Source organism: Cuculus canorus, chromosome 15, assembly GCF_017976375.1.
Source record: "Cuculus canorus isolate bCucCan1 chromosome 15, bCucCan1.pri, whole genome shotgun sequence".
Taxonomy (NCBI): domain Eukaryota; kingdom Metazoa; phylum Chordata; class Aves; order Cuculiformes; family Cuculidae; genus Cuculus; species Cuculus canorus.
In genome coordinates, this window is record NC_071415.1 from 2804231 (window position 1) to 2874441 (window position 70211).

The 70211-nt window shown below is 52.4% G+C and overlaps 1 protein-coding gene across 1 annotated transcript; it reads right to left on the bottom strand.

The window, feature by feature from the left end:
- Positions 1 to 11912: 11912 nt before the first annotated feature.
- Positions 11913 to 22659, bottom strand: TEDC2 (tubulin epsilon and delta complex 2). Its single transcript, XM_054080893.1, is given in 18 exon segments — positions 11913 to 12125; positions 14654 to 14865; positions 15263 to 15364; positions 15605 to 15713; positions 16085 to 16184; positions 18074 to 18113; positions 19459 to 19540; positions 19542 to 19691; positions 19694 to 19807; positions 19809 to 19844; positions 19846 to 19947; positions 19950 to 20018; positions 20020 to 20150; positions 20853 to 20941; positions 21946 to 21968; positions 21970 to 22017; positions 22019 to 22046; positions 22634 to 22659. Coding segments are annotated over 18 exon segments (1608 nt in total). The 3' UTR covers positions 11913 to 11978.
- Positions 22660 to 70211: the final 47552 nt, after the last annotated feature.

Sequence of the window (70211 nt, forward strand, 5' to 3'; positions counted from 1 at the left end):
GGCCCCTCTACTTCCTTTCTCTGCAGTGCCCAAACCTTTACTATCAAGATTATCTTTATTTTATTAATCTTTATTGAGATTAATTCCTTTTAAACAGCAAAATAAAGCTCAACTACTTAATGTTGACTCTGCAGCCCCTTTCAGCGCAGCCACAGCACATGGCAAAGCACAGCAGAGCCCAGGGATGCCACTCGGCATGGCAGCTGCCCCGGGGCTCCTAGGCAGGGAGGAGGACAAAGAAGGGATGGAGATACCAACAGCCTGGAAAAGGTTGAGCATTAGAGCTTCCTATCCAGCTCTGACCACCAGGAGAGAGTTGTTTCTGTGGGCAAAGATATTTTTGTGCCACCTTTACCATGAGCAGATCAGGATGACACTGTGATCGGAGCTGGCACGAACAGTTCCCATCTCCACTCACTTCTCCCACACTGTATTTTTTCAGTTGGTTTTCCTGAAGGAGAGAGGAAAGGAATGAGCTATCACAGCAAACGTAAGAGACCTGGAGCCTTTCCCAGGTCAAAGCTTTCCCTGAGCTGATGGGGCCCAGCTGCGTTTCTGCATCAACTAAGAGGAAGCCAAAAATAAGGGAGAAAATCCACATTGTAGCAGAAGCGGAGCTGTGTGGTGAGAGGGCAGCTCTGCAGGAAGGTAAGAAGATGGAGAAGCAGCGGAGCTGATGGGATTGACTGGGCAAAAGGAAGGTTTGGGCATTAGTCCAGACGTGGGACTCTTGCCTACACCATCCTCGGGGAGATCCTCCCAGTCTGGAGATCGAGGAGAATAAAGCTGGTTGGAAACAGCTTTCGCCCCTCTCAGGGCTTGGCTGTGCAGGTGAACAGCACTGGGAAAACAACCACAGAAAAGTCAGATGAGCAGCACCTGGTGCTCTGTAAACCATGGAGGGGGCACTGCCCTTGTGAGACCCCATCCAGAGCCCTGTGTCCAGTTCTGGAGTCCTCAGCACTGGAAGGACATGGATCGGTTGGAGCGAGTCCAGAGGAGGCCATGGAGATGATGCAAGGGCTGGAGAAACTCCTGTACAAGGACAGGCTGAGAGAGTTGGGGTTGTTCAGCCTGGAGGAGAGAAGGCTGTGGGGAGACCTTACAGCAGCTTCCAGTACTGAAAGGGGCTCCAGGAAAGCTGGGGAGGGGCTCTGGATCAGGGAGTGCAGGAACAGGACGAGGGGGGTGGTTTTCAGCTGTAAGAGGTGACATCGAGGTGAAATCTTTATTTATTTATTTACTCTCCTGCTTGCTCCTCAGAAGGGATGAAAGCAGTGCAGCCCCAGCAGGTAATGCTGCTCAAGTGGCGAAGGCGGAGCATGGCCTTCTTACTGCTGACCCTTCCCCTCTTCAGTTCCACGAAGCTTTGTCAAACTTGAAGCTCTTCAGGCTTAAAATCTGCTGTGCTGAGTGTTTACCCTCAGCTGAACTCCTGAAGAAAATTCCAACTCAAACAGTTAAGCTGCTGCAGAGAGCAGGGTCTGGAAGCCACCCCTTTGGTGACAAGGCTGGCGATAAGCAACTCTCTAAACTGCTTCTCCAGAGATTGGTGATGTGGTGACACCCTTGAACACAGCTCCAGCCCCCCAGGATGCTGCTGCTGCCACCTCAGCCTGCCCTTGCTGGTCCCATGCCTCCGCTCTGCGGGTTGGGAACCACTCTTGTCTCCTGTTGGAACATGACAACCTTGGTGGCCTAAGAGCTGTATGAGCTTTTGAAGTGGTGCTGAAGAGCAGGGACTGGCCTTGAAAAAGCAGGAGATGACAATACTAAGCTCCAATTGGTTAGAAATGCATGATGTTTTAATACATCTCAAGCTCTGATCCGTGGTGAATTCGACTGTCAGCCTCAGCAAGAGGCATGTGAGCCCCTGGAGCAGCCCTGTGCACCTCCTGAACTGGGACAAACCTATGCAGCTACTGCTGTGTTTACAGCAGCTTAAAGTTGCCCAGGAGTAACACACGTATGTACACAGCCCTGTGCGTGTAGACTTGCATACACCAAACTCCTCCACACACACTAGGGTGTAGCTCGTCCCACAGCAGCTCCGAAGCAGCAGCAGGCAGCGCTGCCTGGGCATCTGACGCAGGACCTCTAAAGCTCCAGAGATGATTTAAAAGAAATTGGGTCTGTAAGAGCTGGACCAGCAGAGGCGTCCAGAACCGAGCCAGGCTGGCTCTGTCCCTGCTTGGAAAGGAACAGCGAGGAACCTTCATAGGTCCAGGACAGCCTGGCACAGGGCTCAGGCCGGGACAGGGTCACTCCGGGAAATTCCTCTCACCCACAGGTAGGAAGCAGCTGGATGAACTCGCCCTTCTCCATTCCAAGAGGTATTTGGGCAAATCACTGACTTAGCAGTGGATTTCAATACAACCCACAAGAACACTAAGGGAGAAAGGAAGAGATTTCAGGCTGCGTGGTGTGAGCCCATTTTTTGGACTGAATGTCCCCCCCTCAGTGGTGTTTGATGGCAGCCGATGCCTGAATGCTCAGCTCCTTCCCTCCACATTCCTCCTCCTGTGACTAACGTAAGGGTGTAATTTTCACAGCAGAAATAGAGCCTCGCGTACGTCCTCCTCTCTCTTCCCACAGGAGGAAAGAAAAGCGCAGCTGGGACCGGATGAGTCACATTGCAGGAGCTGAGATGGATGCGGCCCCCTCCACATGGACACCCTCGTCCAGGACTGTGTGGACTGCTCTGCGTGATGGATGGGGCAGCGGGAGGTCTCACAGAAGTAGGGATACTCCCAGGACTGGGCTGTGGTGCCCTCAGACCATGGAGAGACTCTGGAGCCTGGCTCTCAGGAATGCGAGCTGCACAAAGCAAAGAAAAACAACCTGGAAACAGGGACTTCTGGTTGAGAGGAAAAGAAAAAGAGCAGAGAGGGTTAACAGCTTTGGTGGGCAATGAAAACCGTAAAAGCAGGTTGAGAGAGGGGACTGTGCCCCTCTGCTCTGCTCTGCTCTGGTGAGACCACACATGGAGCCCTGTGTCCAGTTCTGGAGTCCTCAGCACAGGGAGGACATGGGGCTGTTGGAGTCCAGAGGAGGGCACAGAGAAGATGTGAGGGCTGGAGCACCTCCTGTACGAAGCCAGGCTTGGAGAGTTGGGGTTGCTCAGCCTGGAGAAGAGAAGGATGTGGGCAGACCTTAGAGCAGCTTCCAGGACAGGAAGGGGCTCCAGGAAAGTTGGGGAGAGGCTCTTGATTAGGGAGTGCAGGGATAGGGTGAGGATGATGGTTTTAAGCTGAAAGAGAGGAGATTGAGATGAGATCTTGGGAAGAAATGTTTTCCTGTGAGGGTGGGGAGGCCCTGGCCCAGGTTGCCCAGAGCAGTGGTGGCTGCCCCATCCCTGGAGGTGTTCAAGGCCAGGTTGGATGGGGCTTGGAGCCCTTGATCCAGTGGGAAGTGTCCCTGCCCATGGCAGGGGTGGGACTGGATGGGCTTTGAGATCCCTTTCAACTATTCCATAATTCTATGATGCAATTCTGTGAAGAAATCAATAATTCTACCTTTATTACCTGGTCCGGTATAGCTCACGCGAGAGCCACCCATTAGATTAAGCCCAGGGCAAGAAATACTGAAAAATAATTTACTGAACAACTCTCTTCCCTAGTAAAGAAACTTGGGCTGCAACAGAGAGTGGCGGTGGAACAAGAGCAGTTGACAATGGCATCAGCAGCCACATAGCCCACTGCCATGGATGTGCCCTGGGGATGTGATGCTGGTCAGATCCTCTCCAAAGAGGCAAGTGATGCACAGCACCAGACTCCTCCATCTCCCAGCGAATGCATTAAATGATCCTCATCTAAACATTATAAACACTGATTTATTCTTCATCTTAATTGGATGGTCCCGATCACTGCTGCAACCTGTGACTGTGACTTTTCCTGAACTCTCAACTGCAACTTCAGCACTTTTAATGCTTAAAAATTTTAATTAAATACACCTGTTAAATTAAACCATTCTGCAGGCTGACCAAAAGCTACCGAAATATGGAGAGGTGGTTTGTAAGTGCTAAAAGGCTGCAAACTCAGAGGCAGGAATTGCATAGGAGAGGAAATGGTGATGTCTGGATCTACCAGAGCAGAGGTGGAGCCGGGGCACGCAGCCCCCTCCCAGCACTGGCTGCAAGGTGCACGGTCCAAGCCACGCCACAGAGCAGCACTTGCACGGTTGCTCAGTGATTGCCATCACACCGCGGCTGCACCTGGCTGCGGAAACAACCCCAGCAAAGACAGCATTAATTTTGAGCAGCTTCATTAATTTTAAGATAAAGAGCAGGGAAGAAACTCCTTGCGCAGCAGGAAAGCTTCATTAAGGAAGCACAGGCGTCCTCTCATGGTCTGTTTTATGTTGCTGCGCACCATGTAAAGCCAGAAAACAGGCAGCAAAACAAATCTGGAGGCACAATCTTGGGTTCTGGTGACCTAAGATGTCCAAGAGGTCTATGATTCAGCAAAAGGGGAAAAAACTAAATAGAGCAGCTATGGTGTCTTTATTTCTCCATCAGGAAGTGTGGGGCTGAAAATAGCCAGTTGTCACCTTGACCCACTCCAACAAAGCCCTCTGCAACAGTGAGAAGCTGCTGGGTGATATCGCCCTGCTATTCTGGGTTCACGTCCTTACGCTGCCTGGTGGCCTCTCCAGTGCCTCTCCCAGCACCGGCCGCTCAGCAAAGGCGGGGAAGCCAGCGCCAGCCTGCCAAGCGGACTTCCGAAACAGGGATGGCAGTGGAAACTAGAAGTTCATGTGTCTCACAAGAAGGACGCCTTCCTGTGGATTCAAATATAGACAGGAGCAGATGGAAAAGAATGATTATATCATCTGCCCGGCAGGAGCTACATTCCTTCCCAGCACTGTGCAACGCCGGAGCAGGCTGAGCATGCACAGCGCTCCCTTCGCACCTTCTGCTGCTCCTCTCACATCACCCACCAGGCTGCTGATCCCACAGCAGACCCTCAACACTATACCGAGAATGAGAATGATGCAGAAACAGGAAAACACTGCGAACTAGGAGAAAAGCTGATCCATGGCAACTTTGTTGATGTCCTCTACTCTGAAGATGCTCTGCACGCTATGGGTGGCCAGGCTCAGGCAGGCGTTGGAACAGGCTGCTCAGGGAGGTGGTTGAGTCCCCATCCCTAGAGGTGTTTGAAAGGCAGGTAGATGAGGTGCTTGGGAACATAATTTAGTACTGGACACGTACGGTTGGAGTTGATGATCTCAGAGGTTTTTTCCAACCTAGTGATTCTATGACTCACAGGGCCTGCGCACTGGTTTTAAAGCCAGCAGATAAGAAATACCCCCAGTATGTTAGGAGAAGCTTTTAAATTAGTTTTAATTAGCGTTTTTAAAAAAACACAGAATTATGCTATTGGCATTGTCATGAGCAAGACTCTTCTATAACTGGAGACTGTGGCACTTGTGCTGCTGGGAGGTGTAGTTATATGTGATTGAAATCATTAACCGCTCGTTCATTCAAACAACTCCATTAAAAACAGTGGGTTTGCTTTTGCAAGGACACGATCAGTGCAAGAGCTGTGTCACTCTCAAAGACACTCCAGACCAGCACAGTGATGAGTCCTGACAAATCCCAGTCGCTCCTACACAAAACCACAGAGCTCACACTGAGAACAGTTGCAAGGATTGTGCCAAACACCCTGAATTTCCCAGTGATGCTGGAAGCGAGATGATCAGGCTCACAGAAACACAAGGTTCTGTTTAAATTAATAAGGAACCCAAACTTGTTGAAATAGAAGAAATGTTCTGCCTGATTCATCCCTGCATCCACCAATCTGAATTCTATCCCAGCACACAGTTGCTATAAAAGTGCTGCAGACTATTTATGGGTTCATTAATATTTAAAGGAAGGGGTTTGTGCTTAGGGTGGGGCATGTTTTTTTAATTCCTCATTCTGCTGCTCTTTCCTCTGTGCGTTCCTGTGTCTGGTTGGTATCAAACCTGGAGAATGCTTAGGCTGGAGAACGAGGCTGAGGGGAGACCTTATTGCTCTCTACAACTACCTAAAAGGTGGTTGCAGAAAGGTGGGTGTTGGTCTCTTATCCCAAGTGATGGGTGATAGGACAAGGGGGAATGGCCTCAAGCTGCATCCGGGGAACTTTAGATTGGACATTAGGAAACATTTCTTTACAGAAAGGGTTCTCAAGCACTGGCAGAGGCTGCCCAGGGAGATGGTGGAGTCCCCATCCCTAGAAGTGTTTAAACGCAAGGAGATGAAGTGCTTGGGAACATAATTTAGTAGTGCACAGGTACGGTTGGAATTGATGATCTCAAAGGTCTTTTCCAACCTAATGATTCTATGAAATACCAGTTCTTCATATGGGTAGCGAGAGCTGCAGGTGCCCATCACCTTCGTGACGGCTCTCCTCAGTCTCAAAAGCAAGATTTACCGTTCCCTTGTCCTGTAAGAGCTTTCATCTCAAAGGAGATAAGTGTACTATATTCTGCAATTCAGAACTTGAAGCTAGGGGGGAGGGTGAGATCCTCAGATAATTCACTTTTCCAGATGCTCCAACGCTGTACCAGCTGCACCAAGAGATGTGGTGCAAGAGTTTGAACAGAGGAAAAGGGAGGATGAGGAGCTGCAGCAGTGCAGGGAAATAATCCACAATGCAGCTTCATTTGTGGTGCACAAAACAACCCCGCTCTGAAGTCCCACTGACTTGAACATGCACATTGTCTCTCTTGTTTTCTTTTTCTTAACCTGCAGATAAAATAAGAATAATAAATTGTTTCTGATTATAATATGCAAGGGCTGAAAATAAAGCCAAACCAGTAGGCGTTAGCCTAACCATGAGTTTGTGCTCCTGGAAGCTGGGGGAGAAGGTTCCAAACAGGCTTTTCTCCAGGGTTGCTCTTCTCCACTGACTCGGAGCTTGCCTCTCTTTGCTTTTTCCTATCCAAACTCCAGCTCCACTGATTATCTTTCTCGTTCCATCTAAAAATAAGCCAAACATCTCCGTTTGCGTGCCTAAATAGCCTGCTGGTGTAATTTCTCACCTTCTGAAATTAGAGTTCAAAACTCTTCATTCCCTCCCCCCCATTATCAGCTCCTTACATGCTGGCACACAGCTTCCTGCCCTCTTGGAGCCAAACTGGGCTCCAATTCATTAACAAGAAATAGATTTTTCTTGATTACAATGCTAAAGCTCTTCTGTCTTCAAAAGTTAAAAACAAGATGATAGACCTTTTCTGGTAGCTGCTGGTTTTGATGTAACAAAAACCAGTGTTCAATCTGCAGGGTGGGCAATAGGAATTTTATTACCTATTTAATGAATTGTTTTCATGTGTTGGGCTCGGTCATTAGGGGTTCTGTTTTGTGAGGTTGTTTTTAATGGAAGTGAAGGAGGATGAGGAAGCTTCCAGTGAAACCAGGTGTGAACTGCCCCAGTCCCAGTGTCTGTGCATAAAAAAACCAAAATGAGACCGTGCTGCAGAAAGCATCGCTATGGCAAAACCAAGATAATGAGCAAGTGAAATAATATCAGTCTCCATTTCAGAGACAGAAAGTAAAAAGCTCGTGGTGTCAGGTCATATGATGTGGCATCCCAGGTACCCCACCAGCTGCCTGGACTCTGCTCTGGAACTGCACAGCCTGTCAAGTGCTGCCTGTCTGCAAAAATGTTGATGCAGGCCCCTTCTCCCAGCTCTCAAGAGGCACTTAAAGCATTTCCAACTCCCTGCCCACAGCACACTGAGTTTTAGAGAGCTGGGATGGTCTGGAGGAGACCTACACATCCTGCCTTCTCCACGCTCAGCATCCTCAGCGCGTGACCCAACATCACTGTCAGAGCGATCAGAAGCAGACAGAATTCCTCAGCAAAGCTTCCACTGGCAATCCCAAGCTCACACTCAACTCTAATTCAGAGAAAGACCGATTCACGATTAAAAAAAAAACAACCGAAAGAAGGTGTATGGAGGTCACAAACTCCCCTCAGCCCTTCTGCAAACACAGGCTTTCTGCCTCAGCTTTTATAGCATCAGAGCTCTTCCCAGAAACCCTTGACTGCCTGACAAGTTGCTGACTCAGGTCTTGTTGCTGACTGGACTGCACACAGCACTTTGATTAAGTAACCAGCCCCAGAAGAGCCCACAGAAAGCTCAGGTGGAGAATAACGTTGCCAGCAAACTTGTCATCTGCAGGGAGAGCTGGGAGTTTCCCCCAGTTCACCAACTATCGTCTTACACTGTTCACTGAAAAAGTTCCCTTATCCCTCATATAGTCCAGACAGTTTTGCCTCTCTAAACTATAACTTTGGCTGGAGACACCTCCCTGCCCTGCCCTGCCCAAGTGATGCCCTCATGCTGTACATGCCATCACTTCAGCAGGCCACAGTCATGCTCTGTCACCGCTCCCACATGGCGAGACCCCCCAGAACAGGCTGGAAGAGGCCAGACACTCCTCCACACCGCTCTTGGAGAGATTTGCCTTCTTTCTTACCAAGACTCCCTGGTCCAGAAGGAGCTGTCCCTACCCATGGCAGGGGGTTGGAACTGGATGGGCTTTAAGGTCCCTTCCAACCCAAACCTTTCCCTAGTTCTGCAACTCAGATTATTTCTGGTTTAGATGGAGACTACCCCTAAAGCTGTTTCATCCTGCATGCTGACCCTCCTGGGAAGAGTGGAGTGTGTGCTTGGTGGCAGAAGTGCTGAGAATACCTAGAGGACAAACCCCTTGGAGGTTTGAACGTGATGAACATCTAGAACAGACCCAACGTGACTCATTTACATGGAATCCTGCAAGAGGGTTGACTGATGGCAGCGTGCACCACCAGCACCCAGGCCTTCCCAGTCGTCAACTGCATCTGCAACAACAAAACCAATAAGAGGAGCAGTCGCAGAAGGGAAGGAGGAAGCTGGTGGAAAAGGCAAACCACAGCAGTTGGAAATGCTTAAGTCGCAGATTTTGGAAAGAAAATAACCCCTGTCTCCTCCCTGGGATCCAGCTTCACATCCTCCAGCAGTGAAAAAACAGAATCCTTTTCAGACTCTCCTGCAGGAGAAAAAGGAGGAACTGGAGCGGCTGATCCCGGCCCTCACCACACTTTGGTGTTTGCTTGCATCCACACAACACTGGTATTGTCTGTCACTTTCCAAATATACTGCCCAGTTCCTATACTTCGGTAACACTACCCCGGCATCACAAACTGCCTTTCCTCTTTCTTTTGCCCTCAGCTCCATTTCATGTGCCTGCACCATTTCTTTCGAATAACAACGGCACATTTTATAACAAAAGAGACCCCCCCACACCTGCTGAGTTAAGGTGTTGTTGCATCTTTATCTCTGCTACAGCACAGGACACATTTGAAAAAGTGAGTCATTTAAATGATTTAAAGTCTTGCACATCCATGAAAATTATAAAATATGTCTCACACAGGGTAGGAACAGCAATAAAACCACACTGCACCCAGAGGCACAAAACAGCGCAGCTACCAGCCAGTCAAACCACTGGGAGCTGTGCTCCCTCTCCCCCAGCGTCAGCTTGTCTTTTGAGCTTGTAACAAGCCCTGCAAACCCAGTCATGGGCTGTCTCTTCTGCGGTCCTTCCACACCGGTGCAGCCCTTGCTGTGGCAGTGAAGTTTCTGCCAATTCACTCCGGGCTGCTGCGCAGAGAAGCAGATGCTCCATGACTCACACAGTGCTTGCAGACACAAGTTATGGATAACAACACGATAATTAACAATACCAAATGTCATCTCAAATCCAAACATGCAGATGTTAATACCCATGGCATATGACCGCAGTAATTTTGGAGGTAGTCTCTGCTCCTGCAAGCAACCCTTTCCCTTTAATTAATACCTCGCAGCCCTCCTCCACCGCTGCCCACAGCACAGTTTCCCAGTGGCCCACACGGATGCAAACCACATCCGTGTGGCCCACATGGATGCTCCTTTGCATCAGGCACTGGGAAGGGGGCAATGAAACCCTGCCCTGATTGAAGACTCTTTTTGATTGAATTTTGATTGAATTAAATCCCATCTACAAAGAACTGAATGTAAGGTGTTAAAAAATAGAAAGTGAAAGAAAGAGGGGCTGATTTTCACCTGTCATAGGAATGACTTTTAGTGTGTTCCAAGTGCCAGAAAGGGGCAAACATTCAGAACAGAGAGAGAACTCACTCTGGCCTTCGAAAAGACAGAAGGAAAAAAGAATGCCCGCTGTCAGCACTGCTGAGAACTAAATTCCTCCAGGAAAATCTCCTAGTGCAGCTAGAGACAGCACGAGTCAAACTAGAATGAGCATTGCGAATGTCGAGGGGTACACTGGGACCCTTCCCAAAACAGACTCCCGCGTGCTCCCAAGCAGAGCTGTTGCACATGACTCCATAGCTTTGCTTTAAGTGTCACAAAGAAATGCCAGAGGATTTGGGGATTACAAACCTAAACCTGAGATGCAGAAGCAATTGAAGCTGGAATTTTTTCATAAAGACAAGGTCAGACCTGCCACAGGATCTGTGTTTTCCACAGCCAGGAAGGACACCGCTATTTGCTCCAGAAGGCTGCTTCTCCATAAGCCACAGGCTTGCAGCAACGCAAAGGGCTGAGTGCCATCTACTGGGCTCCTTTATCCACTCCCTCCTGGATTACAAGCCTCTCTCCTAAGTGCAGGCAGCCCAGCCCTTCTTGGCTTGCTGTCTTGGGCACCATCTCCCTGAGATGACATAGCACAAGTATTTCAGCTTGGTGCAAGGCAATCATAGAATTGTTTGGTTGGAAAAGACCTTTGAGACCATCAAGTCCAACTGTACTTGTCCACTACTGTACCCCACCCCTGAGCACCTTGTCTGCCCATCTTTTAAACACCTCCAGGGATGGGCACTCCACAACCTCCCTGGGCAGCCTCTGCCAGTGCCTGAGAAGCCTTTCGGTGAAGAAATGTTTCCCAAAATCCAATCTAAACCTACCCTGGTGCAACTTGAGGCCATTCCCTCTCATCCTGTCACTAGGGTGATGAGACCAACACTCACCTCTCTACAACCTCCTTTCAGGCAGTTGTGGACAGTGATGAGGTCTCCCCTCAGCCTCCTTTTCTCCAGGCTAAACAACCCCAGGTCCCTCAGACGCCTCTCATAACCCTTGTTCTTCAGACCCTTCCCCCGCTCCATTCTCCTTCTCCGTTAGTGCTCCTCAATGTCATTCTTGTAGTGAGGCGCCAAAAACCGAACCCAGGATTCGAGGTGCAGCCTCACCAGCGCAGAGTACAGCCACACAATCACTTCCCTGGTCCTGCTGGCCACACTGTTTTTCATACAAGCCAGGATGCCACTGGCATAAGTCCTTACACTGGCAAGCCATGAAGCTGCCAGGAAGGGCCCTGACCTGAGCAGCAATGCCACTGATGGGCTGAGGAGGGACTGCCCCAGCTGCCCTGCAGTCCAGGCACCAACCCAGCTCAGAGCAGGAACCACAAACCAGAGTGGTTCCACAGAGGTGCTACAGCATCAGGCCTGGGCCACTGAGGACAGAGAGCAAACGCAGTCAGTCAGTGACTATTGGACTGTAACTGCAGTAATGTTAGTTATGTTCCAACTGGTGAACAGAGGCACAGGGAAGCAGCAGCTCAGGTTTTCTGCATTTTCAGATGCTCTAAGGCTTTGCCCCACCGTATATATGGTCACTATCTGACCAAGATAAATCATGTTTTATCACCTGCTTTGCTGTCTGCCTATAGAAGCCCAGTAGAACAACTGGGACAGTCAGGAACCTGGAGCTGCTAGAGAGACCAGCCTGGGAAAAGAAGTGAAAACTAGTGTCCATGAAGCCCTGAAGAGGCTTCACCAAACCTCAGAGTTAGCAGGGCGTAGAAGTGATACAAAATGGAAAAAAAGGAACCCCTTCTCCCTCTGAAATTTACTTGGACAAACAGGCAGAGTAAAAAAGTCAATACAGAAGATTTATTGCTTAAAACTGACTCTGATTATGCAGACGGCAAGCAGCAGGCTCCCACTGGATCAGTCTGGCAGCTCGTCTCTCACCAGCACAGGGAATCGCTTGCCTCTTTCACAGAGCAGCGTGTAAATCGCCCGGTACAGCTGAGCAGTGGAGGCCTCGGGGTGCAGCCTGGACTCCAGGACAGGCAGGAGCTCTGCCATCATGACCTGGGCAGAAACAAAGGAGACACGTCAGCAGAGCCAGAGTGCACTTCTAGGATTCCATGAAGTGGCTGCATATCAAGTGAATCCTAACCTGAGCAAGCATGACTAATACCATTGCTAACTGACAGACAGATGCTTTCTTTTGTCATACGTAACAAAGGCAGGGTTGTTCAGTCTCTGCCAATGATGCACACCGGCAGCCACTCAGCATTCCTAGAGCGGTGAGATAAATGGTGGGGCTTTTTCTCTTTTGCAGAGATGATCCGGTGCTGGGGCAGGAGCAGCATCCTGCAAGAAGCAGAAGCTCTGCAACCACAAGTGAAGAGTTTAACTCACTCAATGGCAAGTTCAGCCCTCCGCTTGTGGAGTTCTGTCACTCCACAGCTGGGCAGACAGACAGGCAGACAGCTGACTCCAGCAGAGGCAGAACAAAGCCGCACCCCTCCACAGCAGCACAGGCTCTCCAACATTGCCCAGCCATGCCTCTGGCTTATTAAGCCGAGCTTGTGATACCAGTCCATGCTCTCCAACAAGCCATTGGAATTAACAGCACAGAACTCCAGGATTACGGCTGCGACAGACAACTTGAGCCCAGGGCAGCTTCCGGTTAAAGGACAGGGGTCAGCCTTTAGTGCCCCACTCCTCAATTACTGCTCAGAAATTTTGCTTTGGATTTCTTCCCCAGCTGGCATCAGCTGATGAAGCCTGAGCAGTCTACACACCCAAAACACAGCCAGCTGCACATGCTGCCTTCCCACAAGAGCAGTCAGTCAACTGCCTGGGTGACCACGTCCCTCACACTTGTCCTGGGTCAGCCATCTTCCTCAAAGTGTTTATCAGAAGTGGAAAGAAAGGAAGATCCAAACAGAACAAAGTACTGAAAGAGGCTCCAGGAAAGCTGGGGAGGGGCTCTTCATCAAGCAGTGCAGGGATGGGACAAGGGGGAACGGTTTTCAGCTGAGATGAGATCTTGGGAATAAATGTTTTGCTGTGAGGGTGGGGAGGCCCTGGCCCAGGTTGCCCAGAGCAGTGGTGGCTGCCCCATCCATGGAAGTGTTCAAGGCCAGGTTTGATGGGGCTTTGAGCCCCCTGACCTAGTGGGAGGTGTCCCTGCCCGTGGCAGGGAGTGAAACTGGATGGGCTTTGAAGTCCCTTCCAGTCCAAACCATTCTGTGATTTTGAGTCTATGGTACAGGGTATCTGCAAGGAGTTCCCAGTCCTGTTCTCCACAGATTTCGGCACAGGGTCAGGGAAAAAGGCACAGTTGCTGATCTCTGGCAAAGAGTTAAGAGCTGCAGATGTGAATGCTACCTAAGCGAAAGCTGGCACGTGAAGCAACACAACACTGCTCCACGTTCTAAGAGAGCCCCTTCCCTCCTCCATCTGCCTGGTCTGGCCCTGATGCTCAACTAAGGAAACAGGCCTTCAAAGGCAGGCTAAGAGCTACTTATAGACTTATAGGCTAAGAGGACTTATAGCATTTCTCCATGGAAAGGCAATGGACAGGCTTGGCCAAGAAGCATGCACATCCTTTCCCACAGTATTTGTCTTGTGCAAAGTCCGTTCACTTTACCTGTCCCAAGAATGTCACATACCCTCCAGACAGAGCAGATCCAGGCACTCAGATCTCACCCAGTGCAAAGCACCAGTTTAGACAAAGGCACAGAGGAAGGGACTTGGTTGACAAAGCCCCTGGCAGCAGGCTGTGGTCACTGCTTCAATTGGGTGGATAAATGTCAAACTCCTCGTAACCCATAATTAAGGATTATTGTAGTAAAGTGCCATTTGCAAACAGGCAGCAATCTATCTTCAGCCAAAGGGAGTAGTGCTGTGCATTATGAGTAACTCTTCCCTGGCTTAAAAAAAAAAAAAAAGACTTACCCAAAGCCTCTATCATTCAGTTCAATGGCAAAGGTTAGGGCAAAGGAGTGGCTGTGATTCCACAGACCTTCTTTGCCCTTTGCTGCTGTTGGTTGAGAGGAAGAAATGATCCCCATGCAGCATGGGCTCTGCTCAGGCTGGTGGAGAGACCAACCCCATATCGCATTCTTATGGGCAGTCTCAGCACAGTGAAGTCAGGATTAGCAGCAGAGGGGTTTGAGATTGAAAAGAAGGAACAGACAGCAGAGGAAGTTGCTAGCTGGAAGTCACACAGCAAATAAGGACAGAGCGGATTTCCACAGATTTTTTTTTTTACAGGACTGTCAAGGGCTGCCAAAAGGGGTCTTCAGCCATTACCAACAACATCCTCCACTGCCAGGCTCTTTCAGAGCAGCTAAAGGTAAAAATCTTATCAGGAGAGGGTTAGACAGTTAAAGGCCTCTGCTCTGGCCTTGGCAAAACCAGTAACTGTTTATCTGCAAAGTCAGCAAGGCAGTGATGGGCCTTGGACACAGGACATGAACACAGAAACACAATTGGGGAGCTTGCTGTGCTGGGGCTCCCTCATTGAGACCCTGCACTCCAACATCCCCCCACAACTGCCCTTCTCTTGGCCCTCTCCAGGAGCACTATCACATTTAAAGACTCACCTTTTGTAAGGCAATTTGTTGGTGAAGCATGGCTACTCGTAGCTTCAAGGCAAACAGGTCCCTCAGCTCCTGGAGACTGGAGTAAGAAAGGAGAGGCCGAGCCAGCAGGCCTGTGCCGTCACAAGGCTGTCCCTTGGGAGCAACACAGGTGGGAAAGCAGATTCCAACGTCCTCAGTGCAGTCTGGGCGCAGCCTCATCTGGGACTCCACAGCTGCCAGGGTGGAGGAATCGACAGGAGGCAGGGATAGACAAGTTAAATCTGTACTCGCAGAATGTGTGATCTACTTTCTGTTCTTCAAAATGAGTGACTGACGACACTGTGTTAGTCTGGGTAAGTTCCTCACATACAGCCCTATCAGGAGAAGCTACAGCACACCGGCTCTGCCATCTTCAACACCAGCCCTCCGGAACTGCAGCAGTTAAGTCCCAAGATCCTCCTGAACACAGATACCACTGCTCCATTTGTCTCCTGAGAATTTCACATGCTACATTATCATTAAGGATAATGAGGAAAAAAAAAATATATAGTCCACAGTGTTCTACAGATGGCAACTGCTGTTCGAGCACAGCGGGCCACACTCCGACTACAGAAATAGGAACTGGCTCACCTGCCTGCAGAAGCTGCAGCTTATGTAGGCACTGGGAAACAGTGGTCTGCAAACCCTCCAAGGTCAAAAGGCTTTCGTACTCTCTTTGCAGAGTGGGATGCTCTAGGAGAGAAGCAGAAGAAAACCAGCAGGTATGAGCATACTGAAAACTTTTCCCCCTAAATACCAGTTTCCAGAGTAGCCTTGGGTGAACTAGTCCTCATTTTAGGCAGAGAGGGCTCCTGTCCCTCATGTCCAGCCCATGCCAAGAGCACAAGACACATGGAACTGGAGCCTACTGAAATCATCTTTTTTCCACCTTCGACCCCCTTCATCTACCTGCCCATTTTTCCCTCTCCTTACCTTCAGGCTCAGCTTCCACATACTGGCTCAGAAGGGAAGGGACATCCTGGAGGACCTTTAATTCCTCCTCTATCTCTGCAGGACTGAAGGCTGGCACTGGTGAACAAAACTGAAGAGCAGCAGCTTAAGGAAGGTTTCACAGCACCAGCTCTGTGCGTGCACCCAAGCCCTGGGCCAACTGGGGGTCAGGTAGAGGTAGAGGGGAAGCAGCCTGGGAAGGGGCACTGCCCGGGAGAAGGCAAGGATGCACAGCTGTGTATGCCTCTTTGCCCTGAGGCCTTGTTTGCCCGCATCAAGAGTTTTACGACTGCTCAAGAGCTGTGCTAAAACACTAAAAACACACTTCTGGGGAGACCTGGCTTGAACTGCTGTCCCTGGAGGCACAACTCTCTCCAGAGAGGAGCCCACTGCAAAGCGATTGCACCTGGCACCCACTGCACCGTGTACTTGTGAAGGGGGCGGTGAGCAGAGAAAGGATACAGTTGCTTGAATCCTCTCTATGAAACTGTTTCTTGCAGTTGCTGCATCCACACTTGTTTGGCAGAGGCGACATCTCTCCCATGCCCTGAAAATTCGAGAGGGGAGAAGGTGGAAGAGTTACTGTCTGCTGTAACCATGTTCACACTGAGCTGCAACACGACAGCACTTCAAACACAAGCATCTGCCTCCCCCTTCCCTTTCCCAGGTTCTTTACCAGTCACCCTCCCCTTAGGTCTGACAGCCAGTACTAGATCAGCAAGGATGTCCTGCAGAAGCATCAGACACCAAGAAACACTCTCTCAACCTGTTTGGAAGGGAAGGATTTACAGCCATCAGGAGACAACACATTTCTAAGCAGAATGTGAACTTGCAGTACATCAGTAATTCTGTCCCATCGCCCCACCTATGCTTTTATCCCATAGGAAACAACAAATCTTCCCCTTCTTTCTAGAGGGGCAAGTTATTTGATTTCTATATTCTATATTTTACTCTGTTAGTAAATGTGTACAGAAAAGAGGTTCTGTGGTAGAGCAGACAGGACAAATTCTCACCCTGGCTTTTAGCACAGCAATTCCTTCATACACCAAACTGTCTTAAGATTTCCTTTCATCTTTTTTGTGACAGCTACGGCTGGCAAGAAGCGCAACAGTAGTGCTTCAGCATGACGGACACAAAACACAGAGCTTTAAGGGTGGTATCATGAGTAAGCTGGCCAGGACCTTGCATCAGCCTGGTTTGAGGATGAACGTGTTACACGTGCCTACCAGAGGTGGTTTCACTGGCAGAACTCAGCAGCCTCACTGCGGCACAGGGCCCAAAATATCCTTAAGCACAGGACGGCATCCCAGCCGTTCTCCCCAGACCTGCTGCACGAAGCGAGAGCCCCAGAAGGAAAGCCTAAAACAGTTATGCACTGCACGACAAGTCTAACCCAAGTGTGCACCTCTTCACTCATTCCAAATGGATCCAAATGGATCTTTAAAATCAGGATAGAAAGTGCAGTTTCAGAAACACATTATGCAAAGAAACAGCAAACTTAATGGAACAGAAAAGAGCAGAAGTGTACCAGGCAAGGTGCATTCCCCTCGGTAAGGGATCTTCAGAGCAAAGGTTATTTTCAAGCTGTTCCAGAGTTGAAAGTAACAGCGAAGAATATAAAATTATACCAGAGTGATTAAGATGTCAAAGGTTCCATTTATAAGTGAAAGTCAAGGGGTATTTACAACAAGCAAACCGGTGTCAGATAACTGATCGTTCCCAAGAGAAGCTGGAATTTTTGGAGATAGCACCAGGAGCTATAGCTAGATTTACTATTTGGTCTAAGTTTAATACATGGACAAAGGCCACATAATGAGAAATCTGCTGGATTATAGCAGATTCTCAAAGGAACTCATGGGAAACCCTTCCAGAGGGATTGGAGAACGAACTAGAGCACTGCGCTCAGAGACCAGCAAACTCAGGACACCCAAGCACCATCGATGCAGGAACATTGCAACTGGTTTCTGTTTCAGAGAGTTCATCAGCAGGAATTGGCCTCAAAATGCAGCCAAGTGAAAGAGGTGCCCCATCAGAGCAGCTCCGCATTGGAAATTCTTTCACTGCACAAGGAATACATGCACCCACCCCATGTGGCTTCCTGCCTTCAGCTACTCGCATACAGGACCAGCAGAGGCTTCTGTACTCTTAACCCCATGAGTTAAGCATTCGAGTGCCTTCAACAACTCAGAGAGGAACACGGATTAGCACCCTGAAAAACAGAAGAACATGAATGGCTAGGGTAACACAAACACATATCCTCAGGAAAAGCCTGGCAGAGACACACTGCGCTGGACGATGGCTCTGGCTCCGAGTCCAGGCCCCACACACAGGTGGGTCAGTGCCTTCCCGGAGCCCCAAACCAGCCTGGTCTTCCCGCTCTGCACCCCTCCTCACAGCCCTAAGCTGTGGGTCTGGACTGATCAGGCTAGGCTTACCTGGTATTCCTGAAAAAAGGCCTTCCTGTAGGAAAGGGGCAGCTTCAGCTGGCACCTACAAAACAGGAGCAGCATCAATCCTGGCTGCCAGAGAGCAGCAGAGCCTTGCTTCAAAGAGAAATGACATTTTACTAAATTTGAAATTCATTTAGCTGTAATGAAGATGCCAACAACCGTGGCCAGTTGAATCCACCATTGCCTTCCGCCTGTCCTCACGGCGAGGAGGATCAGTCCACTCACTGTATTTCCACAGCACCACTGAGCTGGTTTGGGAGAGCCTTTCCCACATCCTACCTCAAGCCAGAGCCTATCCGAGGTGGGAAGCTGGGAGCACAGCCCTGCCAAGGCAGAGTTCAGACACAAGAGACAACACCTTCAAGGGTGCTGATATGTACAGACATGACTGAAGCCATGCCTGAGCACAACAAAGCAGCTTTGCTTAAACACCGTATCACACACATAGGAAATGGGAAAGTGGCATTTCGGCTTTCACTGGGAATATAGAATAATAGATTCACAGATGCACCTTGACCTTCAAGCAGAATAAACCCCAACTTGCTCTTGTTGCATGTGGGTTGGTTATAGCTCATCACAGGCAAACTATGAACAGGAGACCAAGGCTGGGATTTTTAAATAAATAAACATTTGAATCCAGATTCCTCTTCCTCAGCAACTGCCACTTTGGTATCCTGTGTCCATCCCAACACCACACAAACAAGGATAGTTTCCTCCCTGCCACAACACAAAAGCTGGGTTCTGGCAGCTGAGAACCATTTCTCCCAAGTATCCAGGGACAGGGAGGGATCAGATTGGAACCTCATTGGTGGGCAAGAGGGCCAAGAGCATCTTGGCTTGTAGAGTCACAGCAACATCCACTTCAACTCTTCCTGCAAAGAGTGGAAATGACTGCACTCCAGTCTATACTGATTGTGTAGTTACAGGGGCAGCAACTCACAGGTTAAATGGGATGGAATCAACCCAGGAGCCATCTCTTGCAAACAGCACTGGGCACGAAAGAGAAAGAATCCAAGCTTTACGTATTATTACTGTCCAAAACAAAAAAAATCAATAAGGTGTAAGGGGAGTGGACTTGGAGGAAAAACCAAGGCTCAAGAAAGCTCTGCAGAGACAGCTTCCAAAACAGCCACAGGGGGCTATGAAATATCAAACAGCTTGATTAAAAGACTTTCCAAGTCCCAGCCGTCCAAGAGTAGCCCTTCAAGTGAAAAAACACCTCAGCAATAACAAAGACTTTGAACCTGTCAAGGGCCCTTCCTCTCCAGAAGGACCCGAGGGGGTCGGTGAACCTCGCAGAGCTGTGGCAGAGACTTGGGCTTTTGCAGATGCACTCGCCAGCGCCAAGTGGAACAAGCCAGAGGTGCCCATCTGCATTACTTACCCCCTTCTCCTGGAGGGTGACTGCTCGTGGTGAGGTGCTCCTTCCCAACACACCTTCACTTGTAGGGGTCTCCTTTCTGCTGGAGCTCTCCCAGGAAGCCACCACTTTTCTTCCCTGCATCAAACAGCTGGCTGCCAGCAGTTATCAAGTCCTTTCCCCCAGCTGAATCCCCCACGGAAAAGGTTGCTGCTCATTCAGGGGCAGATCTGGACAAGATAGGTGTCTTTTTGGGGTTCGGCTGGCACCACAGGCCCCTCTATTTCCAATGCCAATCGCTGTCTTGTGACTCCTTCCTTGGTTACAGGCCACCCCTTTTGAGGAGCTCTTTCCAGCTGTCCTGGGACCTTGAGAAAACACATCTGGCAGGTGCTTTCCTCTGCAGTTTTTTTCACATCTGGATCGGTCCTATAAGGGGCTCTCAGCTTGTATGAGGAGGACTTCTTCAAAGGTGCAGGATTCTTGCTTACAGTTCTCACCCTCGTGGTCACAGGAAAACATCCTCAACAGATGCAGGCACTTGCTGCTCTTCAGCAGTCCCTTGGGAGGCAGGTCCTTCACCTGCGAGATTTCTCTCTCGCAGCTCCCTGGGTCCCTAACGGAGTTTTCAAATGCTTTTCCTGACTTTCAGTGCCTTCTCTAAGGCCTTGTTCAAGCGCTTCCAGCTCCTCCAGCTCCTTGGGCGAAGGCCTGTCTTCTGCAAGAGATGTAAAGGGGTCCAAACCTGGATCTTCCCCAATTAGTCTCCACACTAACTTGCTCTACCAGGTGCTATAGAAGGAAAACGGAGCCCACTGAACAGTGCAGCAGGTATTTTGGCTGTGCCCGCACAGCAACTCCCCCAGAGGATGCAGGCAGGCTTTGCCAAAAGCCTTGAAGGCTCAGGATGGATGGGACTCGCAGGAGGAGACAGTTCTCACAAGTCACCCCCCATTACAGAATCCAGAATGCTTTGGGTTGGAAGGGACCATCCAGTTCCACTTCCTGCCATGGGCAGGGACACCCATGTCCGGATCAGAGCTCAAAGCCCCATCCAACCTGGCCTTGACCCCTCCAGGGATGGGGGCAGCCACCACTGCTCTGGGCAACCTGGGCCAGGGCCTCCCCCACCCTCAGCAAAACCTTTCTTCCCAAGATCTCATCTCAATCTCCCCTCTTTGCTTTGTTAACTAGTGACAATCGCCACACCTTGGCCAGGCCCACAGACACTTCTTGGTTGGCCTTGGAATACCGTGGCCCAACTCCAGGCTAACCCCAAGGGGTTGAAAAAAGGCAGAGAGGGGCTTTGAGTGGATGCGGAAGCACTGGCAGGACCTCAACGCCACGGCTGGCTCGACCCCAGGCAGGCCCAAGCCCTGTGTGTTGGGATGGGAACAACGGGGGCCCCAGGGATGCTCACCATGGGTGAGGCTGGAGCCACCCTGCTGCCTGCAGCTGCTCATCTTCCTCACAGTCCCTGGGGGAAGTAAACACATGGCAGGGTCGGCACTGGGAAGTGGGTTTCAGCCTCCACATGACCGTGGGGACCCCAGCAGTCCAGGCCCATGGGAGGAGCCCCACCATGGCCCATGGGGACCCCACCACCAGTTGAGGGTACACCCACTACCCACGGGAGCCCCACCATAGCTGAGGGGACCCCCACAACCACGGCTGCAGAAAGCCTGTCCTGCAGAGACCCCCACCTGCCCCTGGCCCATGGGGTAGCCCACCACGGCCCCTGGGGACCCCCCCGCCACGGATGCAGGGACCCCCATCATGGCCAATGGGAACCCTACCTGCCATGGCTGCAAGGGGAGCCCACCAAGGCCCACACGGACCCTCCATCACCTGCCCTGCGGGGACCCCACCACAGCTGCAGGGGACCCCACTGCCCACCCTACAGGTACATCCACCTCGACTGCAGGAGAATCCTCACCGTAGCTGATGGAACCCCCACCATGGCCCACAGAGACCTCCCTTACTCCACCCTGCAGGGACCCCCCCTCCACCATGGCCCGCAGGGACTGCACCACCACAGCTTGCTGGGGGTATACCACGTTGGCTGATCAGGACCCCATCCCAGCTTCCTGGGGATCCCCCCTTGGCTCCACCATCCCCAGCTCATGAGGGCCCCCAACCTTGGGCTGATGGATCCCCGTTGTCCAAAGCTCATGGAGAACCCCCAACCACCCCAGCCTTTGGGGACTTCATTTTGGCTGACAGGACCCCCACCCCAGCCCATGGGGACCGCAGATTGGTTGATGAGACCCCCATCATCCCCAGCCCACAGGGACCCCACCTTGGCTGCAGGAGGACCCCCATCGCCCTCAGTCCAATGGGGATCACACCTCGGGCTGCTGGGACCCCCAGCCCAGCCCATGGGGAGCCTCACCTTGCCTGATGGGACCCCCCTTGTCCTTAGCCCATGGGGATCCCCACCACCTCCAGCCCATGGAGACCCCAGACCGGCTGATGGGACCCCCACCCGAGCGCACGGGGGCCCCCGCGCTCACCATCCCCGCAGCAGCGCCCGGCTTCCGCGCCGCCCGCGCCTCCAGCTCCCGCTGCTGCTCCGCGCCCTCGCCCCAGCGCCGCCTGCAGCGCCGCCTGCAGCCTGGGGGAAACCACACAGGTCCTAGCGCCCGCCCGGTCCCAACCGACCGCTGGGTCTTAGCGCCGCCCGCCCGTTCCGCCGGGTCCTAGCGCCCACTCGCGCCCACAGCTCCGCTCCCCACTGCTCTGCCGGGTCCTAGCACCGCCCGCCCGGCCACCCTGCTCCACCGCCCAGCTCCCCTTGCGCTGCTCTGGCCAAGTCCTAGCGCCCGCCCGCTCTGTCACACCGCTCCCACCGCCCGCTGGGTCCTAGCGCCTTCTCGCCCTGTTCTGGCTCCCACCACCCGCTGGGTCCAAGCGCCCGCTCTCATTGCCCCTGCTCTGCCAGGTCCTAGTGCTCGCCCCGCCCGCTCTGCCGGTCCCTGGTGCCCGCCTCACTTCCACAACCCCGCACCCACTGTCCCGCCCTGCCGGGCCCTAGCGGCGCCCGCCCTGCTCCCACGCCCACCGGGTCCTAGTGGCGCCCCATTCAGATCCTCGCGCTGCCCGCTCCTATCGCCATTCGCACCCTCGCGCCGCCCGCCCCGCTCTGCCATCCACCCGCTCCCAGCCCCCGCCGGTCCTAGCGCCCGCCCGCCGCGCTCTCACCGCCCGCCGCAGCCCACGGGCAGCATTGGGGCGCGTCCTGCCCGCTCAGCCCCGGCAGCGCCACCGAACGCACCGAGCGAGGCGCGGGCACTCGCGGCACTTACAGCCCTGCCAGGACCTGCGGGGCGGGGCGAGGGGGCGGGGGCGGGGAGCGAGCGTGCCCGCACGGGGAGGGGTCCAGATTGGGTGTGAGAGGAGACAGTGACAGAGCGGTGGAGCCTTGGCGGAGGCTGCCCAGGGCAGTGGGGAGCTGCCATCCCTGGAGGGGTTAAAACCCGTGTGGCTTTGGCAGCTGGGGCCGTGGTTTTAGCAGGCACTGGAGGTTGGGCTGATGAGCTGAGAGGGCTTTTGCAACCGTAATGATTCCATGATTCTACAGGGGGCGGGAAGGACTCGAAGGTTTAATAACGAAGTGCGCGGATAAAAACGAATTTAGGGGGAGCTGCTGACACCTCTTGGAGGGTAGAGAGACCCTGAGGGATGTGGACAAACTCCATGGAGAGCCGGGCAATCGCCAGCCATGTGGTGGTTAACAACGGCAAGTGCTGGGTTTTGCACCTGGGCGCGGCAGCCCTGGCTGGACAGACAGACAGACCGGGGAGCAGAGGCTGCAGAGCAAGGGATCTGCCTGTCCGATGGACAAGCGGGCATGGAAGCCTGGCAGCGCCCTGGCAGCCAAGAGGGCAAACCGTGGCCTGGGTGCATCCAGCACAGCAACGCCAACCGGGCGAGGGATGGGATTGTCCCACGCTTCCCAGCCCAGAAACCACCCGTGTCCCTGGGCTGCATCTACAGCAGTGGGAGCAGCAGGGAGGGAGGGGGTTCTGCCCCTCTGCTCTGCTCTGGTGAGACCCCCACCTGGAGCCCTGTGTCCAGTTCTGGAGTCTTCAGCACAGGAAGGACACAGAACTGCTGGAGTGAGTCCAGAGGAGGGCACAGAGATGATGTGAGGGCTGGAGCACCTCCTGTAGGAGGACAGGCTGAGACTGGAGAACAGTTCAACCTGGAGAAGAAAAGGCTGCAGGGAGACCTTAGAGCAGTTTTCCAGTACTGAAAGGGGCTCCAGAAAAGCTGGGGAGGGGCTCTGGATCAGGGAGTGCAGGACAGGATGAGGGGAATGGTTTGAAGCTGACAGAGGGGAGATTGAGATGAGATCTTAGGAAGAAATGTTTTGCATGTGAGGGGTGGTGAGGCCCTGGCCCAGGTTGCCCAGAGCAGTGGTGGCTGCCCATCCCTGGAGGGGTTGGATGATGTTGTTTCTGTGCTGGAAAGCCTTCAACAATTCCGTTAGGGAGCAATTGAGCCCCACAATCCAGTGGGAGGTGTCCCTGCCCGTGGCAGGGGGTGGAACTGGATGGCTTAAAAATCCATTCCACCTCAAACCATTCTGTGATTCTATGATTCTGTGGCTTAGAATATCTGGATAACAATTTGTGCTTCAGAGCAAGGAACATGTGGTCCCTAAAATGGTTTGGCTAGAACAGATTGTTTCATCTCAACTGCAAGTGCATGAACTTGTTGTGTTTTCCCTCCTGTTGGCAGAATCCCTGCTGTGGCTTTGTGCTGGATGAGTTCCACAGTGACCTCTCCTGGGGCGTGCGGAAGGGGGAGCGCCCAGTGCTGCTCGGTGGCTCTGCACTGTCTGATTTGCTGCGGGACAGGGATGCTGACGGAGATACAGCTTTTAGTGGAGCTCAGCAAAGGGCCGAGTGCTGCTGCAGCCATCAGCATCCTGCGGTGCCTGGAAAAACACAGCCTGGCCGATGAGGCAGTTACAGATCTTGGTAGGCATCTGGATGCTGTTGACATTTAACAATTAGAAACAGCTAAAGAGGGTACTAGACTGCTGTAATCCAGGCAAGGCTCCTGCTAATGAGCAACAGAGAGCATAAACTTTCTTACAGGTTTGAAAGCACTGCTCTGCTCACTACCTGGGGCTCCATGCACACCTACCTTTGACATCACAGCCAAGCGCCACAAGGGCTGCCGTGCCCTCCCACTGCACCTCTGCCATGGGCTGTGGCTGCTCTGATCTTGCAGCAGGGCAGCTGCTTGGTAAATTAATCCTGTAAAGACCTATTGTCTGTTTTAAACGTTTGTATTGTCTGAGGGCCTCCAGGTTGCAACGGGAGGGGGAGGTATAGGAGCAAGCACTGTTCTCCTCTTGCCCAGCTGAGCTCCTGGTCCTGAGCCCCTGCGATGGGGGAAGGAGGCAAGTGCTGGTACCTGTTGTTGTGGTGATTCTTTCTTTTCCCTTCTCTTCTCATCCCACACCCTCTCCCCTCTTTCTATCGTTTACCTTAAAGTGTTTTCTTGACTAGTCTCAGTGTTGTTGGGTCAATCCGAGTGACCTTGGCTGTGTTCAGGAATCACATTGCAATCTGACCAAACTGAAATCTGTTTTCTGCAACTCTGGGAAGTTGTACCTCCGTATCTCAGATAGGCACCCAAGTTTGTTTGGCTGTGTTGTTTTGGTCGATAGCCGGAATAAATTTTACTGTTGATTTTCGTCCTGAGAGTGCCCTTGTCAGCCTCTGCAGACAATGAAACATCCTTATTCCTGGTGATGACATCAAGCTGAGTGGTGCAGTTGGTACAGCAGAAGGACAGGATGTCATCCAGAGGGACCTGGACAAGCTGAGAAGTGGGGCTGTGAGAACTTCATGAGGTTTAACAAGGCCAAGTGCAAAATTCTACACCTGGTTTGGGGCAATCCCAGATTTCAATACAGGATGGGGGATGACGTGATTGAAAGACAGCCTCAAGGAGAAGGATTTGGGGTGCTGGGGATGAGAAGCTCAACATGAGCTGGAAACATGCGCTCATAGCCAGAAACCAAACTGTGTCCCGGGCTGCACCCAAAGAATCAATGGCCAGCGAGGATGAGGGAGGGGATTCCGCCCCTCTATTCCTCTCTTGTGAAACCTCCTCTGGATTATTTGTGTTCAGTTCTGGAATCCTCAACACAAGAAGGAGATGGGAGCTGTTGGAACAGGTCCAGAGGAGGCTACAGGGATTGATCAGAGGGCTGGAGCACCTCCCATCTGAGGACAGGCTGAGAGGGTTGGAGTTGTTCAGCCTGGAGAAGAGAAGGCTTCGCGTAGACGTTATAGCGGACATTCCAGTACCTGAAGGGGCTACAAGAAAACTAGGGAGGGACTGTTTCACAAAGGCTTTTGGTGATAGGACGAGGGGCAATGGGTATAAACTGGAGAGGGCAGATTTAGAATCTTAGATCAGAATCACTAGATTGGAAAAGACCTCTTAGATCATTGAGTCCAACCATTAAAGACTAGGACATAAGGAGGAATTTCTTGACCATGAGAGTGGTGAGGCCCTGGCCCAGGGTTGCCCAGGGAGGCTGTGGCTGCCCCATCCCTGGAGGTGTTCAAGGCCAGGTTGGATGGGCCTTGGGCAGCCTGATCCAGTGGGAGGTGTCCCTGCCCATGGCAGGGGGTGGAACTGGATGATCTTTAAGGTCCCTTCCAACCCAAACTGTTCTATGATTCTTCAACTCTGCAGGTCAAAAGAAGGCCTGGACATGAATGTGTAGCTCGTGGTTCAGAGCATGACAAATCCAAACCTTCTCTTGCAGATGGTTGGGTTTTTGGTGGGTCATCTGTCAAAACCCAGCCGAGGAAAAAACTGGAGGTTATTTGTATGTGATTCTTTTCACTGATGGCAGTGCCTGCTAAAAGGGTAAACAGAGCAGAGTGCCACATTCTGCTCCTGCAGTGAAGAGCCCTGACCCAGCACAGACCTGGTATGCTGGCACCGTGGGCACAGGACGTTCATGCCAGGACTGCGGGGGTTGGGTTTTAAGCCAAATGAGCTTGAATTATGGTTCAGCTTCATGCCATTGTTTGCTGGGAAAATGCTGGGTATCATAAGGTGACACATGCTAAGTAACATTAAACTGGTGCCAATTACTACTTAAAGATTTGTTTACAAAAGACAAGTAGGTGAAAATGCCTGTGTGTTGTAGCAAGTAGCCACTGCTGGAAGTCACAGCTCTCTGCTGCCAGTTGTTTTGGTACCTGCAGGAATGAGGCTTTTTGCCGAGGTGAAATGTAAGGGGAACTTACAGTGTCCACACTCATTGTTTAGATCGAGAGGTGCCTGGCAATATTCTGCAACCTATATTTCTTTTTCTCTGAGAGCCTAGATCTCAAATGCCCGTGGGCGAATGAAAATTAGCTGTCCAGGCGCTGTGCTCCTCCTGCTGTGTGCTAAGCTGGTGCAGGAGAATTCTCCCTCTTTTCATAGCGTCATAGAATCATGCAATAATTTGGGTTGGAAGGGACCTTAAAGCCCATCCAGTTCCAACCTGTGCCACGGGCAGGGACACCTCCCACTGGATCAGGGGCTCAGAGCCCCATCCAACCTGGCCTTGAACCCCTCCAGGGATGGGGCAGCCACCACTGCTCTGGGCAACCTGGGCCAGGGCCTCCCCACCCTCACAGCAAAACATTTATTCCCAAGATCTCATCTCAGTCTACCTTCTTTCAGTTTTAAAACCGTTCCCCTCATCCTATCCCTGCACCCTCTGATCAAGAGCCCCTCCCCAGCTTTCCCGGAGCCCCTTTCAGTACTGTAAGCTGCTGTAAGTTTTCCTTGGAGCCTTCTCTTCTGCAGGCTGAACAACCCCAGCTCCCTCAGCCTGTCCTCGTATGGGAGGTGCTCCAGCCCTCGGATCATCTCCATGGCCTCCTCTGGACTTGCTCCAACAGCTCCATGTCCTTTTGTGCTGAGGACTCCAGATTCTCCAGGTTGGGTCTCACGGGAGCAGAGCTGAGGGGCAGAATCCCCTCCATAATCCTGCTGGTCCAAAGATGCAGCCCAGGGTAGCCAGGCAGGGTAACATCCTCTACAGACTCTTCAGGTTCTGGGGAGATATCTAAAACACCGAGGACCTGATAAACACTCTCCTGTGGGTCCTAAACCATTCTTGTTTGAGCCAAGGAAGATGAACACCTCCCAGTATTTCCACTGTATGCCTGAAGATGTTGCTATGCTGCTGGAAAAATGCCTAGACAGCCGAAGATCCTCCTTCAGCTCTCATAATGTCTTTAGAGTAAAGACTCCAGACAATGAATCTGTAGGTAATACAGATTATAATAGATTCCCAGACCCTGCGTCTCGCTGCAGCCCAAATTCCTGTGAAATTCACATGGCTGTCAGCAAGATGGAGTGGGAAGGGGATGTGACGTGTTCTAGAGAATGGATGTCTTGTGGCACCTTGCAGCTGGAAGGTGAGGGATGGCACTGTGAGAGAGTTTGAGGTTGTTCAGCCTGGAGAAGAGAAGGCTCTGGAGGAACCTTAGAGCAGCTTCCAGTACTGAAAGGGGCTCCAGGAAAGCTGAGGAGGGGCTCTTCATCAATGAGTGCAGAGATAGAACGAGAGGCAATGGCTTTAAATTGGAAGGACAAAAATTTAGATTAGTCATTAGAAAGAAATTCTTCATGATGAGGGTGGGGAGGCCCTGGCCCAGGTTGCCCAAGGATGTGGTGGCTGGCCCGTCCCTGGAGGTGTTCAAGACCATGTTGGATTGGTCTTGGAGCACCCTGGTCCCGTGGGAAGTGTCCCTGCCCATGGCAGGGGTATGGAACTGGATGGGCTTTGAAGTCCCTTCCAACCCAAACCATTCCATGATTCTATGATCAGTTTTGTAAAACTGGGTAAGTAAAAAATACTGGCAGTGGGGACACTCTTTTAGGAGGGTGCTTTACTCTGCATCCCCACTCCCTCCCATCCTTAAAACCGAACAGGGAGGGAAAAGGTCTGGTGTGGGTGAAACCATGAACCAGGTGGAGCTGCAACATGTACCCTGGGTTAAAAAGAGAACACCTGAGGTGTGATGATCCAGAAGGAAAAGGAAAGATCTTTCCAAATGTGGTCTCCTGAGATGTGCATACACCACCTTGGAGTTTGGGATATGGGAACACCCTGCGTGGGTCTCTCTGCATTGCGTTGCCTTGGGTTCCATCTGCCCTTGCTCTGAGTGTGGCTGTGAAGCTGTGGCTGTGGCTGCAGGTCCCGCACCAGGACTGCGTGCACACGAGCTGCTGGGATGAGCCTCCATACTCCAGAGCTGGAACACAGGGCAGGCGGCAGGCGGGGGGTGGGGGTGGGGATCTGCTGTCCTAGGAGACTTCCCATCAGTGGCAGAGCCCAAAGCGCTGGCCCATGGAGCAGGCGATCTCTGCCCAGATTGTGCGGATCTGGTACGGCTCTCAGGAGACTCTGTTTGGCCATGTGGGGTGGAAGGAAGGGAGGTACTATGCTTGGGGAGGAAAACAGTGTTTCAGTGGAGCAAGACTCGGGAACTTGGAAAGCTATGAATCTGGAGATTTGGCCAGAGTGTTTGGAAAACCTTTGCAGCAATTCATGACTCAGACCCTGTGAACTCCATGTGCAGGAGATTTCTGCCTCTGGCTGCAGTGTTACTTTACCAGTGGGTTTTTGAGGTGCTGCAGTAGCCACAGGACCTTTTCTTCCCATGTCCTGGTAGAAAATGATGCAGTTAAAACATGCAGGTCCCCATAAAACCAGGGCAGTTTTTTTTTTATGCCATTGGAGAAAGCAGCAGATTAATCCCCACCCTAGGGAGTGAAAGTGTTAAGCATCATCACATTAACACATCTTCAAAATCCTGAACCCTAGCTGAGGTCTGGCTTTACACCAAATGTAAGCAATGTCCCTCAAGGCTGCCAGACAAGGAGAGAGTCCTGTCCAGTTGTTTGAGGAAGTCCTGGCATTGTGAAGGTATTTATGGGGCTGTTTTTCCCTGGAGGCTTCTCACTACCTTATTTACAGCTTGGGAAAATGCAGGCCAAATGGAGACCTGAGGGGTCCCTCCTTTTTCCACCCTAACCTTCTCACAGTATGAGTTCTTCTGAAAAGGAAGAGATGGGGTTCCTGTGGGACAAAGAGCATCCACCCGTGGACCAGGCTTCTCCTGCTGAGGACGCATACACTTGGCACCCAGGATGGTGCTGGGCAGACTTCTGAAATGCTTGCAGTAATTTCCTTAGAGTTCTCAGAGATGCCGTGCTCTCCCACATCTCCTCAGCCACCCCTGCCTTGGGGCTGCTTCACCACTAATGGCAGGAGACAAACCTTCTGGCGCTGCTGCTCCAATTGCCATGGGGTGGGAGGACACCAGCCCACCATGCTCCCTCACAGTGAACCACTTCTTCACCCAGGGCTTATTTCTGTGCTGGAAAGCCTTCAACAATCCTGTTAGAGGGCATTTGAGCAACCTGATCCAGTGGGAGCTGTCCCTGCCCATGGCAGAGGGTTGGAAATAGGTGTGCTTTAAGGTCCCTTCCAACCCAAACCATTCCATGATCCTATGATCTGCATGACCACTTGATGCTCTGAGTGTTGGCTTGCTAGCAGTTAATTCCCTGGGAAGTGTAGCTTGTGGACGACAAAGGTGTTTTATGGGTTAAATGGAAAAAAAAAAAAAAAAAAAAAGAAGCTATTAGCAAAACTTGTGGGAAAAAAACACCAATAAGAATTAGATGCAAAGCTCTGAGCTCTGCAGAAGGCCTCTTGCCCACAGCTTGCCGGGGAAATGACATTGCGTGTTCTCTGGTGGCATACTGTGTCCTGCGCTGCAGGTAGGGTCAAGAGTCCTGCGCTTGGGGTAATACATACGGCTTGTGTTCCTTGACTCCCTGCTCCTCGCAGAGTACGTAACAAAGTCTCTGCTCTGTGGCAATGTTCATATGTTCCTGAAGCTTGAATGGGAACAAGAAGGGAGGGGATGGTGAGTACATCGGCCACGATGGCGGCTGTGTTTGGGTGTGACGCCAGCCTCCGACAGCAGCGAGTGCAGGCTCTGGCTGACACTGACTTTGAGATGCTTCATGTAAAAGAGGAGAGACCTGGCAGTAACTATACAAATAAATTTGCTTCAGTGCTCGTGGAATGTAACATGAGAAAGAAAAACCTCCAGACATTCCCATATCCAGGTAAACAGAGGTCCACATCGTTAAGAGTCCACTGGGCTGTTCTGGTAGCGAAGAAAGGACAACAAGTCACCGCTTTATGAATTGCTTTTCCTAATTGCTCTTTTATTATTTTCCCTATTTAGTTAATAATTACGAGTGAGAGGAGAGGTCAATGCCAGTTCTGAGTCTGTGGTGGCTGATGTGCCAGAAGAGGTTGCACTACTATATTTAGATCTTAATGGAGCATTTGACACTGTGTCTCAAAGTCTTCTGTGCAAAACTGATTAAGGCAGGCTATTTGTGAAATTTAATGATGGAACAGGATGCATCAGGTGGAGGAAGGTATTTAAGTTTTTGCAGACATCACTGCCAGATAAAGATGTGATTAATCAGTTCAGACTGACATCAGATTAACAACATCTTCCCCTTTGCTGCCGGTCTCAGACAAGACCTTTCAGGTCTAGGGCATCATATCATCTCTTGCATAGGTAAGAGCACTTGATGAGCTCCGTTCTGTTCCCTGTAGGCAGCAATCATGGTCAGAATCGAGCTTTTTGTTTTCCTTTATTCAGTTTTTTTTTTTTTCCTCTTCTAGAATTCAAAAATTACTACAAGTCTCCATGCGCTGGAAATCTCCTCATGACTCCTGACCTTGATTTAAGACATAAGACAGAGTATTTCAAGTCTCTTTAATCTAGAAAGACTTCCAAATTCAGCTGTCCATTTTTCATCTGAGTCCGTTTAGCTGAAAACAAATATGAAACTTTCATATCAAGCAATTTTGAAATGCTTCAGATGTACAGACACGTGCATGTCAGTTCTGGAAGGACTTCTCTTTTCTGCTGGGATCTCACCTCAGTTTCTTGCTCCCACATCTTCTGGGAGCGCATCCTTGCACTCACTGGTGATATCTGTGCTGTACACCCTTCCACTTCTCATCCTTGTCAGCAAGGGCGGCATTATCACACAGCTCCAGCTGTCAGATTTATTCCCACAAGTCCCCATCTGCTGGTTTTGATGTCAAAGGAATGTGAATTCCTTTCCTGTATCAATCATTTAATGCCCATCTCTGGAAAAAAATATTAGTAGTGGGCACTAATTAGTGGTGGAACGTCTTAGAAGGGTTGTTGTTCCTGTAGTGTGTCATCTGCCCAAAGCAGTCGCGCTCCATCTCCAGAACAGCTTCACACTCCTTGAGCGCCTCTGCTTGAGTGCAGGAGAGTCAGGAGCTCCAGCCAGCAGGAGAGGCAGTTGCTTGTTTCTATTAGGGGTCGTATCAATCTGCAGATGGAGAGGTTGCCACAGTTCTCCCTCATCCTTTGGGGCAAGTTCTGATTAAGAGCCAGCAGAGGTGCTGTCTGCAGTCAGCAGCTATAGCTTTTACAAGTGAGCTTTTTGAAGATGCACGAGCCGTGAAGACCCTCTTCTATAGCCTTCTGATTCCCCCGGGTGATTTGATTCCACCCAACACTCTGGAAGACCATAGCAACTTTGAACAGGTTTTGGTTTGACCGTATTAAACCAAATACATCATTCCATTAGGCATCCCTGGATCTGCATCACTCCTGGCTTTGAAAAAGGGGAATTCCTTGTGAAGTTGGTATTTATTTCAGCCTTGATCTGAATGAGGAAGAGTCTGGTTCATCTCCTGTGAGGGGAGCACAGGCGTCAGCACAGAATCCTGATGGGGTAGCTGGGGAGGTCTCCAGGCCACTGCTGCCCTCAGTAATCAGCCTGTACTTTACCCCCTCTGTTTGCAGTGTGAGATTTTATGTCTAGGTTGAGCTGACAAAGTAGTGCTGGCCTTACAATGGGGAGGAGTGGTGACACCTCTATGCAAATTCAAAATCCCCAGGTGAGGGCCTGATTCTGACTGTGGGGTTATGAGCTGCCTGGGAAGATGTTTCCCTGACAATTAAATCACCTGGGAAAAGACTCTGCTTTCCTGCCAGCCGGGGCAGAGTGAGGAAGGGCATGATGAGAGGTATTAGAAGTTGGAAACCCTCTTTTTCTCTTCTCTGCTTCACATGAAGTCAGCTTTAGCAGGAGATGAAGGGAAGAGGGAACCAGCCCAAAGCCTCTTTTCCCGAGGCAGGAGGCCAGATGTATGCGGTGTTGCATTCCAGCGCCTGTTATTTTCTCTCCAGGCTGCCCTCTCCCTGCTGGGAATGTGAGGTACCAGTGGGTGCAGAAACTCTGCCCAGCCCGTGCTTGGGGTCTGTTTGTTCATTCTGGTCCTCCTGTGGCTGAAGAGTTGCTCAAGGCAAAGTGGGAGTCCGGAAAAGGAGGATTAAGCATCTGGGGCTGGGGGAGGTTGTAAGTGAAGTGGGGTCAAGGAGCTTGAACACAACATGAGAGCCTGCGGCCTGTAGAGAAACCGAGAGCATCAGGACCAGAGAACTGCCTGGACTTCATTGTATTCAAGACTTGCGGGGTTCCTGCAGGTCTTATTCTTCTCATTCCTCCTTCCTCTGAGGCAGAAACCTCTCAGACCATTATCAGGACTGTCGCATTGTTGGACCTGTCTTTCCACCTTGCTGCTGACACAAGACCCTTCCATCCCCACGTGTGGCAGCCCTCCCTAAGAGCCAGGCCAAGGCTGGGCCATGTCTGCTGGCAGAAGAACCTCAGATGCCCACTGCAGTGGACCAGCTCCCTGGAGGGACAGTGCCATCGCCCCGCAAGCCCTCCTGGAGCAGAGCCATAGCCCTGTGAGCCCATGTGCCAGGTGTGCCAGGCTCCCCTGGGCAACAGCCTGTGCACTGCTGGGAAAGGAAGAAAAGCGCTTGTGCAGCTTGGGAAGGAGGCGCACTGTGCTGAGTTTGTGCTGTACCTGTGCTGCAGATCACGATGCAGCTTAATGCTCTTCAGACCTAGCATTTCTCATCAACATGAACTTGATTTTTAGACAAAGCACAGGTCTTTGAGCAGTGCTTCACAAAGCAAGTACATCCATTGATGCATCATGTCTCAGCTCATTTGGAGTTGCCTTCATTGCAAACTGCTTGTCAGCTGTGTCTGCAGCCCTGGAACTGGAAGCCTGTGTAGTCAGGGAAGAAGACAAGGTTGTTGTAGGTATCTCAAACTAAAGAGAGACAGTATGCATGAAGAAGGCCTTGTAATGATGGTGCAGTCACTGATGAGCAGAAGATACGGTCCAGCAGCCGCACCAGAAGTGAAGTAGGTGTATCAAAGGGGATGATTTTTTGTCACAGTCTCCTCTGCGGCCCCAGGCAGGGATTGACTCTGCCTATATTTGAAGCATGATAAACAGGATCTGTTGGAGTGAGTCCAGAGGCCATGGAGATGATCCAAGGGCTGGACCACCTTCTGTACGAGGACAGGCTGAGAGAGTTGGGATTGTTCAGCCTGGAGGAGAGAAGGCTGTGGACTGTGGGGAGTTCTTAGAGCAGCTTCTAGTCGTGAAAGGGGCTCCAGGAAAGCTGGGGAGGAGCTTTCGATGAGGGAGGGCAGGGATGGCATGTGAAGAACGGTTTTCATCTGAAAGAGGTGAGATTGAGATGAGATCTTGGGAAGAAATGTTTTGCTGTGAGGTTGGGGAGGCCCTGGCTGAGGTTGCCCAGAGCAGTGGTGGCTGCCCCATCCCTGGAGGTGTTCAAGGCCAGGTCGGATGGGGCTTTGAGCCTCTGATGCAGTGGGAGGTGTCCCTGCCCGTGGCAGGGGGTGGAACTGCATGGGCTTTGAGGACCCTTCCAACCCAAACCATTCTATGTTCTCCACCTGAACTTCACAAGTGTACATAGCATGCTCTGATTGAACAAGTGTTCATTTTGCTGAGGGAGGTGCCGTGCCAACCCCTTCCCGTGGGTCCCCCCCACTCTCTCCAGTGTCCGTGCAGCTGCTCACCATGCCGGGATTGCCCTGTCTGCAGCAGGGGTGCAGGTCCCAGTGCGGGGCTTGGGTGGCAGTGACTGGACAGAGCCCATTTTGGGGCTGGCTCATGAGGCTGCAGAAGAAGCTCTGACCCTGCTTCCTTTTCATCACCAGGCATCAGCCTAGTGTAGCACAGCAGCAGCTGAGAGCAAGCTTGTCATCATCCCACAACGCAGCACTGTTGGCCACTGGAGCTGCTGGGAAGTGGTGGTGGGTGTCCCAGGGTGATGGCACGGTGGGCCACAGGCAGGATGGGTGTCCCAGGTTGACAGCGTGGTGGGTCACAGGTGGGGTGGATGTCTCTGGGTGAGGGTGGATGTCTCTGCACCTGGCAAGGGGTGCAGAGAGGCCGGTTGCTGCACACCGCAACTTGGAAGTGTCGTTGTTACACCTCAAGGGAGACAGAGTAGGACCCAGAACTGTATTTAAACATTTAGTTTATTACCTATAATGTTACAATTCTAAGTCAAGAATATAAGCTTAAGTCTAGACCAATATTGGCATCCTATAAGGATTTGCAAGGGACTTTCTGACCTCTACTGAGTGCAGTGATAAAGTCTTTAGATGTTTCCTCGAAGAAGTTGCTGAGAGTGAAGTTGACAGTCAGTGGGGGATCTCAGACCAGCTGAGAGGGAGCTGCAATTAAGGCTTGCTCCTCTCATTCTCTTGTAGTCCATTCTGGAGTGATAAAATCTGGAATACCACTTGGCGCCAGGATGGTAAGGGACACAGTGGATTGCTTCCTGTCAGTGCCATCCCCACCAGTATGTAGGAATCCAGAAAATCCAGGGTTGTAGATCAGGATGTTTCCATCACAAAAAACTCATAGTCTAAATCATCCAAGTGCCCCATATGTAGATTTCTGTTCACAAATCTTATTAATACTTTTGTTTTGAGGATCACCTCTGAGTCTTTGTTCTGTAGCTATGCGTAAATCTGATAAGGGAGGGGATGACCAGGCGCCAGTTTAGTCATCCTGATAGGCAAACGAGTGGCAGAGACATAATGGCTCATTCTTCCTGACTCATCCTTGCTGCACAGGTGGGCTTTGATATGGACGCTGATGTGGAGTGGCCACCAGACCTCCATCTGGCCCCTCTGCACCCCGCGACTCAGCAAGGCAGCAGCCCTCTGCGGCAGCTTCGGCAGCTTCGAGAGAGGGAGGGATGTGTCAGTCATGAACTCCAGCTGCACCATCACTGAACAGCAGGGCAAGTGGTTAGGGGGAAGAAAAGTCATCAGCAGGGTATGAAGGGAATAGCAACAACCCTCACAGGTGTGTTTGCAGCGAGGGAAACGCGCTGTGCCTGTTTGATGCTCTGGCTTCTGTTACGGGAGCCGGATTCCCCACGCCATTCAGACTGCAGGGCTGAGGTGCGGCTTTGGTGCACGTGAGATCTTGTGTCTGAGCTTGCAGAGCAGCATGTGTCCTGCCTGTGGCCCACAGCCCCTTTTCCCGGTGTTCAGCATAGCAGCAGTTGTGCAGGATTTACATGGAACAGCCAGTTTAGGGCAGTGCTTCTCTTTTCCCAGCCCTCAAGCTCTGGCTGTGAAGGTCTAAGTGCAACCTCAAAGAACAGGGAGATGTTTGCCAGAGAGCTACCCCGTGGTGGGGGGAGCGGGCAGTGTGCGCGGGGGGCACAGCACAGACAGAGGGGTGTCCGCATGCCCTGCTTGGGATGCTCCAGCCCACTGGATGCCTTCCCACTGCCAAGGATGCCCCTGCCCCCAGTGCCCTGTCCCGGGATGCCCCATTTCGGTAGATGCTCCACTCCATCCTGGGATGTCCCCCTCCCCAGGATCCCCCACTCTGGCAAGCCACTCCCTATACTGGGATGGCCCCCTGCCCAGGATGCCCCTGTGCAGCGGGTGCCCCCCATCCCAGGATGCCTCCATCCCGGGATGCTCCTCCCCGCAGGTCACCCCTCCGTCCCGGGATGCTCCCTTGCTCTGGACGCTCCTGCCCAGTGGGTGTCCCTTCCCTCCCGGGTTGCCCCATTCCAGCGGATCCCCTCTCCATTCTGGGAAGCCCATTCCTGCGGATCACTCCCAATTCCGGTGGATCTCCCGCATCTCAGTGGATCCCCCCATCCCGGGATACCCCATTCCCGCTGATCCCCCTCCATCCCGGGATGCTCCATCCCAGATCATCCCCTCTCATTCCGGGATGCTCCATTCCTGCGGATCCTCCCCATCCCAGGATGCCCCATTCCTGCGGATCCCCCCCATCCCGGGATACCCCACCTCGGTGGATCCCCCCCCATCCCAGGATGCCCCATTCCTGCGGATCCCCCCCCATCCCGGGATACCCTACCCCGGTGGATCCCCCCCCATCCCAGGATGCCCCATCCCGGTGGATCTCCCCCATCCCAGGATGCCCCATCCCGCTGGATCCCCCCATCCCGGGATGCGGGGGGCGCTCTGCCATTCCGTGCGCGCTGCAGCGCTTCCAAGGGGCAGCTCCGGACGGGTTGGTAACGCGGCGGGAAGGCGCTGGAGCTGGGGCCGAGCCGAGCAGCCCGGGGCGGGGCGGGGGGTCCCGGGGCCGCCCCTCCGCTTCCCCGGCGAGCGGGACCGGCCCGCGGCGCGGCGGAGCGAGTGAGCGGGGCAGGGGGGGAGCGTGTCCCGCCCTGCCACCCCCTCCTCTCACCGCCCCTTCTCATCAACCCCTTCCTCATCCTCCTCTGCCTTTTTCATCCCCCCTTCTCATCCCGCCCTCCCGTCTTCTCCTCATCCCTTTCCTCATCACCTTCCCTTCCTTCTCATCCCCCTTCCCCCTCATCCCCCGCTTCCTCATTACTCCCCCTTCTTACTCATCACCCCCTCCCTCAACAACCCCTTCCTTCCTCCTCACCCCTCCTTCCTCCTCGCTCCCCTCTTCCTCATCACCCCCCTCTTCCTCATTACCCCTCTTCCCCCTCGCCCCCATTCTTCCTCATCACCCTCCCTTCCTCATCACTACCCCCCATCGCCCCCCTCTTCCTCATCACCTTCCTCTTTTCACCCTCCCCATCCTCATTCCCCCCCCCCCCCCCCATCCCTCTACCCCCCTCCCCGTTCCCTTCCCCTTCTTGTGGCGCCGCAGGAGTCCCGGAGTTCCCTGGGACTCCTGGCTTTGCAGCCCTTTCCCCCTCCCTTCCCTTTCCCCCTCCCTCTCGGAGCAGCGAGCGCTGCCCGCGGGCCGGGATTACTTCATGCTCTTGCAATGCTGTTTTGCTGTTGGAACCCGATCCCTGCGGGCGGGCGGCCCGGGACCGCGGTGAGGGGCGGGGGGCACTGGCTTTTCCTGCCCGCTCCTCACTTGGGACGGAGGTTTCCTTGCCTCTGCGGCTGCCTGGGTTGCAGGGGAGGCTTGCGGGTCCCTCTGCCATCCCACGTCCCGCAGCCATCCCCGTGTCTCTCTGCCATCCACGTGTCCCTTGGCCATCCCATGTCCTGCAGCCATCCCATGTCCCTTGGCTATCGCATGTCCCCTGGCCATCCCATGTCCCTCAGCCATTCCCGTGTCCCACAGCCATCCCACGTGCCTCAGCCATCCCCGTGTCCCTTGGCCATCCCTGTGTCCTTTGGCCATCCCTGGGTCCCACAGTGATCCTGTGTCCCACAGGGATCCTGTGTCCCCTGGCCATCCCCATATCCCTTGGCCGTCCCATGTCCCTCAGACATCCCATGTCCCTCAGCCATCCCCGTGTCCCTTGGCCATCCCTGTGTCCTTTGGCCATCCCTGGGTCCCACAGTGATCCTGTGACCCACAGGGATCCTGTGTCCCCTGGCCATCCCCATATCCCATGGCCGTCCCATGTCCCTCAGACATCCCATGTCCCTCAGCCATCCCCGTATCCCTTGGCTATCCCGTGTCGCTCAGCCATCCCATCTCTCTCTGCCATCTCCGTGTCCCTTGGCCATCCCCATGTCCCTTGGTCATCCCCAGGTCCCACAGCAATCCCATGTCCTGCAGCGATCCCATGTCCCTCGGCCATCCCCCTATCCCTCAACCATCCCATGTCCCTCTGCCATCCTGTGTCCCTCAACCATCCCATGTCCCTCAGCCATCCCGTGTCCCTCTGCCATTCCCGTGTCCTTTGGCCATCCCATGTCCCTCAGCCATCCCTGAGTCCTGCAGCATACCCAGGTCCTGCAGCAATCCCATGTCTCTTAGCCATCCCCGGGTCCCGCAGCCACCCCGGTCCCACATTGCTCCGTGTCCTGAGGCTTCCTCATCCAGCAGGTTCATTCCATCGCTAGGGCTCTTTTTCTTTGGTTTCAAGGCTATTTCTGTAGGAAATGTAGGATCCGGTGAGGTGACGATGTGGTTCGCTCCGCAGCCTCGTGTCCTGGGTTTGATACAAGAAGTTGTTACTGTTAGGAAAGGTGGAATATTTTTAATTTAAGCTCGAGTTTCATCTAAGCAATTGTGTTCTTTAAAAGTTAGACAGAATGTCCCTCTGAGAGCATGTTTTCCTTTAAAATGGTGTTTTTCTAGACACTTCATTTTTTGAAGATGACAACATCTTGTGTTCAGTGTGATCTGTGCTGAACAGATATGTCTTCTTCTCTAATCACCCCTGTTTGGAGTTTCCTATCTCAAATGCAGAGTCAGGTAGAAAGCTGGAGCCAATTCCAAATTAGGAAGAGATTTGGCTGCTGTGAAGTTCATAATAACATTAAAATTAGACCTTGGAAAGGAATAGAATATGCATAAGATTCCTGGGAAAATTTATATGTATGTGTGTAAGTGGGAAATATATTCTGTCCTCAGCTCTTGTGTCACAGCACATGATTGATGGAGATTGCTCCGTCACGTTTCTCAGGCATGATAAAGGCTGCTTGCTTTCTAAACCTCCAAAATTAGTCTTTTAGAGTTTGATTTGCTGTCAAATTTGGTATTAGGTTAGTAGAGTGTCCTGGCTCCTTCAGGCATGGGTCCTCACAGCGTGGAGCAGCCCTGAGCTCTGCCTCTTCCCCAGCTGGAGTTAACTCCATTAACCACCACTCTCTGGGCCATCCAACCAGTTTTCAACTGTGTGCCTGTCCAGGCCAGAGGCTGACAGTTTCTGAAGCAGAATGCTGTGAGAAGCTGTGTCAAAGGCTTTACTGAAGTCCAAGAAGACTCCAGCCACAGCCTTTCCCCCATCCAGCAGTTGAGTCATTTTGTCATAGAAGGTGATCAGGTTAGTTTGGCAAGATCTGCCTTTTGTAAACCCGTGTTGACTGGGCCTGATCACCCGGTTCTCTTGCATGTGCTTCATGATAGCACTCAAGATTACCTCTTCCTTGACTTCCCCCGGCACTGAGGTCAGACTGACAGGCCTGGAGTTCCCCGGATCCTCCCTGCAACCCTTCTTGTAGATGGGCACAACATCAGCCAGCCTCCAGTCCAGTGGAACTTCCCCAGTCAGCCAGGACCGCTGGAAGATGATGGAAAGGGGTTTGGAAAGGACATCCGCCAGCTCCTTCAATACTCTCGGGTGGATTCCATCTGGCCCCATAGACTTGTGGGCGTCTAGCTGGGCAAGCAAGTCTCTAACCTCCTCCTCTTGGATCATGGGAGCCTCATTCTGCTCCTCTGACTCTTGGGTTTGTACACAGGGGGAACAACTTCCCCTACTATTAAAGGCTGAGGCAAAGAAGGCATTAAGTACCTCAGCCTTATCTTCATCCCTTGTCACTGTTGTTCCTTCTGCATCCAGTAGGGACTGAATATTCTCCCCAGTCGTTCTTTTCTTGTTAATGTATTTGTAGAATGATTTTTTATTACCTTTCACAGACTTAGCCAATTTGATTTCTAGTTGGGCCTCAGCCCTCCTGATTTTTTCCCTGCACAATCTTACTTCCTCCCTGTAGTCCACCCAAGACACCTGTCCCTTCTTCCAAAGCTCGTAGACATTTCTCTTCTTTTTGATATCTCTCAAGATCTCCCTACTCAACCAAGATGCTTTTTTCCCCCACCGGCTTCTTTTCCGGAACACAGGGATGGTTTGCTCCTGAGCTGCTAGGATTTCATTTTTGAAGAGTGCCCAGCACTCTTGGGCTCCCTTGCCCTTGAGGACTGTCTCCCATGGGACTTTGCTAACCAGCCTTCTCAACAATCCAAAGTCTGCCCTCTGGAAGTTTAATGTGACTGTTTTGCTAATCCCCTCCTTCATCTCACCTGGAACTGAAAACCCTATCGTCTCGTGATCGCTTTGTCCCAGGCATCCTCCAACAGTCACATCCCCCACAAGGCCTTCTCTGTTCACAAACAGCAGGTTGAGGAGGGCACCCTCCCTCATCGGCTCACTCACCAGTTGTGTGAGGAAGTTGTCTCCCACGCACTCCAGGAACCTCCTGGACTGCTTCCTTTCTGCTGTATTATACTTCCAGCAGATATCCAGAAGACTGAAGTCTCCCACCAGGACAAGAGGTAGCGATCTAGAGACTGTCCCCAGCTGTTTATAGAAGAGCTCATCAGCTGCTTCTTCTTGGCTGGGTGGTCTGTAGCAGACTCCCATCACAATATCTGCCTTCTTGTGGGCTCCTCTGATTTTAACCCATAGGCACTCAGTCCCTTCCTCACCATAATTGAGCTCAAGGGTATCAAAGCACTCTCTAACATAGAGGGCTACCCTGCCTCCTCTCCTACCCTTCCTGTCCCACCTGAAGGGTTTATACCCCTCTATGGCTGCACTCCAGTTATACAAGTCATCCCACCATGTTTCCATGATGGCAACGACATCGTAGTCACCTTGCCCTACAACAGCTTCCAACTCCTCCTTCTTATCGCCCATGCTGCGTGCGTTGGTGTAAATGCACTTCAGCTGCGCAGGCAAACCTTCAGCCCTCATAAAGGGAATAGAGTTCATTCATAGAAGTAATTAAAGCCAAGGGAAGTTGCTTTGTGCATTAGGAAACTGGGCTTCCCCGATGGCATCATCCTCAAATTAGTTTTATTTTGGTACTGAGAGCTCCTGTGTGGTCCCTGGAAGTTGTTCTGCATTTTGAGGACTTTAGGAGCTGCTGAGTAGCTAGCTGCATTTCTTCCCTGAAAGGTAATGCTGTTAGGTGGGAAATTCCCTATCCCAGCCTGTCCCTGCAGGTTGCCCTTTGCAGGTTCACCACACCAAAGGTGCTCTTGGCTGATGCCCTTAATTAACATTACTTATGTCATCTAAAGTTATGAATATGTAATGTTTCTTGTAATTGTAGTGTGAATTGGCTTCTGTCCTTCCTTCTCCCCTTCTGCTAAGCAAAAATCCACATCTATTCTGATGCTAATAGTAATCATCTGCATGCTTCCCAGATGCAGAACACCTTCAGCCCATTTGTGTTTGCACACTGGAGCTGTGTCTGTCTCTTCTCCAGTGCAGGGAGAGGGGTCTGGATGTGTAAGGAAGGCAAATGGTTTTGGTGAGGTTGCTCCATGCTGTGAAAGAGCCACAGCCTTTGTGAGAGAAGTGATGCGATCATGGTGTCTCTTCCTTGAGAACAGCTTCTTTTGGGCTGAGGCGTCCTCTGCCCTGTGCAGTGCAAGGAGCTGTCAGAACTTCCTTACAGTGACATCTGCTGTAGGGTTGGTGGGGAGCAAGTTGTGCTTTTGATGCCCCCCTGGGTGGGAACTTGGTGACAGCTTGTGTGTTCCTACAGGATAATTAAATCAGTGGTCAGAAACAGATTCTACCCCTCTGCTCTGGTAAGACCACACCCGGAGCTCTGTGTCCAGTTCTGGAGTCCTCAGTGTAGTGATGACATGGAGCTGTTGAAGCAAGTCCAGAAGAGGCCACAGAGATGATCCAAGGGCTGCAGTACCTCCTGTACGAGGCCAGGCTGAGAGAGGTGGAGTTCAGCCTGGAGAAGAGAAGGCTGCAGGGAGACCTTAAAGCAGCTTCCGGTCCTGAAAAGGGCTCCAAATAGCTGAGGATGAGCTCTTGAACAGGGGTAGGATGAAGGGGATGGTTTTCATCTGCAAGAGGGGACATTGAGATGAGATCTTAGGAAGAAATGTTTTGCTCTGGAGTGGGACCAGGTTGCCCAGAGTAGTGGTGGCTGCCCCATCCCTGGAGGTGTTCCAGGCCAGGTTGGATGGGGCTTTGAGCCCCTGATCCAGTGGGAGGTGTCCCTGCCCATGCCAGGGGGTAACTGGATGGGCTTGAAGGTCCCTTCCAACCTAACCTGTTCTGTCATTCTGTATGGAAGGAGTGAGGCTTTTTCTGCAGTGTGACACCCATTGTGGCTCTCGGTCTTTTAACCATCAGCCTTTTACCTCCAGCAAGTTATAACTTGAGAGAGCAAGCACTCTTCTTGTTAGCTTTAAGGATTTACTGTTTTTAAGAGGTGAAATGGTTGTCATTTGAGCAGAGCTCAGCCACAGCAGTTCCTGTGCACTGCCCTCCGTGCTGCAGCATCCTCAGCACCGGGCGTTGCTGGGGAGCAGTGTGGGGCTGCTGCTGGCAGCTCCCCTCCAAGCAGTGGAAGGGACCCTGTGTCTGAAGGCAGCAGCAGCATGGCTGGGAAAACCTGGGCAGCGCTTGAAATTACAACTCCAGGGGATGTTGCTTGTGGCGAGGAGCCGAGCCAAAGCGTAACTGAGCCCCCCATCCATCCTGGCTCCCAGCGACGAGGGCATGGAGACACCCTTCTGAGCACACCTGGTAGTGCCTGGCTGCATTCCGGCTGCTGCAGCTCTGTGGCTTGGCTGCAGCCACCGCTCATGGGTGCTTGGGTCTCTCTCAGAAGGAGATCCATACATTGGCTGCTTCTCCAGTCCCAGCTGGGCTTGGTGTGGCAGCAAGGGCCAAAGCTGTGCTTAAGTTTCTCTTTCTTAAAGCCTGCTTCCTTTCCAGGCTTTTTTTTCCCTTGTAACTTGTTTCAAGTCTCTCTGTGCTTTAATGCTGAGGTGTCAAATGCTGTCTTTGCGGCCAGCTGTGGCAAGCGTGGGATGTCATATCCTACTGAGGCTGTGTGCAATGCTGCAGACAATTTGCTGGGGCCCTAGAGAAGGAAAGTGCAAGTGGCTCCTGGCCCTGGGCAGTCCATGACCCTGCTGCTGCTTTGCAGCATTCTTGTGCCTGTCTGCTCAGGAAATGCTGTTGGAGCCACCTGCTATTTTATGTGGTTACCTCAAAACTTCAGTTATCTGTCTCTCGTTGGGTCTGAATGAGAGCAAGTGGGCCAAATCCTGCCCTCCCACAGAGAGCCAGGGCTTGGGTTTTTGGGGATGCATAAAGGTATGAAGAAAGGCCATGTAACTGGAGGATGGGCACAGAGCTGAGGGACAGCAGTGCCATTTAAGTGGCACTGAATTGTCCCAGGTAGAGTAACAGGATGGGCTGGGTGGTGTTTCTTGAGTGAAACCAGTTACTGTGGTCTCTGCTTGCCTTTGCCTGCTTTCTGGTGTGAGAGAGGGACCTCTATGGATGTGGCCACCCAACACCCTTGCCGCTCCTCTCTTTCCCTGAAGGAAGGGTTGGCAGTGCATCCTGGTGCTCTGATGCCGTTCAGGCTATGCTTTGCTCAGCCACGTGTTGTCACTGAGGTCAGGGGACAGGATTCAGCTGGCTGGGATCATCCCGTGGCTGACCTTGTTCCAGGATGGTGCCTGTAGGAAAGGCAGTGTGGGAGCAGGGGCTTCCCTCTCTGGGAGCAAGGGTCCACTCTGCCGAGCCCTGTGTGGGCAGGATGTTCTACCACCAACGTTCCTGTGCTTGGGTCCCCTTTGGAGTGGTGGCTGATGTGTGGCAGTGCCAGACGTGTGCAGCCCGATCAGGCTGCAGGGGCAATGCCGAGAGCTGCCCAATGGTGCTCTTGCCCTGGGGGAGTGGGTTTGGCACAGCTCACTCCTGACGGAGTGTTTGCAGTAGAGAGCACACAGGCTTACAAAAGCTTGAATAGGAAGTTACTTTTGGTGATAAATTGATGGCTTCATTTGACTGACCTTTGAAAGCTTTTCATGCGTTAGCTATGTGTGGAAAATGTAACTTTCCCTGCTGAGAAATGTCGAGTTCTGGATCTGGAGCAGAACTATCAACGTGATCTTTTTTGGATGTCTGGCAGAGCTCGTTTAACGTGAAGCAAAGCTTGGGTCCTGGGCTGAGATCCCCTGCTGCAGGGTCTGTGTCCACATGGAAAGGGGGAATGGGAGGGGTTCAGTAGAATTGTTTTTTTTTGATGGCTGTGCAGCTCGTGGGGAGACACCATGAGCTGCCAGAGTTATGGAAGTGTTTTGGTTGCCACTGAAAAGATGGAAAAAGTTAAATGCTAAAGTGGTGAAGGCTGAGGACTGCTTGGTGCTGAGCCTCTCAGTCCCTGGAGCTCCTTGGTGCCATTCCCACTGTCAGTGGGGATTGGCCGCTGGGCTCTGGTCCAGCTGAGCAGTGTGCTGGTGGATGCAGCATTTCTCTGTGTGCATCCATGGAGCTGCCAGCTCTTCCCTTAGTGTTTCTTTAGCTTCCCGGGGATGTAGTGTCCACGTTCTCCCTGTTCTAGCTGCTTTGAAGTTAGTGTTCAAAAGCCCTCTCCTCGATGGACTTAAAGATCTCCTTGTTGGACTCGATGATCCTAGAGGTCTTTTCCAACCTAGTGTTTCTATGATACTGTGATTCCCAAATGAGAGGCCCGAGGGCTTTTCCCTGTTCCCTGAGCCTGCCCGTATTATGCAGTCCCGTGCAAGCCTGCAGGCCACTGTGGTGGCACCACCCAGCCGGGTTTTGGGGATGTGATGTAGCTGTATGTGGTATCAAACCCCGTTCTTGCTCTGCTCTTATTTACAGGACGTATCTGGGGACATTGCCACCTCAAGGTGTTCAGTGCTCCTGTTGTGCGGCAGGCTCGGCTGAGGCAGAGGACAACTCTGCTTCTCAGAGCATTCAAAGTGATGCTGAGAGAGCTGCCCGCGCTCGTGTGAGCCTGCAGGCAGTAAGAGTTGTGCAGGGTAAGAGTCAGGCAGGGCAGCTGTATTGGGTGATTTGTAGAGTGCCGAGTGTTCACGTGTGGACAAGAGACCCTGGAAGTCCTTCTGAGGTATTTGTCCTGCTCCTTTCCCTTGCAAGTTTTTTCTTTGCCCCATGTTGGCATTTCATTAAACTGGGAAGAGTGCAGTTGCCCTCTGGCTCTGCCTGAGCTTCTGAGCTTTGGCCTCTTCTTTCTCTGCAGTTGATTCAAACCCACCCCTTCTTTAAGAGTGCAGAGGGGAGTCTGCACCAATGTCTTCCTTAGGTGCATCTATTGGGTCATAATCTGAGTCTGTCATTAACCTGCGTGTCAGCCTTGTTTGAGGACTGTAAGGTGTGTGTGCACAATGTCCTCATAACCTGATGCAGATGCGGGCAGTCGGTGCCCTGCAGGATGCAGCCTTGCCATGCTGTGTATGTCTGCAGTTGCAGCGATCCGCCTGGCATGGCTGAGCTCCAGACCTACCTGTAGTCTGTGGAGATCACAGACAGAGTTGTCTCCTCATGTGCAGGCTTTTCCTCATATGTGAGTGGGGGAGAACTACTTTCCCAGGTCCCCAAGAGCAGTGTTGGTTAATCAGTGATGTGCAAGTGCCGGGAGGCTTTTGGCTGCAGGGTAGAGGGAAAGGTGGGAGGGGGTTATGTGGCAGCAGTATCTTGAGGTCATTTTGTCTTGGTGAAAACCTTGGCTTGGCCTTCAAGCATGCTTCGTGTTGTGACTATAGGTGATGGTGCACATCCCTGTGTGCAGGTGACTCAGTGACGCTGAATTGGTCAAATTGAGCACCGACTGCAGGTGATGCTGAGTGAGGAGAGTGTAAACCCTTCCTGTGCCACAGCCTGCTTCCAATCTGCCTGCTGGGATCACAGCCCCTCTCCCTCCTGAGCAGCCCTTAGGGTGTCAGTCAGGGGGTCTTCCCTCTGCTTTGTCCCTGAAGCCTGACAGACCTTGCCTTTTCCTTCCCAGGTATGAGAAGAGAGGCTTTTGCTGGGGCAGTTCATTCCCTGGGCTCTGAGGCTGGTTGATGCCGAGCAAACACGATTCTACTCCTGTGTGGAACTCTGGTGGCATCTGTGCATCACGCTGAGGTGAGATTAGTGTTCAGTGCACTCATCCTCCCAAAGGGGAGAACGTCATCTGGAAGGGTGACTCTGCATGGAAGCCATTAGGCTGGTGCCTCAGGACTGGAGGGCAGCGGGTCACTCGCTTTGGTGGCTGGTGTCCATTAGGAGGGGTGGGATGCACGAGCTCTGGGGAGCTGCTGGCTGGCTCACTGGGTATTTCTTGGGGGTTAATAAATATGGAGTGAAATGTCACAGGACAGCAAAATCTCTGGCTGCTGTGAGGCTTTACCGTGAGCCTGGATGTCCAATGTTGTCCTCTTCATTCAGAAAGAAGAGCTGAGATGTGGGTTTGTGATTAAGGAGGGGGAAGCCCGCTGTGCAGGTCTGGCGAGGCTCTGTCTTGCTTGGGCATACGGGATTGTGCTGGTGCCTGCTCTGAGGACACGGGGATGCTGCTCCACACACCCCCACCAGCACCTCAGGCTCTTGTTTCTGGCTGCGCTGGGTGGTGTTTCTCCATGCTTGCTTTCAGCATCAGATGCAGATTGCTTCCCACGGAGCAGTGCTCTGGATATGTGGATGCTGGCTTGGGTTTCCTCCTATGCAAAATGGGTTTACAGGAATGTACTGAGCTCTTTATAAACCAGCTTGAGGTCTAATGAAAGACAGCACTGTGTAAGAGGAAAATATTTAGTGTGTTACTCACTTCGTTAACAAGGTCAGATCATTTGGTTGCCTTGCAACCAAATTAGTTTGTTTTGCTCTAATCAGTTTTAGTAGCAAGAGTGCTCAATAATTACCCATGTCCTTATGAAAGAGATGGGCCGGTGTGAGTACTTCTGCTGGCAGGCATTGTGGGTTCTGAAATGACTTGTGCAGGTTATTTTGAGAAGGCGTCTCTCTGGATGTGCAGTGCCCTGGGATGATGCTGGCAGAGCTCGGCTTCAGCCAGGAGCTATCATGGTCCTTAGCTTGGCTGCTCTGTGAAGAGCTGTCCTTGGGTTGTTCAGAGGAGCATCAGCAGCAGGAACAGCTTCGGACTCCGCTGACTTTATTGTTCCTATTGCATTTGAGAAGCAGCCTGCTAGGTATCTCTCCAAACTCTTCCTTTCTTTGATCTATGCAAACTGTCAAGACCCCAGGGGCTGTCAAATCCATCGGCTCTCTAAAGCAGAACATGTCCACCGAGGTATTTGCACCGCTAGTATCTTTTCTGGGTTGGTTTTTGGGGATTTTCCTGATGTCAGTGGTGTGTTCCTATGGTGGCCAGAATGGATGGGCAGGAGGGCAGGATGCAGCTTGAGAGGCCAGGGTACTGAGACCCACTGCTGTGATGGGGTCTTGGTTTAGGAGAAAGAATTGTCAGCGCGCTGAGCTTTTACTTCCAGGGGTGATTGTTGTGCATGTGCCTTCTGCACAGCCAGCTGCTGCACAGCGCTAGAAGAGCTGTGACGCTGGGCGGCAGCAGGCAACTTCTCCTGTGCCTCGCTTGGAGGAGCAGAGGGTGAGCTGAGGGAGCACAGGACCTGCCATGCCTCTCAGCAGATCCGTACCTGAGCCAGGGTCTATGTTCTGATCAAGCCTCAGGCTGAACTTGACTATCCCAACAAGTGCGAGAGGTGAGTGGTTCTTCTCCAGCATCTGCCTGGCAGCTCCTCAGGCATGTGGTGGGTGGACAGCAGAGCTGCAACACTGTGGAGCTGGTGTGGGGAACATCTGTTGCCTCTGTTTCATGGTGCTCTCCCTTCTCCTCAGTGGGTCCTTGCAGGAACTCGGGTCTCTTTGCCCACAGCTCAGCAGCTTGGACTGAAGTTGTCCTTTTCTGCAAGAGACTTTCTGCAAAAGGACAAGTTCATGCTGGAACCCCCATTTTCCATCCCTTTAACCCACATGCTGACTTCAGCTAAAATATTGTTAATTCTTGCTGTACTTCCAATTTCCTTCCTCCTGTTTGCTTCTGGCTCGGCTCCCTGAAATGGAGGGAGCTGATGCTGGGCCGTTTCTCCCTCTCAGAGGGGTGCTGGGTGCATCGGTACTGCGGCAACCTCTGCACCTTGAATTTGCTTCTCTAGCAAACAGTGAAGCACCATTTGTCCAGAATCCACATGAGGCTTGCTGGGTCTGCGGCTCCATCAGTGTTCCCCCCTACAACGGCGTGAGGTCTTGGAAGTGACGCTCTAATAAACTCTGCCCTAAATAAGAACCAGTGAGAGGAAATACTTGAATACAAGTTTTGTAGCTGGTGCCATGTTTATCAGTTGCAAATCCAGCTTTGGAGACTTGAGTGCTGCATGGTTCATCTGCTGCTGCTGCTTGTCTGTGTTGTGAAAGCTGCTGACTGAAGCTGTGATTGCGGAGCAGCCACCTGTGGTAGCCACCCTACTCCTTCCCATACCTTCGCTCTGATTCTCCTCCTGCGCTGAATCAATACCAGAAGCTGAACAGACAAAAAGCCACGTGCTGGTGGTGTTGGGTGGTGGTTTTGGTGGTTCAGCCACTGTACCCAGCAGCACTGGTGTGGGTGCAGGGAAGGGGCAGCTGCAGGACTTGATGTTTCTTCTTGATGAACTTAATGAGATTCCTGTTGGTCCGTTTCCCCAACCTGTCAAGATTCCTCTGAATGCGGCACAGCCCTCTGGGACACACTCTTGATGCTCTTCCTGGGTCACCTGCCCTTGCTCCCAACCATTTAACATCAGACATAAGTGAGGAGCTCCTTGCTCATCCATGCAGGCCTCCTCCTTGGTTTCCAGAGAGCGGAGAGGGAGGACACGATCCATGAAAATCAAGTGGATATCATGGACTACTTTCCTCCCCAGGACTGTATCCCATGGGATTTCTCCAAGCGGGTCCCTAAACAGGCCAGCATCTGCTCTCCCAGAGTCCAGAGCTGTGGCCTGCAGGCAAGTTGTCCTGTTTGCCCCTTCTGGGGTCCTGAGCTCCACCATCTCACGGCCACTGCAGCCAAGGCTGCTCATGGCCTTCACATCCTTGAACTTCCTCATTGATAAGTGCTAGGCCCAGCAGTGTCTCCTCTCGCTGGCATCTTGATCTCCTGCAGTAGGAACCTGTTATCACTGCTCTCCAGAACCACCTGGCTGGCTGGAGCCCTGCTGCAGTGTTCCTTCAGCCCATATTGGGGTGGTTCAAGTCCCCCTTGAGAACTGGTATTTGCAAATGTGGAGCTTCTTCTAGTTGTAGGAAGGTCTCCTCTGCTTTGTCCTGATTGTGTGGGCTGCTGCAGACACCCACCACGGCGTTGCCTATGTTGACCTGTCCCCCAGCCCTGAGCCTTAAGCTCTCAGCTGGCTTATCGGCGTTCTGAAGGCACAGCCCCTTGCACTCCAAGCAACAACTCCTCCTCGCTCTCACTGAGCCCATGGCCATCCACTGCAGCGCTTGGTCATCTCAGCTGTCCTACCATGTCCAAGCAACTCCTCCTCCTCGGTCTCCCACAGAGCCCATGGCTGTCCATCTTGGCTGTCCTACCATGTCCTGTGGTCCTGGGGAGGCTGTAGCCTCAGCCGTGCCCTGGACCTGCCTCCAGGCAGTGGAGGGCAGCCACCTTCCCGCGCAACCTCCTGGATGGTAGGAGCTCGAGCTGTGTTCCAGCTGCACCAGGGGCCTCTCCTTTAATCGGTTTTGAATTTCCCACGTTTTAATTCCATTGAAAGCCCTTAATTCCTGTGTCATGGAACAAGGAGAGCTCTGTACAAAAAAGCTCTGCTAGAGATGTGTATTTTGGCAGTTCTAAAAATACACCTCGCTTGCTGAGGCTTGTGTGGGGTAACCATGGCAATGCGGCTCCAGGAGCAGGGTTAAAAACAATTGCACCGATTAAGGGGAAAATAGAGCTGGTACAGCTTAGGGAACCTGGAAACTCAGAAAAGAGCCACAAACACTGTGCGTGATTCTGTGGCCTGAGGGCCACCGTGGGTTGAGTTGATTGGATAAGGAACATCCCTTGTGTGTGGCTCCCAAACCAACAGCAGCAACATGAGATGAACCAACAAGGAGGTGTGGGAATGCATCTTCTTGACAGTGAGGGGGGCTGGCTCAAAGGGCAGCCTGGCTAGAACCTGGAGAGAGTTTTGAGGATGAAAGGTCTGTCTGGAGAATTTGGCTGGTGGTGTTGACCAGTGCGAGGGGCAGATGTATGTTAAAATTTGTGTGCGGAGCCAAAGTCCATCAAAATCCATGGTGCTGCTTTCGTGAATGGATTAGGTCTGGGCTGGGAAAGCAGGACTGGAAAAGCGACCAGATGAGCCTGGAAGCAAAGGGCTCATTTTGTCCAAAATACCTTTGTTTTAATTGTCCTTGCTGAGCCCTGGACAGGGTCGGAGGAAGCTTCAGGAATGTGCTACCAGCCTGCTTACTGGGCATGGTACTAGGAAGTGTCTGTCTGGCTCAAAACTTGTATTGGAGAAGGCTGGGCAATCTGGTCCTTTGGAAAGCTTGGAACAATTTTATTTCAAGCACCTTTTTCAAGCACAGAGAAAGAGAATGGAAGGATTCAGAGTAGCTCTTTCCAAAATAGTCCAGAGTTTTTGTAGATGCTACCTGGAGCCCTGTGTCCAGTTCTGGAATTCCTGGTGTAAGAAGGATATGGGACAGTTGGAACGGGTCCAGTGGAGGCCACGTAGGTGATCCAAGGGCTGGAGCACCTCCCACATGAGGACAGGATGAGAGAGTTGGAGTTGCTCAGCCTGGAGAAGAGAAGGCTGTGGGGAGACCTTAGAGCAGCTTCCACTGCTGAAGCGGACTCCAGGAAAGCTGGGGAGGTGCTTTTTACAAGGGCATGGAGTGATAGGACAAGGGAGAATGTATTTAAATTGAAAGGAGGAAGATTTAGATCAGACATTAGGAAGAAATTCTTCACTATAAGTGTGGTGAGGCCCTGGTCCAGGCTGGGCAGAGAAGTGGTGGCTGCCCCATCCCTGGAGGTGTTCAAAGCCAGGTTGGATGGGACTTTGAGCCCCTGATCCAGTGGGAGGTGTCCCTGCCCATGGCAGGGGGGTGGAACTGGATGGGCTTTGAGGTCCCTTCCAACCCAAACCGTTCTATGATTCTATGCTGCGGGTGTTTTCCTTCCCTGGCTGTGCTTTGCCATGCCGGGGTGCTGATGCCGTCCCATGGTTGTTGGGTGCTGTGGACAAGGTGCAAATGTGCCTCTGCCTGGTGCTCTGGGAAGTTTCTGATCCTGTAGCAGAGAGTGGCAATGATGTTGCTGCCTGTCCCTGGGCTCAAGCCTGGGCTGGTGGTGGCTCCCGCTGTGCCTGGTCTCTCCAGGGCTGCTCAGCTTGGTGCTTGATCAGTCTCACGAACCCTGAAGAGCTCCTGGAAGCTTATTCCTGTGAGTGGAAGCACTGGAGAGGAGGACCCCATGGAGGGGTGCTGATCACTTACTGGTTTTGCTTGTCTCAAAGAGCACGGACATTGCTGTGGAGCCAATATCAGTGGAGGAGAGTTTGAGGTTAAAACAACACTGGGCTTGGAGTGGTGGATGCAAACCTGAGGTCTGCAGAAAGGAAGGAAGCGGGGGTGTGCAGCTGTGCTCGGAGGATGCTGCGCCTGCTGGAAAGCAGCAGTGGGGTCTCCTGAGACAATTTATGTGAAGGAAGCCCTGATGAAGTCACCAGTTCACTTGGCTTGATGGCAGGAGGTGTCGTTAGCGGTGCCGGCAGGAATGGGATAAGAAGTTTAGATTAAAGGTAGGAATAAGAATGGGATGCCTCTGTCTAGTGTATGCAGGACATTGTCCCCAGGTTGGCAGCCTGCTGCATGGCGGCAGAACTGTCCTGCACGTGAGACGGTCAGTGTTTAACACAGCTGTCACCAGGGAGGAATCTCCCGGCCTCTGAGAACTTGACCTTCTCTTCACTGGGTGTGAATGCGACCTTGGCATGCAACCCTGTCAGCGTCAGCTGAGATGGTGATTTGAGCTTTCAGGCAGGTCCAGTGGGACTGGTGATTATTGTTGGGAAAGGTGGGTGTGGGTGCCCCTGCAGCTCCGAGGGACATTTCCTCCACTCGGGGCTCCAGGGGGTGGCACTGGCCCAGGGTGGTGGAAGTGCAGCTCCCTGCAAGCCTCCAGCAAACCCTTCCACTTGCCCTGGCTAGGATGGGGATTGCAGGCTTTAAACTGGTTTAGGCAAATTTAAACAATGTTAGGGTGGATGTCTTGAACTCACTTTGAATTATGGTTTACATTAATTTGGGTTAATTGAGCTGGAGGACCCCCTGCAGCGTGTTTTTGTTGTGTAGGTTAAGCCAAAAGTGTGCATGAAACTGGTTTGGAAACTGGGCCAGACTGAGGAAGAGGCAGAGCTGAAGGCAGGACGTGGGGAAAGCTCGAGCACATGCCTGGTGGCAACGCTGGTGGTGCAGGAAGGCACTAGGAGCCTTCCCAGGCTTTGGCTCAGCCTTTGGCTCCTTGCTGGGGCCGGTTTGGTGAGTGAGGAGTTGGTGGTGGAGCTTTGTGGTGGGGATTTAACAGAGACCAGGCAGCCATGAGTGCTGGCAGCATCGAGCTGCTGAAAGGGTAAGTGGCTGGGCTGGAAGGATGTGTGTGTAAACAGCCAAGAAGTCACACTGGGAGTGGACCCGGCCACCCTCGCAGCTGCAGGAGCTCCGGTGGATGCAGGTTTGGCTCAAAGCCTCATTGGGTGGGAGAGAGAAGGGCAGCAAGCTTTCACCTCACTCCACAGGCTGCTTGGGAAGGGCTGTCCCAAGGCTGGTCCTCCCCACATCGCCTTCTCTCTAGCTGTCCCCTCTTGCACATGGGATGTGACTCTGGTGTGGTCCAGCACTGGTTTTCCTGTGTTACCTTGCAGGCAAATTGGGATGCGATGTGCGTCTGGTCCATCAGCTTTTTGCTACCTGTTTTCTGTTGGCTGTGTCATTTGGTGACCATTGCCTCTGCGTTCCCCTTGGCAGGAATGCTGCAGCAGTGAAATCGTGCGTGTTCTGCTTTCTGTTGTCACCTCTTCCTCGGTGGCTGCGGTCCCGTGAGTCCAGCTGAGGCTGCGGGAGGGGCTGCCAGATACAGTGTGTGTACGGGGAGGAGGGGAAGAGGCAGCATAAAGAGCTGTTGTTCCCTCCCTGTGAGGTATAATGTCAAGAGGATTTCTTATAGAGTGTGCTTACCCTATTCCTGCAAAACTAAAATTAGTTCTAATTAAATGGATTTTAACATTCACTGTGCTTGCTGCAGATTAATGGAATGTACGATTAACTTCTCCTGCAGCACTAGAGGCTCTTGAAAATGACTTGGAAAGAAATGTAGCCCTGTATGTGGTTTGAATTTTTAATTTATGTTAATAGTTAAGTTTGAATTAATTAATTTTAAACGATAGACCTTTGATCTTTTCTTTTTTTTAACCACTCCTGCCTCTGCAGCTGAAGTGCATCTTTCCAACACTTCTCTATTCGTAATGAAATGAATTGCACAGAAATACAGAGCATGATAAAAATATGCCAAGTGCAGCCCAAAACACGGCTGCAGCAAAGCTCACCCTGTTCCTGAGGTGCTGGGGGGGCTGCCGGTGCCTGTTTCGAGGGGAGAGCTGCACCACAACCCACATTCTGGGGAAAGGCAGTACGGTCTGTCAGCTTGGTTTGAGCTTTGGGGGCACAACCCATCTTGTGAATCTTTGCTTTCCTTTGGCAGTGCATTCTGAACGTGGCTTTGTCTTTTCAGCCTGGAGAAGAGAAGGCTCCATGGAGACCTTAGAGCAGCTTCCAGTGCTGAAAGGGGCTCCAGAAAAGCTGTGGAGGGGCTTTTTACAAGGGCCTGGAGTAATAGGACGAGGGGGAATGGCTTTAAATTGGAAGGGGGGAGATTTAGATTAGATACTAGGAAGAAATTCTCCACGATGAGGGTGGGGAGGCCCTGGCCCAGGTTGCCCAGAGCAGTGGTGGCTGCCCCATCCCTGGAGGTGTTCAAGGCCAGGTTGGATAGGGCTTGGAGGCCCCTGATCCAGTGGGAAGTGTCCTTGCCCATGGCAGGAGTGTGGAGCTGGATGAGCTTTGAAGTCACTTTCAACCCAAACCACTCTGTGATTCTATGATTTTTTTGGCAGTCACCTTTTACTGTGTCACTTCATCTGCAGCAATTCCCAGGTGAGCACAAGCAGCTCACACTCCCTTTGTGTTTACCAAGCTAGAGAGGACAGAAATTCCTTGGGGAAACTGCAGGGTGACCTTTGCAGGGAAACTCATGTTCCCACTTGCGGCAAGCCCCTGCTGCTTGTGTGCTAAAGCCAGGGAGTGAGGGTCTGGCTTAAGGCTGGTTCGAGATGCTGTGTGCCAGCTCACCCTTTGGCTGAGGACAGCACTGGGTGAGCTGTTTGAGCCGTTTCAGGAATGCTTTAAGATGAGAATAGCAGACATCATCTCTGAAGTTTCCCGGTCCCTGCCAGGACGCTGACCTTGTGAGACTGGCTTCAACTGAGGCTGAATTTTCCTGGAATGGCTGTCCCTCCAGTGGCTCCAGCCTCCTTTCCCTGTGTACTCCCAAGCCATGAGGACCCACGTGTGTCTCTGGATCCAGATCCAAGCCTGCTTTCCAGGTCTGTGTCAGTAGTGCCCCCTGCTCTGCCTCCTTTAGGTGGGAAGCTTTGATCATGCTGTTCCCAGCTCCTTATCTCACAGCACAGGGATGGGTTGGGGCTTCCCCATGGTCACCTTCCAGACCGGCATTTCTGGAGGAGCAGGAGTAAGGTCTGTCTCTTCTGTTCCCTGCTTGAGCCTCCTGTGTGCCTGCTCTGGTTGGCAGCCCCTCGTCTGGAATGCTGCCTGTGGCATCTCTACCTTGTGAAGGGCATCACTTGTCCCAAAACTCAGCATATCCCTGTGCTCAGATTTTTGACTTCGAAGATGAATCCCATGCGTTTTTGCTGCTGCTGTTTGCTTTGGCTTGAAGTTGCTTTGCTTTCCACATGGATCCAGCAGTGGGGTTGCTGGGAGGAGTGGGTTTCTGTCTGGGAAGAACAAGTTTATTAGGTCAGAAAGAGCAGGGTGAGCTCTCTTTCTCAAAACCAAGAGAATGAGGTTTGGAGGAGGAAGCAAAAGGGTAGGCAGCACTTCCTACCAGTGGTCTTGCTCTTTATTTTTGTGGTCAGTTTGTGGCTTTGAACTGGTGGTTGTGTCTGCAGCCCACATGTCCGGGGAGAGCAGCAGGGAGATCTGCAGGAGTCGGGGAAGAGAAGCCTGGTGAGGCTCTTCTTCAGCAGAACGTCTGTGGTGGGTTGGACATGTTATCTGGTCCTGGTGCTGGTGTGATGCTGTTGGGCAGTTCTGGGGCCACAGTGTGTCCAGGAGAACAGGGAAGCAGTTCCAAACTCTGCAGCGGTGATGCTTTGGAGCGATGGCCGTCTCCTAGTGCGAGCTGCCCTGTGGGGTGGTGGCACGTGAGGTGGTATGGGGCTGGAGAAGGGACTCGGCTGTGCTGAACCCTCTCCTGGGAGCCAGAGGGGCTTTATTTCAGCCTTGCAATGTAGGGGAAGCTGCCTGAGATTTAGTGCAGGTTTGTTACTGTAGTATTTGCCCTTTTAACACAAGACTGAAAACAGGCTGTAGGGAAGAGGGAGCCAAAGCTCTGCAGTTCAGCTACTGGGATCAGTCAGGAGCATTTCTTGGAGAAACAGAGCAGAAAAAGAGCATGTAGAGGGAGTAGAGTTGTTGTTGGTGATGGATTACCTGCCTGGTGAAGATACAAACCCTCCTCTGGGATGCTGCTGTACAAACTTAACATGAGGGTCACAAGCCACTGTGTCAAAGGGCTGGGTTACTCCCTGTGGTCTGGCATTAGGGGATACTTTGGAGGAGGTTCTTGCTGCAAGGCTTTCCTTCTGAAAGTGTTAACGGTGAGTTAACAATTGCCAGAGGGCACTCACCTTGCTCGCGCTGGCTCAGTCCTCTGGGGTGGCTTCCGCTGGATTGTGGGGCCAGTGGTTGTTGACATGGTGAAACTGGTGCGTGTGATCCAAGCATCCATCCCCAGGGCTGCCCTTGCACCAGAATCCGGGTCCCCAGGTGCCTGCTGATGCTGTGCTTGGTTGGTGCCTCACCGGTGCTTTAGCTGACACCTTATGAAATCTTCATTGTAAGGCATCCGTTCATCTGTTTGTGGGCACTGGGCAAATACAGGCATATTGGATAATATATTAGCAATATTTGTAGTTCCCTGAGAACAGAGCTCTCTGAAACTTGAGGTTTTGCATTGTATGTGGTCCTTTCTAACTCTGCTTTTCAGGTTAAAATCTTGGCAGAGAGATTGGCAGAGAGACAGGCTGGCCTTTCACAGCTGAGGGATTGGAGGGCTTTGTCACCTTGGCTGGTCCCATGCTAAATTGGGACCTGCTGTCCACACCATGCTGGTATCTGTTCATGATGTGTGTGATTGGCTTTGAACCCCTTCTCCAGGAGACTGAAGCTGCAGCCACATGTGGAGCTTGGTAAAATCCTAGCAGCCTGGTCAAGAGCTTTGGGACCTGGTGCTGGGTCTGCTGTCCTGCCTGGACCCTCTCTTGGATGGTAGGAGTGTATGTAGTAATGGTACATGGAAAAAACAAGGAGGTAAGCATGTTCTCAGTGCAAAGAGGTGGTGTGATGAGGTGGAGTGTATGCCTTCCTCAGACGGGGATGGTGTGAGCTATTTGGAAACTGTATGTGACCTATATGGCTTTCAGTCTTGGAGAGCATTAGAGAAAGCCCCACGCCTGCCAATGGTCTGTTGGCTGGACGGCAGGGTGAGGTGTTGTAGGTGGTGGGTTTGAAGGTGCAGCTTCCATGCCCCTGGGAACACCACCAGTGGAAAAACAAGGATGTTGGGTTTCAGCCACTGCTCCGTTACTGACATTGCTTCTGTGAATTCCATTGTCCCTCCATTCTGCTTCTTTGAAACTCAGAAGACACGTTTCTGTGCATCTCCACCGGGCGGATGGGGCAAGATGGGAATGTCCATCAGCTGGGAGGAGCTGGGAGGGTTGCTGAGAGATGGCGGCATGGCATGCAGTTGAGTGCTGCACCATTTATAAACCCCAGACACTTGATTTAAGTGTCCAGTTAAGGACATCATAAATCTTACCTCCATCCATACCGCAAACATGGAGCGGATCCTTCATACTCAGTGCAGGGAAGATTACAGCTTTAAAGGTTCATAAACTCAGCTTTTTATTGGGACAGGAGTATTCAAGCAGAGCTAGAAATCCCCCTTGCAACAATTGCAACAGGTCTGCTCCTTGGAAAAGGGCTTAAGTGGGAGTTACCTGGCTTAGCATAATCAGAGGGATTACCTGGAGCCAAATCCAGGGACAAAGGTGGAGAGGGGGGTTCTTGCCACAGACTTAGGTAGGTTCATGAGCAGAGTGGGAGTACGTGGCATGTGTGTATGTAGATGAGCTCAGGATGTGCTTAGTAGTCTGTGCTCAGCTGAGTGTATCTGAGGATGTTCCTGCTTTCCCTTTCCTTCTCCTTTTGCTCTGCGTGTTTGACCTCTCAGCTGAGCCCTGAGCTGTCTCTTGTTCCCAGTTCACCAAAAACGATTTGAGGTAGATTTGCTGTTGCCTCCGAGCCAGAGACCAAGTGTCATCGGGTTTCCCAGAGGAGCTATGCTTGCAGAAATGTTCCCAAGAAATGTTTTCTGTGAGGGCTTGGAAATTCAGTTATAAACAGAGATATCAGAAGTATGTGATTAAATTATTCCTCTATTTCCCTTGAAACAATGCCAACATTTCCAAGTGACAAAACACAGTGATTCTCCAAAGCTGGGGGCTGAGTGTCATCCCTGCAGAGTGGTCCAGGTGGCCATCTTCAGAGTGGCAGCCGTGGCCCTGCCTCAAGAGGCTTTGCTGAGGTTATGGGACCGGCACCATCTGGGGGGGCCCTGGTCAGGGTTATGTTATTTTCTGGGCAACCTGGGCCAGGGCCTCCCCACCCTCAGAGCAAAACATTTCTCCCTAAGATCTCATCTCAATCTCCCCTCTTTCAGATGAAAACCATTCCCTCTCACCCTGTGCATGCACTCCCTGATAAAGACCCCCTCCCCAGCTTTCCTGGAGCCCCTTTTGGTACTGGACGCTGCTCTAAGGTCAAATATCTACACTGTATTTATACCCTCCGCCTCATCCACTTCTCCCTGCCCCTCCTTGGAGGGTGCTGATCACTAACATCGATACAACATGCTGTTTTTGCACTTGCCCTCACCTGGGTTTCAAACCCTTTAGAAGCTTTGAGTGGGACCTTTGTAAAACTGGGAGGTCTCCCCAGCTCTCAGCAGTCAGCACTGAAAAACGGGGATTCTTTTTTTTTGTTTTGTTTTCTTTTTGCTTTGGATCCCTTCCAAGCCAAGTGCTTTGGGGTTTGGCAAATGTCAAGAAGCAAAGACGTAGCTTACACTGGGATCACAAGAGTGTTTAAGCAAAGCCTTCTGGTGAAGCCGCTGCTGCAGTGAGACTCCAGCACAAGCTGTGGCAGAAGAGTTTGGTCTTGTTTGCAGTGCTGATCTCATGTTAGGATGGATACTGGCTGCCCAAACGGCGTTGATGCTGTTGGTCACGGCAGTAGGACCCTGAGCTGGGAGCTTTGCACCAAAGGATGCTGCGTTCTTTGCACAGAGATGAGCCTAATCTGGGCAGCAGCTGGGCAGGCAGGAGGTACACGTGTATGTATCACTCTCTCAAGGTCCACCAGCCGACTCTCCTGTGGAGTCTGATGTGTGCTGGTGGATCCTGGTGCTGGCTAGGTGGTGGGATGCACCTGGAGAGCTGCAGTGCTCTTGGGAGAGCAGCACCCTCAGTTCCCTGTGCGTGGTGCCCCTGCAGGGTTCAGCTCTCCTGGTTCTTATTGATGGTGCTCTGGCATGGGAAGAAGGGTCTGTTAGGTATTGGAAAGGGTGTTGTGGGATAAGAAGGCAAAGGGTAGGCTGTGTGGTCGCCTTTGGACCGTAGGGGTGGAGAGGTCGGCGGTGGGGCCACTGAAGGTCTGCTCTAGGGGCTCCATCCTTCTGCTTCAGAAACTGTCAGCCTCTGGCCTGGACAGGCGCACACTCTCCTGGGTTGAAAACTGGTTGGATGGCCGGGCCCAGAGAGTGGTGGTCAATGGAGTTAACTCCAGCTGGAGGCCAGTCACAAGTGGAGTTCCTCAGGGCTCAGTACTGGGTCCAGCCCTGTTCAATGTCTTTATCAATGACCTGGATGAAGGCATTGAGTGCACCCTCAGCAAGTTTGCAGATGACACTAAGCTGGGAGAAAGTGTGGATCTGCTGGAGGGTAGGGAGGCTCTGCAGAGGGATCTGAACAGGCTGGACTGCTGGGCCGAGACCAACGGGATGAGGTTTAACAAGGCCAAATGCCGGGTCCTGCACTTGGGGCACAACAACCCTATGCAGTGCTACAGACTGGGGGAAGAGTGCCTGGAGAGCTGCACGGAAGAGAAGGACCTGGGGGTGCTGGTTGACAGCCGACTGAACATGAGCCAGTAGTGTGCCCAGGTGGCCAAGAAGGCCAATGCCATCTTGGCTTGGATCAGAAATGGGGTCACCAGGAGGTCCAGGGAGGTTATTCTCCCTCTGTACTCAGCACTGGTGAGACCGCACCTCGAATACTGTGTTCAGTTCTGGGCCCCTCACCACGAGAAGGATGTTGAGGCTCTGGAGCGTGTCCAGAGAAGAGCAATGAAGCTGGTGAGGGGCTGGAGAACGTCTGACGAGGAGCGGCTGAGAGAGCTGGGGTTGTTTAGCCTGGAGAAGAGGAGGCTGAGGGGAGACCTTATTACTCTTTACAACTACCTAAAAGGAGGTTGTGGAGAGGAGGGAGCTGGGCTCTTCTCCCAAGTGACAGGGGACAGGACTAGAGGGAATGGCCTGAAGCTCTGCCAGGGGAGGTTCAGGTTGGATATCAGAAAAAAATTCTTCACAGTAAGAGTCATTGGGTACTGGAACAGCTGCCCAGGGAGGGGGTCGAGTCACCTTCCCTGGAGGTGTTTAAGGAACGGGTGGATGAAGTGCTTATTGACATGGTTTAAGGGAGTGTTAGGAATGGTTGGACTCGATGATCCAATGGGTCCTTTCCAACCTGGTGATTCTGTGATTCTGTGATTCTGTGAAAATGGGAATGAACGGTGACCTGATCTAGGCTACAAAATCACAGTGATTGTGGGGGAGATAAAGATGCCACTGGTGCTCACCCCATCTCTCAACACTAAGTTTAAATGGTGGCAGTGAAACTGGTGGGCAGTATATTGCAAAAAGGTGGAGGAAGGCACTGCTTCACCAAGCAGGCAGCAAATCACTAGAGCTATGGGTCACAATAGGTTGTGGTGGCAGATGGCTCCTTCGAACAGCACTGGGTGGATCCTTGACTGGCAGGTATATAGATAGATCCAGAAGGGACTCGTCCAATGTATGTCCACTGACATACCTCACTGCATAGCGGCAGATGCTGGAAGAGCCCAAGGGAATGGACCGTGGGGTGCCCAGGCTCCTGTGCTCCTCCCTAAGCAGCTCCTTTGGAGAAGCTTGGGCAGAACAGCAGGAAAGCTGGGTGTTTCCGATGGTCTGCGTAGGTGCTGAAGTCTACTAGGGGACACTTCAAAGGTCAGGACATATGTGCTCAGGGCAAGAGCTTGCAGAATTCTCCCTGAGCTCTGCCCAACCTTAAGATGTGTCTGTGGGCACTGCCAAGCTTTCTTCCAGGTTCAAGCTTTCAGACCAGGTTCTGCCTCCTGTAAGGACTTGTGGTTGTAGGCTGTAGATTGGCTGTGTCTGATTATTAAATGAATGTGCTGGGCTACAGGAGGTTTCACTTGAGGTGAGCAAAGGTGCTCTGAGAGCCCAGACCCTCCAGAGAGTGTGGCTTTTCTTTTCAAAGCTGAAGGTCCTGTGTCGGGGTCTGGTTGTGGGCCCCACCATGTAGGTCTGTGCCCTGGTGCCGGGACTAGGGCTGGTGGAGCATTGAGGTGAAACAGAGGGAGGTCTGGGGAACAGGAGGAGACCTTCTGGCCCAGGAGGAAAGGTGCTGTTTACACTGGGTTTGTTGCAAGTCAGTGATTCGTCACCAGCTTTAATGGTAGAGTAAAGCATATTTACTCAGCTTGTTTGGATGGATAACAACGGCTGGATAAGGAACCATCAGATGGGAATCAATTACAGGCTTCAGCTTGTGAGGGAAAGATCTCTTTTGACATCTGATGCCCTGTGCAACTGAGTAAGGACAATGCTGCTATTTATGTATTCTCTTCTGGTTCTTTCCCTTCTTCCCCATCATCCTCTTTGCTCTAATATTAGAGCTTTGACCCTCCGTGCTTGCTCCCAAAGCGAGCACTGACACCATCCCTTTCACGTGATTCCTATGAAGAGATCTTTGTGTTTGTGAGGGGTGGGACAGCGGCGCTGGCGGAGCATTGCATCCCTCTTCCCTTCTCTCCGGGGATGAGGCAGCGATGGCAGGGGGCTGACTTTCTGCCAGGGAGAGCCCAGTGCAGGTACTGGTGTGTGCCCTGCAAGTGGCTGTAGACAGGGTTTGTGTGGCAGCTGGAGCCGGGGCCACTGCGCAGCAAGGGCAGAGGGTGGTGCTGGGGACTGGCTGCTGCTTTGGCTCTGGGTCCACTGCTTTGAGTAGTATTGTGGCCTTTTGCTCCTCTCCACTAGATTCCTTGGTATGTTGAATAGTGACGTGACTTCAGCCACCTCTGTTGCGAGCCACCTTGTTGTTGCAGAGCAGATGAAGCCGTCTTCCGATGTGCTGATGGTCCCTGGCAGCGTATGTGTGGCTTGAGGTGGTGGGAGAGGAAGCAGAAGAGCAGAGTGGGGTGATGGCTGTTCAAACAAAAAGCTCTTGCTGTCCTGGAGATCCTGCACTGCTCCTGTGTTGGGGAGAGTCATTGTGAGTGTGTGTCACCATGACATCTCCTTGCCTACAACTCAGCCAGGAGTGAGTCAGTAGGCAGTGACTCAGAAAGGTCACCAGACCATATTTACGCTCCAGGCAGAGACATTCCTGGCTGCATTTATGATACAACTTTCTTAAAATCATCTTTACAAAACAATGATGCTTCCGCCCCTGCCTGGGACCTCTGGGCTTGGGTCGGGGCAGGCAGCTGCCGATGCGGAGCCCGTGTTCAGTGGGGTCCCAGGGACTGTAGCTTGGGTAAGGAAAAGCATGTGTGAACTCACTCTCTGTCCTGGAGAAATGCCTCATCTTGGGCTGCGAACATCCATGCAGAAACATGACACTGGGGAGGAAAGGTTTGCAGTGGGCTTGCCTCTCTTTTTCTTCTCTGCCCCCTCCATACCACACTGACTGCATTAAAGAGCATTTCCCTTGAGTGCACCCAGTCCTGAACACAAATGCTCTTGTCATGAGTAAAGGAAAGATTTTTCAGTAAGTAAAATAATTAATTTGCTCTTCTTACCTCAGGACTTAGTTTTGAGGTTGGCTTGAGGCTCACAGAATGTTCCCTTGATCTTATCTTGGCTTCTTTATCTCCTTTTTCACCTCCTTTAATGGTGATGCAGAAAGGATTTGCAACTTCTTCTGGCTGTTGGCTTTCTAGATACCCTTCTGCAGAGGGGTGGAATCTGGTGGGAACTTCTTAGGTGGGTGGGTGGGTCTGTAGTGTGTATGGAGCTGTGGAATTGTGCCTTGTGCAGCCCATAGAAATAGCTGTTAGGTTTGAAGGGTCTTTGTTGTGTGAGCTGAAAGTTACTTTTCTAGCAGGGCTGTGCTGTGGGGTTGACACAACTGGGGAGGTCAGGCCAGCCTTGCCCTCTCCAGGCCTGGCTTGCTGGGCTCTTCCTCTGTCCCTCCCTGCATGTCAGCGAGGTCTCTGCTCCTGGGGCTCTGCCCTCCTGCGAGCACATAGCCGGGCAGCATCCTCCCTGTGGAGCTGGGAATCAGCCTCGGTGCCTGGGATGAGCACTTGGCTCTGCGGCACATTGATGTAGACTTGGGAGAGAAGACGGGCTGGTAAGGATGCTTCAGGAAAAGTCCTGTGCTGGTAGAAATGAACTGTAGGTGGCCAATGAAGAGTGGCTGGAAGTACCAGGGCTCAAAACTGGCAAAGTTCCACCGTTTTTCAGTGGTCCAGCCCCTGCACGGTATGGCTGGAGCTGATAAGCCTGAATGGATAAGGCACACTGCTTGGCTGGGTAGGCCCGATCACCCCTCTGTGCCGGCCCGGTGTGGGAGCCCTGCCCTGCCCCCGGTGTGTGTGGAGAGGGGCCGGGGGGAGCTGGGAGGGGTGGACAGGCTCTGTCGGCGAGTATGGAAGTGCCTGCGCTGCTTTTGCCTCCTTCCCTGAGTTTGAATAAGGATGTCCTTGTACAGAAACAGAGAGATGGTCTGGTGATAATTAAATGGAACAAATAACCTAGCAATTACCCCTCCTGGGTGCTGTTACATTGCCTGTACGTAGCTTAATGTGTGTGGCAGGAGGGGTGAGGGCTGGGTTTTGCCTTCCCTCTGTTTTCCAGGGAATGCTGAGTGTATCCTGGCAGCAAGGGGTAGGTTTGCGCTCTGTTTGGGCACGACAGTTTCCAAGGTGGCTGCTCCTCTCTCCTTCCCGGTCAGCGGAGAGCAGCCAGTGCCTTTGGAGGGAACGTCAGCCGCGAGGTGATGGGTGTCCTGTGGGAGTGCTGACTGTTCCCACTCCCTTGCTTATCCTGGGGAAGTGGGAGGGGAGCAGAGAGGTGGGAGGGCAGCCAAGGGGGGACACGGCCCTGGTCTTTGATGTGGTTGTGAAGCTCTCCCACACCAGACGCGTACATGCACCCTGATGTGGAACAGCATCTGCCTGTGCCTGGGGAGGTTTGGAGGTCGGACCTCCAAGGGAGGAAGTGCAGGCTGCAGTGCTGGAGGCTGCACGAGGACGTGGGGCTGGCAGGACACGAGCTTCCTTGGCAGCAGTGCCCGCACGCAGCCCTGCCTCAGCTCTGGCAGCCACACCGGTGCTAATAGCATTGGTGAGTTTACGCTGTGGATTTTGCCTCCAATGCCAACACCAGGAAGCACGCTGAAATAAATGAAGATGATGGCTGGAGGAATGCCAAAGCCTTTCCACGACTCCTGCTGGAGTTGCTCTCACTAGAGTGCTTAAGGCATGGTGTCCCTGTATGCCTCAATCTTCTCTGGGCTGCAAGATGGCTGCGATGGGTGCTGACAGGCTTCCCCTGGGCTGGCAGAGGTTGTGTCTTGAAGTAAATCAATCCATACACCTGTAAAATTGTAATTGCGCAATTTAATGCATGGCAGCTTATCCTGGCACAACTGCAAGAGAAGAGCATTGTGAAAGTCTAACCGCTATAAGGACAGGTAAGGACAGCGGTGTTCTCTCACATTGCTGCTGCTCAGTTTTGAATTGGGCTAGTTAACATTGTGGGGTTTCTTTCACAGAGGCTACAGTCTGCTTTAAAGCTCCTGGTTAACATCATCTCTGCTCCCACCACCTCTCAGCCTGGCTGACAGCATGTCCTGGGTGAGCTGGTGGCGATCCCAGCAGCAGAGGCACAGCCAGGTCACGTCCCTGTGCTGTTCCTCTGTGCCACAGCTCCTGTTTGCCTTGGCCCCGGCTCTGTGCCCAGCATCGTGTCCCAGACTACGGCATTTCTGTAGTGAGTGTGCCAGGACTGCATGGTGTTGTACACCACAGATGAGCAAAGTTACAAGTTGGCTGTCTGGGTGCATCTGGGCATGCAGGGCTTGTGGTTTGTGTGGATTTGCTCATCCCTGAGTCCTGGAGCTCTCCCTGTGGCAGAGAGGGTGCTGGGTGCTCACTGGTCAAACAGCCTATGCTATCTTGCCCACAGGTTTTCTTGTGCAGCTTGGCTTCATGGCTCAGGGATGAACTGAGGAGCAGCAAAGCTGTTTTCTGTGGGTTTTGGTACACATAGAGTTGCTTCATGGGTTTGATGGACAGTTGGATTGAGGGCAACCTCAGCAAGTTTGCTGATGACACCAAGCTGTGTGGCATGGTCCACACACTGGAGGGAAGGGATGGATCCAGACAGACCTGGAGAGGTGAGGCTGTGTGAACTTTGTGAAGTTCAACAAGGCCAAGTGGGAAGTCTACACTCGGATCAGGGCAAGCCCAGCACAAATCCAGAGTGGGTGGGGAATTGATTGGGAGCAGCCCTGAAGAGAAGGGCTTAGGGTGCTGGGGAAGGGGAAGCTCAACATGAGCTGGCAATGTGCACTCACAGCCCAGAAACCAACCATGTCCTGGGCTGCATCCAAAGCAGCAGTGGGACCAGCAGGGCGAGGGAAGGGATTCTGCCCCTCTGCTCCGCTCTGGTGAGACCCCACCTGGAGCCCTGTCCAGTTCTGGAGTCCTCAACACAGGAAGGACATGGAGCTGTGGGGGTGAGTCCAGAGGGGCCACAGAGATGATCCAAGGGCTGGAGCACCTCCTGTACGGGGCCAGGCTGAGAGAGTTGGAGTTGTTCAGCCTGGAGAAGAGATGGCTGCGGGGAGACCTTAGAGCAGCTTCCAGTGCTGAAAGGGGTTTCAGGAAAGCTGGGGAGGGGCTCTGGATCAGGGACAGGAGACAGGACCGTCGTCGGAGAGGGAGCGGTTTTAATCTGCAAGAGCGGAGATTGAGATGAGATTTTAGGAAGAAATGTTCTGCTATGAGGGTGGGGAGGCCCTGGCCCAGGTTGCCCAAAGCAGTGGTGGCTGCCCCATGCCTGGAGGTGTTCAAGGCCAGGTTGGATGGGGCTTTGATCACTCTGATCAAGTGGGAGGTGTCCCTGCCCGTGGCAGGGCAGTTGGAACTGGATAGTCTTTGAGTTCCCTTTCGATTCAATCCAGTCTATGATGCTGATGCTTTTTTCTGTGGTGTGAAGAGACAACAGGTCACGAGAGCCAATGTGCAGCCTCCAAGAACCACTGGAAGAGTGCGTGATTGGGTGACTGTAGAAAATCAGCCAACGTGCAAGAGACCCAGCAGTTGGGCAGACAAATGCTGGAAGAGACTGGGGCAGGTTGCACTCTGCTGAGTTCTCCCTGGGTGATAGAGCTGGTTGTCTGGAGCAGCAGGGATAAGGAGGAAGTCGGTGCTGGCCTGGGCTGTGGGAGGCAGTGGCTGGCTACCCGTGGAGCCCTTGATGCACGTGTGCGCACACATGCACAGTGTTGTTTAATGATTGTTTTTCCATACTCCCACCCTCATGAACTGCTGTGTCTGCAGTTCTAGAGCCCTGCTGCATTTTTGGGGGGCTGAGCTGTGTTTGGAGAGAGGAGACTCCCCTTCCCCAGCTGCGCTCAGCTGCAGGAGTGTCCTGCATTGCCCCGCTTGCTCCGAAAGCTGCATCCAATCTCAGGTCACTGTCAGTGTTCTGGTGGGATGAACCCCAAGCAAACCCATTGGAGTAACTGAGTAGCCAGGAGGTGCATGGTTTGGGAGTTAATGGCATTTTTATCAGCAGGCTTTGCCCTGTGCCTTCACTGGCTGGTTTATTGCACAGGGCTGCACTGATTTACTCCTCCCATCCTGGTTATTGTGCTTGGTTACTCCTGGGTCGATCGGGCTCTGGGAAAGATGTTTGTAATGATGAACCCTTTTCCTTTGCTTCTCTCTTTCTCTTTCTCTCTCTCTCTCTCTCCCCTTCTCCCTCTCTGTCTCTCTCTTTTTCTTGTTGGGGCTCCTGTGGAACTGGGGCTCTCCTAGCCCCTTATCTTTCAATGCCTTCATCACCCCGCAGGCTGGAGCCGGGGCTGTCCTGCACGCCGTGGGCAGCAGAGCACAGAGCAAGGGCAGATCTCCGCTGCTGGAGATCCGTGGCTCCACTGCGGCTCCTCCTGTCCCTCCAGCTACCTCTGACCTTCAGGATGGGTAACTCCTGTCTCCCAGGAGCCTGGCTGCTCCTTGAATGTGCCCTTGCCTAGGGCTGACGTGTCCTTAGCAGCCTGGTGACATGTTCTGTGGGGCTTTCTTTGGGAAGTGGATTAGGAGCGCTCAGATAGGGACAATAAATGTCTCCTCTTTTCTTTTACAGTCTGCTTTTTTTTGAGCTGTGAGACTAAAGAAAAGGCATTAATAAAGGTGTAGGGGAAGCACTTTGCTCTGGATGCTGGGGCTGGTCCCTGCAGGGTTTTGCTTAGATAAGCAGCTCTATAAAATCAGGGAGGACACCTGAAGCTTTGGGCTATTAATGCTGCATTGACTCTTGGTGCAGGTAAAGATAATTGTATTTGTATCTCATTACCCTGCGGTTTTGTCCAGCAGCTCCCTGGTAAAGGAAGAGCCTGAACAAACAACTGCCAAAGCAATGAGGTGCTCAGCTTGTGGCAGCTGCCTGGTGAGGAAGTTTGTGCTGGCTTTTAATCAGCGCTGTTGGTTTTGTGGGGCCATTAGGGGCTTGAGCTTGGCCTCGTTGGCCACCTACCACTTGCTGCTGCTTTTGGAAGCAAAACCAGTGAGAGATACACATGGGCGTATCTCAATCTTGCTTTTTCAGTGTGTGTTTTATATCTTAAAAGGCTACTGTCTGCCCCAGCTTTCCTCGTGTGTGGGTGCTTTGTGAAGGGGAGCGCTGTGGCTTAGACCCAGGTTCCCTGTGCTTTGGGCAGTGGCTCTCTTGAGCCTGCAGCCAAGGGGAGAGAACGTTGGCCTGGCACTGGTGAAACTCTGAACAGGTAATCCTCACCGCTGGTCCCACAGGTGGCTGTGGGGTGGAGGGACGGGAGGGCAGCCCTCCTTGCCTGCCGGCCCCTGGAATGCCAACCAAGCAGCCTCGCCAACCAAGCGGCCTCACCCACCGCTCTGCTCTTAGGGGAAGCTCCCAGAGGTTTGGGATGAGCTCCCACAGCTTGTTCTTCCCAGAGAAATCTCTCTGATACAGCAGAAATAAAAACAAAGAGCTCTTCTTCAGTGTTTACTTTTATTTTTAGAAGACAATAAGTGAGCGGATCGAGCCGCGGGCGGAAATACTGTCTGAGATCCAGGCTCCCCTCCGCCCTCGCCAGGAAGCTCATGCTGCACGTGCGCTGGCTGGGGTGGCTGTAGACAAAGAGTTTCTTGATGCCTTTTTTTTCTCCCCCCACAACTCCCCCCTCCAGTTCCCTTGCCTACAGGCAAAGAGGATTTGCTTGCTGACAAGCTGGAGTCCTGCATGGAGCTGGGCTTTGTGTGCTGGGGGAGCACGGCTACACCAGGCTGCTTCTCTTAGCAGCCATTTGCCTTGGGTTGGGGTGAGCTTCACAATTTTCTGTTTTCTTGGAGTGAGGAATTAAGTCATTGTTGATGTGGTGCTGGTGGTGATGAGAACTGAGGGCTGAGGTGGCTGACTTGTCCCTTCACCAATCCACTCTTCTTCTGTGTGACTGATGCGGATGGAGCTTGCGTGTCCCTCGGTACAGAATGAGTACGTAGCCCTGTTTCTTATGCTGCTTTGCCGTGTGCCCCTTGGGGAGCGGAGGTGTCTGCAGCGTGTAGTGGCGCTGGGCGCTGGTGTGTGGTACTGTCCAGAAATCCCTGCCTGCCACCGAGATGTCTGTTTTCTCCTTCTGCCAAAAAGAGATGCTGTAAGAGGGCAAATTGAAAACCAAGGCATATTCTGCTGGTCGTGCCAGTGAATGGGGATGTGGTTGGACCCAGGATTGTGCTTGTTGTGCAGAAAGCCCAGCTGGCTCTGCCAGGACCACGTGCTCTATTGGTGAGCTATGCTCTGCCCTGGGACAGGCAGCTCCCTGGGTGCTTTGTTCAGGGCTGTGTGAGTTACAGTGCTTGTTTTCCTTGGGGGCTGTTGTTTTCTCCATGTCTGTGATGTCTCTTCTGTTTCTGTGGCAAAGGAACCCGATCTGAAGTGAAGGCCAGGCTGTGGGAAGGTCGGTGGTGCCAGATGCTGTAAGGATGGGCAGGTGCCCCTTGCAGCGCTGTGACTGAGCACAGGGGCCACGTCCTGCCATGGTGCTTGGCCTGCCATGTGCCATGGCTAGGAAGAGGACAGAAAGTATTCATGTTTGTGCACTAAACAATGTGCAAAGGCTCTTTCATACAGTCTATGACTGTTGTAGTGTGGCACAATCCCTGTCCTTCCAGGTCCTGTTCCCCTGCAGACCCCCAGGGCTGCAGCCTTTGGTGCCTGTGGCTGAAAGCAAAGGGCTGACTACCTTTGCAAGGGGGAGGTGGACATTGATGCTGGTTGGGAACGTTATGGAAGAGCTTCTGCTCTTTTGGGGAGGTGGTGATGCAGCCCATCCTGTCTGCATCTGCTCGGGGTGAAGCTGGCAGCACAGCTTCATACAAACAGGCTGCCAGGTGCCTGGGATGTCCTGCTCCTCCCCTGCCCTGTGCGGGCAGCTGCTGCATCTTGCTTTTATTGAGTTTCCCCCCATCTGCTCAAGTTTGCAGGGAAGGGAGTGGCTTGATCCTTAGTGCTTGCCAGTCCACGTAGAGTGTTTTGTATGGACTTCTTTTTTGTATGGCAATCCCAGCTCCTGCTAACTAACAGCACAGAGGGGAGCCTGGAGAAGAGCAGGGCCGTGTCCTCCCTGCCATGGCAGGACTGGGGGGTGGCCACAGCCTTTGTCTGCTCAGACCCTGGCTATCAGCTCCCATCCCTCAGCACCCCCCAAATGACTTTGCCTCTGAGGGATGTGAGGTTAATCCCTCTACCAGCTCGGAATCCCCTGTGCTGGCACAACAGCTCATGCCGTGTCCAGTGCTGCCTGCTCTGCTCCGGGAGAACGTGACCTAGAGCAGACAAGCAGCTTTCTCATACCAGAGCACCCTTGATC